At 35.5% G+C, this 72089-nt stretch overlaps 5 protein-coding genes across 7 annotated transcripts; 1 reads left to right on the top strand and 4 right to left on the bottom strand.

Moving 5' to 3' along the window:
* The first annotated feature begins 19188 nt into the window (after positions 1–19188).
* LOC132293418 (uncharacterized) lies at positions 19189–22224 on the top strand. Its single transcript, XM_059790896.1, has 4 exons — positions 19189–19530; positions 19773–19884; positions 21535–21606; positions 21810–22224. Exons 1-4 carry the CDS (start codon positions 19406–19408, stop codon positions 21888–21890), a joined length of 390 nt encoding a protein of 129 aa, XP_059646879.1. The 5' UTR covers positions 19189–19405; the 3' UTR covers positions 21891–22224.
* Positions 22225–31263: 9039 nt separating this feature from the next.
* Positions 31264–35710, bottom strand: LOC132293417 (CASP-like protein 5A2). Of its 2 annotated transcripts, XR_009477831.1 has the most exons (4): positions 35238–35710; positions 33942–34074; positions 32001–32327; positions 31264–31825 (listed from the first exon to the last, which is right to left on the bottom strand). XR_009477831.1 is itself a non-coding variant. In XM_059790894.1 (3 exons), exons 1-3 carry the CDS (start codon positions 35450–35452, stop codon positions 32136–32138), a joined length of 540 nt encoding a protein of 179 aa, XP_059646877.1. In that variant the 5' UTR covers positions 35453–35710; the 3' UTR covers positions 31923–32135. The 2 variants fall into 2 exon arrangements, 1 of the variants encoding a protein (XP_059646877.1); XM_059790894.1 differs by lacking the exon at positions 31264–31825 and having other exon boundaries at positions 31923–32327.
* A 1776-nt stretch (positions 35711–37486) lies between these two features.
* LOC132293416 (polyubiquitin-like) lies at positions 37487–40823 on the bottom strand. The gene is made up of 2 exons (XM_059790893.1): positions 40577–40823; positions 37487–38819 (listed from the first exon to the last, which is right to left on the bottom strand). Exon 2 carries the CDS (start codon positions 38817–38819, stop codon positions 37671–37673), a length of 1149 nt encoding a protein of 382 aa, XP_059646876.1. The 5' UTR covers positions 40577–40823; the 3' UTR covers positions 37487–37670.
* Positions 40824–47572: 6749 nt separating this feature from the next.
* Positions 47573–48896, bottom strand: LOC132295617 (uncharacterized). Its single transcript, XM_059793925.1, has 2 exons — positions 48586–48896; positions 47573–48107 (listed from the first exon to the last, which is right to left on the bottom strand). The coding sequence occupies exons 1-2, from the start codon at positions 48894–48896 to the stop codon at positions 47573–47575; spliced, it is 846 nt and encodes a 281-aa protein (XP_059649908.1).
* Positions 48897–67171: 18275 nt separating this feature from the next.
* LOC132293415 (auxin response factor 18-like) lies at positions 67172–71791 on the bottom strand. Of its 2 annotated transcripts, none has more exons than XM_059790891.1 (5): positions 71532–71791; positions 70558–71098; positions 69237–70449; positions 67610–68526; positions 67172–67456 (listed from the first exon to the last, which is right to left on the bottom strand). In XM_059790891.1, exons 3-5 carry the CDS (start codon positions 70353–70355, stop codon positions 67387–67389), a joined length of 2106 nt encoding a protein of 701 aa, XP_059646874.1. In that variant the 5' UTR covers positions 70356–70449; positions 70558–71098; positions 71532–71791; the 3' UTR covers positions 67172–67386. The 2 variants fall into 2 exon arrangements, with proteins under 2 accessions (XP_059646874.1, XP_059646875.1); XM_059790892.1 differs by having other exon boundaries at positions 71601–71791.
* Between the last annotated feature and the right edge of the window lie 298 nt (positions 71792–72089).

Here is a 72089-nt window from a genome sequence, read left to right as displayed (position 1 = left end):
AGACTAAAATGCCATTAGCAACAGAAATGACTAAAAAAGGCTTGGCCCTTCTTCTTTTTCATTTTGGTGGTTGCCGAGGGAAGTGAAGACTAGAGGCTACTAACTATTTCCCCTCTGCTTGGTAATCATCTCCATTCCATAAATCTAGAACCAACCAAGGAAACCATCATTAATGATATTGAAGCACTGAAGATTATTGATATTTTGGATACAGAGCCTTATGGTGAATGGTTGAAAATAATTGGTTCTTGTAATGGATTGGTATGCATACTGTATCAGAAAATAAATAGTTTCCGTCACTTATATATAGTTAACTATTTCCCTTATGCTTGGTAATCGTCTCGCCGCGCTAACTCGTCAGTTGACTTGGGCCACTCTGTAAGAAACTCAGAAAAACACTTCTCGTCCCCAAAATATCGAGGTGTGATGATATAATCTTTGATTTTGCTTGTTTTTGTCATGAATTTCATGAGAATTTGTTCTGATTCGGTGTTTATGTTAACTTAAAAGACATGGGTCTTGTCCTGATCACCTCAATCGACTCCCAGTGGAATCGGAAACTGGTCTAGCAATGGAAGCCCAAAAGATCCTTCTCAAGTCTCCTCGCCGCCGATCGACGACGCTTGGAGTCTAATTAACGCAACAGCTGGACAGGTGGTGTGATACCCCCAGATTTTCGGATGCATGTTGGCCTGACCCACACCCGAATACCTGAGGATATCAAAACAAATGGCAATAATCGAACACAGAATAATACAAATATGATAAACAGGAATAATTAAAATGGCTGAAAGAAAACTAAATCGATAATCCAATAACGAAATCCTCAGAATAAATTATTATAAATAAATCATTCTGAAACACATAATCCTCCAACTTGTACAACTCAGGAATCTATACACTATGGACCCCTGGGAAAACAAAATAATCAACAATCTACAACTAGATACAAAAATCACAAAGAAATTCCTGTGTAGACAATCTGGAAGAATGATGTAAACGATCCCTGCTCAGCACGAACAATCCCTACTCCTGATGAATACCTGAAAAATGAAGGTGGGTCGGACCCACATCCAAGTTCTACTCTACTATAGTCCAAGCAAAGACCCGATACGCAGATACATCATAGATAACTCAATAATATCTATATAGTCCGTAAATATATATATATATATATATATATATATATATATATATATATATATATCCACACTACAGGACTCTTACTAGACTACAGGCCAGTTTCAACCTAACTAGTAGGCATCATGCAAAAATCACCTGGAGTGGACATGAGTACCTAGACCTAGCAGGGTACACCTCAAATCATTATAGCCAGCTATGCATCCCAATGCATATACACTCCCTAACCGTTGATCCTGAGACTCAAGCTCATATCGAGGTACCATAAATATATATATATAAATTCCATCCAAAACCAATGAAGTGCCACTCAACTGTTCGTTGCCAAGACACGACATTTAATTAGGATTTAAATGTTATAATTAAATCCATTTCCTAAATCCATAATAGATAGGAGTTAGCCTTTTGATCTAATCCAAACCTAATATGCCACCGTCCCATACCGGTGCATATGATCCACAAAATCCATATAATTGATAGAACAAGTAAAGTAGTTCAACAATTAAAATCCAGAATATGTAGGAATTAGCGTTTTGATCTAATCCGTACCTAATATGCCATCATCCCATACTGGCGCATATAATCCACAATCAATCCAATAATTGATAAAACAGATAAAGCAGTTCATCAATTTAAAATCCAGAATAACCTCCATGTAATTGACAGAACATAATTTAATAGTTCTTCAATTAAAATCCAGAACACATCTATGTAATTGACAGAACAAAATTTAATAGTTCATCAATTTAAATTCAGAATAAGTATAATGAAATCTAATAAGTATATGAATCTATTATGCATCCAATACAGATTTACAAATCCCGTCCCAATCATTTAAGTTGCTAAAATTAGATTAAGCAATTAAATCTTCCTATCCGTTAACAGTATGCAAAATTATTCAAGCTTTTATACTGTTTAATCCATTAACATATAGACATTAATTATGCAATATGGGGTTTTAATATATCATGAAACAAGGTTTAGAATCCTTAATAACAATCTCGAACAGTCCGGGAACCCCAAAAATATCAAAACTGTACTTAAAAAAAATTCCCGTAAATTACTATGCAAGAGAGCTTGCTCTCAAAAATGAGAGAGCAAACTCCCACACAAGGGAGCCGGCTCCCCCACCTTAGGAACCGTCTCTGTGACCTATGGAGCCGGCTCCCTCAATCCATGGAGTCGGCTCTCTCTCTCACAGAGAGTCGCAAGCTGAAAAATAAAAGGAGCCGGCTCTTTCCCTTTAGGAGCCGGCTCTGTCCCTACTTCCTGTCATCGTCTTCGTCTCCAATGACGTTAAAAAATCCTCTGAAATCATTAGTTCAAGTTCCTAGAGGTCCGACTAAGTCCCAAATCATCCAAAAAAATCATATATCTTAGTACGCATCGTTACAAGATTTAAACAGATTATGAAACAACTTGATCAATAATTAAATTTCAATTAATCAACACATAGAATACAGTTTAAAACCTGAATTAACATGCATACTTAATCATTATTAATATCCGTTTAGTTCCTGGAGACTACCTAGGCATGCACAGAACACAGGTTAAAGGAAAATAGTAAGAAATAGAACTTGCCTCTGATTTCAGCTTTGAAACCTTAACATCGTCTTCCTAATTTCTTTCCGGCGATCCTTGGCCGCCGTCCAAGCCTCCTACTGCTCTGGTTCTAACCCTCGAACAACCCTTGACTTTCCTCTTTGGTCCGACCTAATTATTTTGCCCAAACCCTCTCACTTGTCTCAAGGCTTCTCTTCTCACCTCTCTGTTCTGTCTCTTAATTCTCTGCTACCACTCTCGTCTATAAGGTGGCGTGAATAGGGTTTATGAACCCTAATGTGGACAACACTACATAAATATACAAGTTTATACTAACCCTAATCCCGACCTGATATTAAGTCGGCAAATCCTAAAAGAAAAGAAAGTAAAATAAAAATATAATTATATACACATATACATTCCTATACATGATCACCAAATATATATATATATATATATATATATATATATATATATATATATATAATTTATAATTATATATCTATATAATCCCCTAACACAATATTACTATTATTAACATTAAAATAAATAATTAATAATAATAATACTCTATCCTCCTGAATATATATACACAAATATATATATACAACCAACCATATACGGGTAATTATCCGTACCTATAATCAACCATCCAAGTAGTCTGTGTGACCCAAGTGAGTGGTCCATTACTATATCCAAATCCATCCTTTTAAAAACATAAAAGTAAAATAAAAATAAAATACATTTAAATCATTAACAAATCAAATTATAATAAATTCAAATCATTTAAGCACACAATACAAATAACACATAGACAATTAAATCAAGTATTATTTAAATCAATTAAAATACACAAACAATTAACCAAATAATTAATTAACAATTAAGTCAATTAAACATAAACATGAAATCAAATAAACACATATCCAAGTAAACACCTAAAACACAATAATTAAATTCAAATTATATCCATTTTAAAATCAGGGGTATTACATTCTTCCCTCCTAACAAAAGGAATTCCGTCATCTGAATTCACGAAACTCTGAATTATTGTTGATAAAATTCATTTCCGTCCATTGTGGATTATGCCTCTGTGTATGGGCTCCACTAAATTCCAAATCCTTATAAAAAAATTTATAAGTCTGATAATTAGGAAACACAAAAATTATTCCACACGTAGGTTGTATTTAAGAACACGTATCCTTACCCAATTGTTATACAAGGGTATATATCCATATTCCTCCAAGTTTTATAGGATATACATACAAAATTCCTATGCATCCAACGCTAATTAGTCGGTAACGCTAATCTATAGGCTACTGCCTTACGCAATAAACACAATCCGTAAAAAGTCAATTTAATACGGAAAACTGACCTTCCCCAAAAAAAAACTTGCTACCTATATGGAAGACATCCCAAACAACTGTTTCCTGATAAGAAAACTCTAGTGTATGAGTTTAACTATTTACAACATCCGACTGCCTCCTCCAAACCGCGTGAAATCCATTACAAAAGAGAATATTTCGCTCCGATGTATCCTTTAATGAAATCAGGGTCTTATTGTACAACCCTATCCCGACCTCTTTTGGAAAGTGCTCTTTCCCCCAATATAAGAAAATTAAGAAACACCCGATCGATTACCATTGTGAAACTTGTCTTCCTCGTTTCTGTACTTTTCTTTGCGACTGCCTTCAAATTAATCATGACGAATTGGTTTACAGGGTTTATAGGGCCAGGCTTGATATTCTGAAGGAGAAAGTTTTGAGCAACATCCCCTCTGCCACTGACTTGCTCACCCCTGATAATCTCTCTGACATATCCGTCTTTGGATCCACCATGGAGAACATCCAGATTCCTTCTTTCAGTAGGAGAAGGCGTTCTGCAGCCACACCTACGGCCACTTCGACCATCCTGATTATAACTCAAAACAATGAGCAGCCTACCACTGAACCGTCTTCATCCACCTTGGCTGTGGATCAACCTGTATTGCCGAGTGATGAGCCCTTTGTCGTTCCAAATGAAACTTCTCCTCCTGCCACCCAGAACGCCGAGGGATCCTCTCAAAATACCAATAGATCTTCCTATGTCCGAACTCGCGTTTCAGAGAAGAGCCTGGGCAAAAGACCTTAGCCTAAAGGCGGTCATGATCAAAGCGCTCTCCCTTTGGACCAAAGGGCTCGGTCTTTCAGGGTCACCACAATTCTTCCTTCCTCTCAGGTAATCATTCCAGAGGGTGAAGCTGCCAAAACCTCTACCTTTTCACCAGCTGTGGCTCCATGGCGTCCCTTGTTCAGACGTGAGGACGGGTCGAGCGTTACCCCTACTGACTCTTTGTTCAAAGACCCATTCATTTCATTTACTTTTTACAAGGGCCTTTGGACTCCCAAGGACATTGAAGTTCAGAACAAGATGACCTTTAACGAAATGTACACTCATTTCCCCGCAGCTGCTTTTGAGGTAACTCTTTACCAACTTTTCTTTGTTTTCTCTGTTCTGATTTCTTAACACTTGCACTTTCTGAAACATTTGTGTCTATATGCAAACTCTGTTTGCGATGTTCACCTTTTAGAAGAGCATTGAACATGCGAACAAGAAAATCAAATCTCTCTCTGTCGGTTTCAAAAGATATGTTGACTTGGAGAGGTTATCCGAGTTCAGAAAAGGAAATGGATGTTCTGAGGGCTGAGAGGGACGCCCTAAAGAATGAGCAAGACTCTCTTCAGGACAAACTTGATGTTCTGAAAATTGAAAAGAACGTTCTGTAGGCCTAGAGAAACGCTCTGATAGTTGAGAAGGGGGACCTTTAGAGTTCTCTAATTGTTTAACGGTTGACCCGTTCCAATTCTGAAGAGAAGTTCTTGAATGAGCTCACCACTCTGATGAATGTCATTAGCAGAGTTGATGGTGGCACGAGAGTTCTCCATACTCGTTTCACTCAGATAGGGGCTCTTAGATATGCCGAGGGGTATAGAGACGGTTTTATTGACCGTTCTCCTCCCGAGGGCGAAACCAGCTCTTTTGCTAGTCCAGACGAACTGGATGCCTCTCTGGATATTGACCAGCCGAACACTTAAACGGATCCGCTCCCTACCCCTGCTGAGAACATATTCGTCGAGTGCAATGAGATAGCAGCCTCAGGAGTGACCCCATTTTCTCGCCCTCTGAACGTTCTTCCTAACTCTACCATTACTCCAGTCACTACTGCTGGCATTGACAGAGCCTTACCGACTGATGAGGTCATTCATTTTGACTCTCCCTCCCGAAGGGATGAAGCAACCAAGGATGATGGACCAGGCAACGGATCAGGCATAGGAGAAGATGCAGCAGAGTAGAGTTCTGTTGGCTTTTGTAATTACTGCATTTCATTTCAATGTCACTTCATGTAATTCGAGAATTATTTTATGATGAATGAAATGACAACTTCATTTTACAAAGCTCTCATACTGTGCATGAATGAACTGATAATTTAATTTTCACTATTTGTTCCTCATTTTATGCAAGTTTTTGGCGTTCGGCTCGTAGTGTCATTTGCCACTTACTTGGCTAAGTGTCTGGCGTTCGGCTAAAATGCCACTTGCCACTTGGCTTTTATTTTGTGCAAGTGTTTGGCGTTCGACTCGTAGTGCCATTTGCTATTTACTTGGCTAAGTGTCTGGTGTTCGGCTAGAATGCCACTTGCCACTTGGCTTTTATTCATTTGCCACTTACTTGGCTAAGTGCTTGGCGCTCGGCTAGAATGCCACTTGCCACTTAGCTTTTATTTTGTGCAAGTTTTTGGCGTTCGGCTCTTAGTGCCATTTGTCACTTACTTGGTTAAGTGTTTGGCGTTCGGTTAGAATGTCACTTGCCACTTGGCTTTTTATTTTGTACAAGTGTTTGGCATTCGACTCATAGTGCCATTTGCTACTTACTTGGTTAAGTGCTTAGCGTTCGGCTAGAATGTCACTTGCCATTTTTTTATTTCTGCACAAGTGTTTGCCGTTCGGCTTATAGTGTCATTTGCCACTTACTTGGCTAAGTGCTTGTCGCTTGTGATACCCCTCAATTCTAGAGCCATGGGTGATCAAGTCCGAGCACAGATCCGAGGGATACCAGCTATCAATATGTAAACAAGCAGGAATAAAACTGAATTAAGAATAAAATAATAATGCGCTGAAAAAAATCTAAAGTAAAAATACTCAAACTTTAAATAATAAATTAATATTATTTAAATCCTTTAAATCTGTACAACTCGGGAATCCATCCAGTGGACCCCTAATAATTCCAACTGATAAATAAATTTACAAAATAAGTATCCAAAACTAAAATAAGAAAAGAAATCCTATGTAGTCGGAAGAGTGAGTGATAGTCTCTGCTCAGCACGAACAAGTCTACGACTGGAACTGTTGAACACCTGAAAAATAGAAGTGGGTCTGGCCCATGAACAAGTTCTATCCTATTACAATCCAAGCAGAGACTCGATACGCATATACATACTAACCAACTCAACAATAGCTAAATAGTCCGTAAATATATATATATATTCACACTAAAGGACTCTCACTGGACTACAGGCCGGTCTCAACCTGAATAGAGGTAACATGCAAAGTGCACACAAAGTGGGCATGTGTACCTCAGCCTAACATGGTACACCTCTAACCATCATAGCCAGCTATGCATCTCAATGCATATACGCTCCCTAACCGTCGATCCAGAGACTCAAGTTCATATCGAGGTACCATAACAATATATTTAAAATCTATCCAGAATCCATAGTAGTGCCGCTCAACTATATGTTGCCTTGACACTACAAATCCATAGGATTTAACTTTTAGTCAATCCATTTCCTTAATCCCAGAGTAGGTAGGACTTAGCGGTTTTTGAGCTAATCCCCCTTGTATGCCACCGTCCCATACCGGTGCATACATTCCATCCATCCAGTAGTTGATAATACAGACCATGTATGTAAATATCAACTGATCCATAAATACAACAATTGAAAATAAAAATATTAAATTTAAACATTCAATTGTTCCGTAAAGAGCATACAAAAGTTATGTAATTTAATATGCTGATTTTAAACTATGCAACCATAATTCAGCAATTGGCAATACAACAGTATATGTAATTTTCAATTTATCCCAGAATCCATATAATTGAGAGAACATGAATAAATGTTTACCTCAATTAATTCCATAGCAAGCATAATAAACAATAGCAAATTATCATGCTCATATCACCAGTCCAACAATTGATGCGATAAATGCTGAAATTTAAACATTAATTACTCCTGAACAAGCATAGTAAAAATACATAGATTTTAACAATGCTTATTTTATACCAATAATACATGATTAGAATTTGATAATCATTTACAGAAAATTTCTATAACAAGTTAAGCAACTTAAACCACTTGCATTCCCTAACAGTTTACAACTTTGTTCAGAATTGTTTACCGTTCACCCTATAACCCTAAGTGGTTTATTAACCATTCCCACACCCTCTGGAGCTTTAATACAACCTTAAAACTCGTTTAGGTTCCCATGTACAGCCCCTGATTACTCCAGAAAGGCCAAAAATCAAACACAGAAGCAACAATTCGTCAAAACTCATCAAAAAGAGGGTGGAGCCGCCTCCCCCACATGGGGAGCCGCCTCTACCATGTGTTGAGCCGGCTCCACCCCATGTGGAGCCGCCTCCACCTCTCTTGGAGCCGGCTCCACCCTTGTGGGGAGTCACCTCCACCTCCAGTTTGCCCAGTTCTCTCTTCTTCCTTCACCGGTTTGACCTCTGGCGATTTACATCACTTCTGTCCTCCATCGTCCAGGTTCCTAGGTGTCTGAACCAGACTCCAAGGTGTTCCAGAAACCCTTAACCTCTTTGTCTAATGTTCAACAATTATTTAAACCCGAATTATACATTAAGGATTCAAAACAACCAATTTAAGTTTGTAAGCGTTTATTGTTTGAACAATTCAGACACTGTAATACAGACTACTCCTTGTGTTTTCCAACAGGTTCCAGACTAATTAAATTCTTAGTACATCCATTGACATGAATTTAAATAGAAGTTATGCACAGAAGAAATTAAAACCAACTATACACAACTCATAACCACGTCCAGTTTAAACATCTCAAACATGCATCCCAGTTTAAGTTTAATTCTTATTTATACCTGGAGTTGAATTAGATATGCTAAGAACACGAGCCTAAGGAATAGAGTTAGGATTAGAACTTACCTTTGAGGTTTCGGTTCAAAACCTCAGCGCCGTCTTCCTAAAGTTTCCGACGATTCCTACTGTTCCCGACTCCTCTGTTGCCCCTGGTTCCAACCACAAACAATGCTCCTTCCTTCTCACCCAGGTCCGACCTTAAACTATTTCCGAAACCCTAACCAATTTTACTCTGTTTCTCTCCGTCTCTCTCTGTATACGTAAACGTCTCTCTGTATATGTGAACAGGGTTTTCAACCCTAGACAGACGTATACTATTCTTTATATAGGCTTCAACTTAAAAACCTAATTCCAGTTATACTTGGGGATTGAAAATAAAATAAAACACAAGTCGGCTAACCAGTGAAACTTATTAAAACCCTAAAATTATAATACACATTAAATAATGTCTAAAAATATAATTCACTTATTTAACTACCAACAATTAAACTAATCCACGTAAGCACACATTAATAAAACAAAATAATTAAATTTAAACCATTTAAAAAATAAGACAATTAACCCAATTAAATAAAACAAATAATACACTTAACTTAATTAAGTAATCACAAATAAACCAATTAAGCAAATAGCCAAAAACCACATAAAATGCAAAAATTACAATATAACCATAAAGAAACTACCGAGACTATCCTTTTAAAAATTAGGGGTATTACAGCGCTCGGCTAGAATGCCACTTGCCACTCTCTTTTTTAAAAAAAATATTCTTTGCTCAATTCAATTTTTGAAACCAACTGAATTTCTTTTATATATCCTTGCAAAGTCTATACATTTGTAAGAGCGTAACTCTGAATGGATATTGCTTAAAATGTAATTCAATCTTTTACTAGTAGTACCTTTTCAGGGACGTGGCATTCCATGGTTTGTTGATAAATCTTCCAGCTATAGTCTCGAGAACGTATACCATTTTTCCTATGGCTTCTGCTACTCTGTATGGGCCTTCCCATGGTAACATCATATTTTTGACAATCCCCACCTTCTTCTTCAGAACCAGGTCGCCAGGTGCAAAGTCTCTATGCTTCACTCTTTTGTTATGGCTATGCACGAGTGTCTGCTGATAAGATACGAGCCTTATTGCAGCTGCATCTCTTTTCTCTTCCAGCAAATCGAGGTTAAATCTCAACATGTTATCGTTCTACTCTTGATTCCATGCCAAACTTCGAACAATTGGAACTAAGTGCCCAACCGGTATTACTATCTTAGTGCCGTACGCCATAGCGAATGGGCTTTCCCCAGTCGGTCTTCTAAGGGTTGTTCTACAAGCCCACAAAACGTTCAGAAATTCGTCTAACCATTTCCCCTTTTCATCTTTAAGCTTCTTCTTGATACAAGCAAAAATTATTCTGTTCGTGATCTCAGCTTGACTGTTGCCTGCAGATGGCTGACCGCTGCTAACTTTTGATTGATTCCATACTCTTCTAGCAATTCCCTCACTTGTTTACTGTCGAGGTTTGTCCCGTTATCCATAACAATCGATCTTGGCATGCCAAATAGACAAATGATATTACTCCAAATGAAGCGTCTTACTTGAGTTTGGGTCACACTATGATACGATTCTGCCTCCACCCATTTGGTAAAATAATCTGTTGCAAGCAGAACGTATTTGTTCTGTGATCTCACGGTCGGTAGAGGGCCAACCACATTCATCCCCCATTACGTGAAAGGCCATGGTTTGGCTATTACGTGCAAGTCTTTAGGTGGTTGGTGGATCAATGGTCCGAACCTTTGGCACTTTTCGCATCTTCTAGAGAATTCTTCTGTATCTCGCGACATGTTCGGCCAAAAATATCCTTGTGTCATCACTTTGTGCGCTAGAGATCTTCCTCCTGAATGATTGCCATACACACCCTCGTGGATGGTTCGCAAGATCTGTCTAGCTTCTGTGGGGATAACGCATTTCAAGTACGAACCCGAGAAAGACCTTCTGTATAACTGGTTATGCACAATGGCATATTTCGCAGCATTTAATCTGATTTTTCTTGCCTTATCTTTTCGTTTGGGCAAGACACCATCTCGTATGAAGGTTATGATTGGATCGATCTAACTTGGCTCATATGGTATGACGTTCACTTGCCAAGGCCCTGTAATACCACTAATTTTAAAAGGATAGTCCTGGTATTTAATTAATTATTTTATTTATTTATTTATTTATTAAATTTGATTATTTGTTTATTTATTTATTTTGCCTGTGTATTTGAATTGTTTTATTAAATTTGATTATTTGTTTATTTATTTATTTTGTCTGGTTATTGGAATTGTTTTAGTTAATTGTATTTTTATTCTTTTGTAATTGAATTAATTGTCGTATTTTGTTTATATGCTGACATGGACGTAATTATTTTATTTATTTAAATGTGTTAAACGGATTAAATTAGGGTTTTATTTTTATGTTATACGTTGTAGTCGACTTATAGTTGGTGTAGGATTAGAATTAGGTTTTGTGTTGAGTGAAGCCTATAAATACAATATTATACGTCGGTATAGGGTTACAAACAAAACCTTATTCACGTAGTGGAAGGCAGAGAGAAACAGAGAGAAGGACTTGAGAGAAACAGAGAGTGAAGTTGAGAGATATACAGAAGGGTTCAAGGAGGACGGGACGTAGTGCTTCTGGGTTGAACCAAGAGCAACAAAAGAGTGGAACGACAGTCTAGAAGGTGGTCGAAAAATTCAGAGACTGAAACTCAAGGCAAGTCTCTGTTATACTCTTTCCCTTTAACCTGTGTTCTGTGTATGCCTAGGTAGACTCCAGGGGATTAAACTAATGCTAAAATATATCTTGTATGCATGTTTAAACGGTATGTAATTTCATTGAATTAATTTGGTTTGGGTTTTGCTTAAAATTTCTAACTGAAATCTTACTATCGTTGCTTATAACTGGTGTTTAATTTCTTGTCATGGTTGGATTATACTACTTCATGATTAGTCGGGACCTGAGATTGAACCTTAGAACATGTATTAAAACAACAACAGAGGCCATGGGAATTGCTGGAGGTGAAGAAGACAGAGGAAAACGGACGACGGCTCTTAAGGGTGAGAGAGCAGGCTCCAAAAAGGGAGGGAACCTGCTCCCACATGAAGAGAGCCGGCTCCCAACACTTTAGAGCCGGATCTTAAGGGTGGGGAGCCGGCTCTCATTGTAATAGAGCAGGCTCTCAATTGTTTGGAGCCTGCTCTTGCCTAGAAAACGCATATTGTTGGTTTTAGGGGGGCTGTTTGGTCTGCACGGGGTTTTTGCACTTTGTTTAAACTATTTTAAATGGAGTTTGGGACTGTAATAGACCTGTAATATTATGAGAAAACATTAATTTATAATTGGACTAAGGAATGGAGCAAGGTGAATTTAAGGAAAAACTGTAGGTTGCACACTGTTTCGGTTTTAAAAATTACTTACTGGAACTTGGAGCATCTGTTATATATATAATTTAATACTGTGTAATTATATCTGAACAGAGTTATAAGTATAGTAAATCCTTAAAATCATCTATGTTTGGTCTGAAATAAATTGATATATATATTCTGTTAATTGTATCAATTTACGGTTTATTTGGAGGATTTAAATGTTATGACTCATTTTAGCAATTTAAATAGTTGGAATGTGATTTCTAGGTTCTGTAATGAATGCTTGATGCCATGATATATGTATTGAACTGTATTTATGCATATCCTGGCTAATGGTTGATAAATAACAATTATTGTCTTAACAATTATGTTGTTTGGAGAATTGTATGCACCGGTATGGGATGGTGGCATACTAGGGATGGATTAGTTAAAACACTAAATCCCACCTATTTTGGAATAAGTTGGATTAACTATAAAAAGTTAAGTCTTACTTACTTGGATGTTTATCAGGGACGGCGGCATATCAGGGACGGCTTGGTTCAAAACACTGAGACCTACCTATATTGGGGATGGATTAGTTCAAACACTAAATCCTACCTATTCTGAAATAAGATGGATTAACTATAAAAGTTAAGTCCTACTTATAACTATGTGTCAGGTCAACAAACCTTTTGAATGACACACCGTGAAAGGATTTTATATATTTACGTTATAGTGCCATGGTATGAGATTGAGTCTCAGGACCATGGTTAGGGTGCGTATATCGCCTAGGATGGATAGCTGGACATAGGTGTTGTTCCCTGGTAGGTTTAGGTACACATGACCACATTATGTGTGATTTGCATGGTATTTTTACTCAGGTTGAGACAGACCTATTGGAATAGTGAGCATTCTATAGTGTGTACTTATACATATATGGACTACTCTAGATATTGTTGGGCTATCTAGGATGTATCTGCATATCGAATTTCTGTATGGATCGCAGTAGGATAGGACTTGCATGTGGGCCTGACCCACTCTTTTATTTTTTAGGTGTTCGTCAGTTTCAGGGTTAGAGCTTGGACGTGCAGAACAGATACAGACACTCGTTCCTCCGATTATATAGGATTACTTTCTATATTTAGCTTTAGACTTGTTTCAATTCTTCTCTTTATGGTTTGGGTTTTTTATTAAGGGTCCACTGGATGGATTCCCGAGTTGTAAATAAATGGAGATTTTGGATTATTGGTTTACAATAATAACTTTTGAAGATTTGATAATTAGAATTCTTTTCAGCTTTAGTATTTATTTTTAATTCAGTTTTGTATTCCGTGTTCATTTTATATATTAATTGTTTGGTATCTCTCAGATCTGTACTCAGACATGATCACCCGTGACTCTAGAATCGAGGGGTATCACAGGCCTTGAGCCAGATGGTTCCTCAAAGATAGATGGTTGACACAATACATCAACTGGAATCACACTGGCCAGTGTTTCTCCAGAACTTGACGTACTGTAGGCTAATCGGTCGGCATCCTCGTTATGTTATCTCGGTAATTGGATGAACTCGATTTGATTAAAGCTACTTCTTTCATGCATAATGGCAGACCAATATACCTCCATTGTTTCATCTTTAGTTCCGTATTCCCCGTTACTTACCGAATGACCAGCTGCGAATCACTAAAAGCAACTAGACTTTTGACCCCTAGCTCTCTGGCCAACTTAAGTTCGGCCAACAATGCTTCATATTCCGCTTCATTATTGGTTGCTCTAAACTTCAACCTGATCGCTTGACTCAGTATGGTGCCTTCTGGCGTCTGTAATTTGATCCCAATTCCTATCCCCATTTGGTTTGAAGAGCCATCAACAAAAAGTTTCCATGAAGAATTTCCAGGATTTTTCTCTGGGTCTCCTATGTTACACTTTAGCAGGAAATCAGCCACTGTTTGTCCTTTGATGGCCATTCTGGGCTCGTACGTTATATCAAATGAGCTCAACTCTATGGCCCACTTTGTCATTCTTCCTGATAGATTTGGTTTATGCGGATCATCCTTATAGGAAAAGTGGTCAGAACGATGATATAATGGGATTTAAAATAATACCTGAGTTTTCTTTTTTGTATTTACTAATGACAAGATCACTAGTTCGGCCTTTGAGTATCTTCTTTCTGGCTCGGCCATTGTTTTGTTAACGTAGAACACTGGGAACTGCTGATTTTCTTCACAGCGCACCAGAATGGCACTTGTTGCAATACTAGACACACCAAGGTATATAAAAAGCTTTTCACCTGGTTCGGGGGCAGACAGGACTGGAAGGTTCCACATATATTCCTTCAAGCTGGTCAATGCATGTCGTTGCTCATCCACCTAGGCCTGCCTTCCATGGCCTCTTATTGTATTGAAAAACGGTTTGCAACGATCTGACAGCTTAGAAATGAATCGACTCAGTGCGGCTATTCGATCGGTGAATGCTTGCACCTCTCTAACCGTTTTTGGTTTAACATTTTTGATCAGTTCTTCTGCTTAGGCTGGGCTAACTTCAATTCTTCTGTTATTGACCATGTGTCCCAGGAACTGCCCAGAACCCACACCGAATGAGCACTTTATTGGATTAAACTTCATACCATACCTCCTCAGCACCCCGAACACATCTTGCAAATGTTCCAAGTGACTGTCTTTTTTCTTACTCTTGACCACCATGTCATCAATATAAGCCTTTACAGTTTTCCCTATTTGATTTTTGAAAATCTTGTTGACCAGCCTTTGATAAGTAGCTTCAGCGTTCTTTAGTTCGAACAACATAACTTTGTAGCAATAAATTCCTCGTTCAGTGACAAAAGAAGTTTTCTTTTCATCGTTTGGGTCCAGAGGGATTTGGTTGTAACACGAGTAAACATCCAGGAAGGTCAATCGTTCGTACCCAGTGGTGGCATCCACCATTTGATCAATCTTTGGCAGCGGGAAACTATCATTCGGGCATGCTTTGTTCAAATTGGTGAAGTCAATATAGACTCTCCATTTCCCATTCTTCTTCTGCACAACGACTACATTTGAGAGCCAAACCGGAAACTGAATTTCTCTGATGAATCCGACATCTAGCAATGGGCCAATCTCATCAGCTATGATTTGATTGCGTTTTGGGGTGAACCTTCTCTGCTTCTGCCTTACAGGCTTGGCGTTCGGGTCAACATTGAGGGAATGACAAGACACGGAGGGACTGATCCCTGGCATATCTGAATGGCTCCAAGTAAACACATTTGCGTTCTGAGATAGGAAATCAATTAACTGTTGTTTCTCCCTCTCTACAAACCCTAACCCCACCCTTGTTGTTATGTCTGGCATATGAGGATCTATCTATACATTAATGAGGGGCTCTTCGGTAAGAACCAAAGGTTCATCCTCCACTTCAATCGCTTTGGGGGGAGGTCCTTGTGATTGCTATTTGGGATTGTCAGATCGGGCTGGAGCTTTTCCTTTACCAGTAGCTTTCATTGTCACGGAGTAGAATTTTTTGGCTGTGACTTGATCCCCATGGATGTCAATTACATTGCTCCCATCAGGACTTAAACGTCTTATCATCTGGTGCAGAGTTGATGGGACACCCTGGACCTTGTGAATCCATCATTTTTCTATCAAAAGATTATAAGACGGATGGATTTCAACGACCACAAAGCTCTCTATCAGAACTCTTTCAGCAACTTGTACTGGCAACTTTACTATACTAATGGGCTCTACCCGTTTCCCATTGAACCCCAGCAGTGGATTTCCAGTGGGTTTGAGTTTTTCTGGCATGGCATAACATTGGCACTGCTCCATGGATCAATCAGAACTCTGCGCACCAAGCACTCTGCCACTGTCAAACTGACGACCAGATGATCCACATGAGGGATCTGCACATGCAGCAGATCCGTTCTGGTGAACTTTATCTAAACTGATGTGCTCTGCTGGTACAGAGCGGTCACGTTGCCTATCCTTCTCTTCATCTGTGCCTGCTGGAGGCGCATTCGAAGTAGTTCTTTTAACTCCTCAGTCAGCTCAGGTCGGCCAGGAATTGCATTTATTATCCGAACAAGCTGAGCGTTCTGGTAAGTTAACTTTTGATTTCTCTTCACTTGCTCTGCCGGTCGGTTCTACTCCACCGTCGGCCCTTGAACATATCCTGCAAACTCTCCCCTTGCTATCAGCATCTCCACTTGCCTTCTTGAGTTCCTGCATTCGTTAGTCTGATGACCAAAATCATTATGAAAAGCACAATGTTTAGTCTAATATTTCTGTTCAAGAGGTTGTCTAATTGGTAAAGGAGAGCGAAACTTATCTTTATTCTCCTGATATAACCTTGCCAGAGTGACTTTAAGTGGAGTAACCAACTCCTCTTCTCTAGGCCTTTTCTCTGCTTTCTAGAAGGTCTACCGCTGTGGTGGAGCTTGTTTTTACCGGATTTTGGTTTTAGACTTCTTCTCCATAGAGATAATTAACGTATTCCTTGCATTAGCTGTTTCTTTTTCTTCCAAACGCACGAAACCATCAGCTCTTTCGTTCAGCTCGTCCATGGTCTTCGGCGTATTTACCACCAAACTTGTGTGGAACGGTGTCCCTCGATTTATTGCTAGTTTGAATGCTTGAACCGCCGTGGATGGATGACATTTTATTACCATGCTTTTGACGAGGTTAAACCGGTGAGGAAAGCTTGGAGACACTCCTCTTCGTGTTGCTTCATTGTGAACAGACTTGAGACATCTTTGGTCGGGCGCTTGTTCCAATAATACTAGCTTATGAATTTGTCACACGGGTCTTGGAAGCTAGCGACTGAGCCTTTCGCCAAATTCTTGAACCAATTGAGCACTGGTTCGGTCAGGTTTGTAGGAAAACACTTGCATATCAAATGATCATTCTCCGTGTTCAGAGCCATTTTCAATTGGATATGGTAAACGTGATCAATCAGATCGGTCATTCTGTCGAACAGAACGAAAACTGGCATGGAAAACTTTCTCGGATTTGGAGCGTTCAGGATCTCATTAGTAAACGGTGAAGCAACCGTTCGTGCTGACGAACGGAGGGCCTTATTCTCCCTTGTAAACCTTGGGAGAATCCTCTGATCTGCAGATCTGCAATCCGAACCTCTGTAGTCGTACGTAGCCATTGAAAGCCTAGGGTGGATCGAGTGATCTTTCCTCCATGAGCTCTCTCTGCCACGGTGACGTAGCCTTGTGGTGACCAAACTCCATGGCTTCTTCTTACCTCAGCCCTTCTTGATATGGATCGAATGCTATGGCTCCCTCTCGCCTGATCCGTTCACGATACGGATCCAAATGAATAGATCCTTCTCGATCCTCCGCGTGACGAGCATTTGGCGATAAATCGCCTGGCCTGATCTCTTCGCAGTGAAAATCCACGTGATTGTTCCCTTCCTGCTCGCCTTGGTGATCAACATTGGGTTGCAAGCTCTATCTCTTATTGGAGTTGGTCGTGGAATCGCCAGAGCCTCCCGACGCTCAATTCCAGCTCGCAATTCCGCATTCTCTTTTCTCAGGGCTTCGATCATGCTCATCAACTCATCAAGCTTTGTCTGCTGGCCATTCTCCTGTGGATTAGAACTCTCGCCTCCTATTATCGTTCTTGATCGGAGCAGAGTCATCAACCGTGAATTCATGATCGGATCTGACCTCTGCTAATGCCAATGCACTAGATCTGACCTCAAACTAGCTGAATTCCAATCTCTTTCCATCGAATCTAATTTACAATCTGCTGATTCTATTCTTGCCGTGAACTCATCAAATCTAATCTCGGTAAATAGATCGAGATTTTCCAGATCCAATTCCAATTTCTAAAGATCAATTAGAACCAACACTTTGCAAGACAGAATATGATCTCGCTGATCTGAATCCAATTTACAGAGATCAAGCTTCTCCTTCACGAATCAATCTTGATCAAATCAATCTACTTCGAACGCGAATCAAACTTCGACGTTCCCATAGACGGCGCCATTGAAGATGCAAGAAAGATACTCTCTATTTAGAAATAACAATTCTACACCTCAAATTTCAACCCCCTTCCGTCTATTTTCAGTCTATTTATAGACTGTTACAGATCTCCTTGAAGCTTCCTAACTAACTCCTTGCACTGGGCTGCTCTTCTGGGCTCTTATTGGTTATGAACTCAGTTCCTTTTATCTGAAATTGGGCTTTCAACATGATTTCCCGGTTGCTCTTGCCCGACCCGCTCTTAGCAATCTGGATCGTACCCAGCCCAAGTCATTTTTGGTATCCTCAACAATAAATAAATAAATATATATCTATATATTTATGTCCATGTATACGTGTATATATGTCTGTGTATATATATAAATGTATCTTCTCCGGTCTTCCTTTCCCTTCCCTCGACAACTACCAAAATGAAGAAGAATAAAGGCTAAGCCCTTTTTAGTTATTTCACAAAATATATATATTTATATATATATTATAAAATATGTTGCTAAGGGCATTTTAGTTAAATTTTTATAAATATTTTGCACTTGACCGGTAGTAAAATTGCAAAATCTATCCTGGAATCATTAATTTTGTAACATTATTTAAATCTTGTGAGAGTTTGGAAAATATGAATTAATCGATAAATTAAATACTGGCATGTAAATGTTAAGATCGTCTAAAATATATATTGTTTGAAAGTAAAACACATTCAAACATATGATGATTTTATTTCACATTCATATAAAAAGAAAAAAAAAAGGTAGTTGTATCATGTATGCGTCCATTCTCAAATTACTTATTATTATTTAAAAATAAATGAAAATTTCATAAAAAAATAAAAAAGCAAGTGGCACTTAATTAATTTAGCTTTTAAATTTTAATGCATTTAGAATATCGCTGATATGGTATTTCTGACTAATAAAATACGAACACGTTGTGATGATAGGATTCATTGTAATATATTTTTAATTATGTGACAAAATATATATAATTGTTTGTGTGGTGTTTATCTAATTTTAAGAGAGAAACAAAAATAAAAAGAAAGGAAGTTAAAAAACAAAAAAGAAACTGCTGAGGATGAAAGGGAGTGGGCGCTTGATTAATTGAAACCCAGAGGCATGCTTCTGATGCTTCCCCTCTTCTTCGCAGTAGCCTGCGCGGATCGTTTCTAGAGAGAGAGAGAGAGAGAAATTTTATAGAGAGAGAGAGAAAGGGAGAGGAAGGGAATGAGGGGAAGGCAGAGAACAATCTACTTAGGGTTGGCGTTTGTTATGATATTGGGTATTGCCGTCTACTTCAGGCTTTGGGCTATCGATTACAGAATTTCCGTTGATGAGGCCGAATCATTAAGGTATGTCTCTTCACATTTTCCCATCTATTTTCCTCTTCCTTTATTTTCCTCCACTTTCTCTTCTATTTGGCTGCGGATAAAAATAGCAAATAATTATTTAGGTTTTTGATGAAAATTTCATTATTTGCTATTGATTTGAGAAAATGCAAATGAATAAGGATGTTGATTGCTAACATTATCAGTGCATTTCGTAACTTTCAGATTTATGTAATGTAATATTTCCATTCACTTACTTCTTGTAGAAGACAGTTCGATCTTGCTAGTAAGGAAGCAATGGATGAATCTGCATCATGGAGATTGAGATATGATGGGGAAGCGGAAAGGGCTAGCAAATGTGATAAGGAACTGATTCAGGTAATTACTTTCCCTGTTTAGCTCTTCCTTATATCTATATATTATGTATTGTTATTTAAAATATGCAATTTGTATGTTGACATCATCAATGATAAATAGATTATAGAAGTTATCTATATATTTAATATGCATTAGTAATATTAATTGGCTAACTTTTGAGGCATCTAGTAATGCTATTGCTAAGCTTCCTATGCATTTTGTTGTCAATATACCTTTCCCGTGCAAGTTTCCATTTTCACATGCATTATAGCCTTGGTAGCTCGAATATCATAAACAGGGTGCCACTTCCACCCTCTGTTTACCAACTGGTGGATTGAGCTGATCCTTCCCAATCATCAAAATTTAGGAGTGACACTCAATTTTACTCTACATTTTGTAGTCCTAAAAGAATTAACACATAACATCACAAAATTTTATTTAGTTTTTTCATGTGATGCCTTATAATTTGGATCTACTACTTCACGATTGCCATCGCATGTTAGCTTGATTTCCTTGAAGTTGTATGTGAAGAATAGGTCTCTCTAGAAGGAAATATATTTGGAGAATCTGTTTGGGGTTTAGTTGGTTGTGGATATTAGTTATTATTCCACAATCCACATTCTCTTATATTTTTATTTTTACTTTTCATTTATTTATTCATTCATTCTCTTGTTTAAATCAACCACAAATGACAAACTTATTTATTTATTAAATTTTTTATAAGTAACAAACGTATATCTATAATCAAATAACAAACTTGTATAAGTTTGGGTGATGACTTAAAACAATGAGCCCAGAGATGCTCTGTGAAATTCATAATGTATTAAAACTTTTTACAGTGACTCTTTCTATGAAGCCTTTATATGCGTATACTCCTTCCTTATTCACTACAATGAGAGGTGGTGGACTTTTGTAACTAAACCACTGGCACAGAGATCAAATATATATTCTATCTTTTCTTATCTTTTGCTCCTGGTTGATATTTTAATGTTGTTGCAGTTCCATAATTTTCTTCTAATGGGCATCCGTTAAGACTCATCTTGACATCTATGTGACCAGATGATTCTAGTCAAGTGCTTTTGAATATTTGAACTGTTTCTTTCAGAGAAGAATTGGCTATGAGGACTAAGGAGGGTAAATCATGAAAGAATAGAACCCTTAATTTTTCTTATGTGAAAATAGTTATAAGTTAAAATATTCAATTGACATATTAAAGATCTGTTTATCAATATATTTGTTTATATCATGACAACCAATTAATTTTAACCTATATATGCATACACACAGTCATTTGTATTGTTGTTTCCATGTCATATCACCATACTATATATTTTTATATATTTAAGAATCTGTCATTTTTGCGTGTCATTATCCTGTTGCATCTGTATCTCATATCTACGTCTTTGCTCTAATGTTTCCAACACTGGCAGATAAGACAATTTGGATGGTTTCTGAATTAAATCATTAAGAATTTGCCAATATACCTGGTGTTCAGATATTGGAGTGGTTAAGTTGCTGTGTTGGAAGTTGGAATCAAACTTGCTGGCGGTGTTTACATGACAATTTTTATGTTTAAGACTGTCTTCTTCAGTTTTACTCCTTAAAATTGGTAGAGGTGATATATAACATATCTCCCTTATAAGTTTGAATAATCATGTTTCTTCGTGTCAGATTAAGGAGTCTCTAGTGGAGAAAGCTGAGGATGCTGCTAACATTAACAAGAAACTAGAAATGTTGCAAAAGGTATTATATACAACCTGTATATCAGGATTCTTTTTTATTTATTATTATTATTATTGTTATTTTTTATATTTGATATTCAACTCCCTTTATATATCATGGAAGAGATAAAACTTTCAAGAAGGTAAATTTAATCTAGTGATTATTCTATGCACATATTTCAACTCAAATCATGATCTTTTGTTTACAATTTTCTACATTTCCAGGAGAATATGGGTTTGCTTGAACGGGTTGAATACTTAAAACAAGAGCTTGAAGCTGAGAAGTTGAAGTGCAACATGCATTAGATATCGCTGTCATTGGAAGTTTAAAATTGAGCAGATAGAATTTTGTGTTGGGATTTCACCATCGTACCTTTCATGATTTTGATAATATACCATAAACGGACCAATCAGAGGTGGTTGTAAGATGCAAATACTTTTACTGACAGAGTTTGCTTCTTATCAATTTCACCCTGAAAATGGTCTTTTTAGACTGAAATACATGTACTTCACTACAAATCCTCTGTAATTCACTCAAAGCATACTTTCTGATGATCCGTCCTTGGTTATGCTCAAGAATGTAAATTCCTTTTCCTGAAAGAAAAGTATAAAATTCATCTTTTTTTAACTTTTTGTTCAAGCCTGTGTTCTTTTTCTATTTCCCTTTTTCTGGTGGAAGAAATTTCTGTTTATGCCTCTGGTGGATGATATAGTTTCTGGAATGTCTTTTTCCAGATTTAGTCAAAGCTCCTTGCCCAATATGGGAATTATTTCATTCAGTCTAGGACTCAAATATGGTTGTCCAATGGGGGAAAAAAAAACTGCTTGAGAAATTATCTTCAGAAAGTATTAACTTGGCATGTCACTTTATTTTGAATGAACTGTTAAATCACTTGGATCAATACCTAAGATTTTGCTAGGAGGAAAACCTTGCAGTGTTACTGTGACAATCACGGAACTTCTTTCATCCTTCCAGATATTCCATTGCAGGATCAGTTGTGCTGTTCCACATCTTTTAGGCATGAAAAGGAGAACAATGAAGGTGAAGCAAATGGATAAAACTGCCAAGTAAGTTCTCATTCATACATCCTAATACAGATGCCAAGTTTTACATAACATTTTTTTCTCCCTGTTGGAGCCACTATAAAATATGTTACTCGTGCAGCTACTACTACTATCACACTTTCACCTCATATTTGGCTACCAGATTGCAATAACTAGGTGATCATATCTCTGCATTTCTATTGTGGTCTACTTAATGGGAAGTTATCATAAATTAGAAACGTACATATTTTAATTATCAGTGGCTGTTGTACAATCATAATCTGAGTGGTGGTTATTGTTCAGATCATTGAGATGATTTGTGATGGTATGCACCAAGATTTGATCTTCGTTTTTTAGGCTTGCAGGAGCAGGATTCGAAGTGCTGCTTCCTCTTGTGACGACTAGATTTACTTCCTACAGCGGCAGAGGTTGGTCTTCTTCTTCTAGGGCTCTATAATTGAAGATAAACTCAATATAAGTATCACAAAATTGTCATAATTTTTAGATACCACGCATGAATTTCCAACAGTTTCTTTTCTATTTTTTTTTTTAAAATCCTTCAAATATCCAACTTATTTTACGAATCCTATAATCTAGGCTAATGTGATAGGTGTGGCACTTTTACTCACTGCAATTCGAATTCGTTCTAGAATTTAAAGAAAATAGAATTGGCCATGTTAGAGAGTAAACACCTTCTAAATTTGCCAAAACTTAGATTCAGACTGATTGGTTTTTCTTCGTTCAAGTGGGCTATGTCGTTTTTGGATTGAATTCCATTATTTAGAGTCTCAGAATCATGTTTTCATTCTCATAGCAAGACTGTCCAATATTTTGAGATTTTGTGTTGGAGGAATAAATGAATTTGAATTATTTTGATTTTTGATTTTTGTTATTTTTTTTTTGGTAGTGATTGGGTGTCTTATTTGATTTTTTCGGTAACTTTGATAAATAATTGAATTTTGGGTTTATTTGCCCATCAACTCACTCAGGAGACATCTCTCTCAATCTCATAATCTCAACCACACAACCTAGCAAAATGAACACAGATTATTTGAAGGGACACAATCCCTTTACTAGACAATGGACACGGTTCCTTGTTAAACAAGGATTATCATTCTTTAGAGTCCAATACTTTTTTAACAAGAAATTACCTAACAAAATAAACTTTAAAATGTTTTAAAAACCAATTTGAGAAAGAGTTTTCCAACAATTTCCTTAGTCTGATAGCTTTCTTTTCCCAATTTGTTTTCCTCATACAGGTTAGGTTTAAACTATATATATATATATATATATTATGCATGTAGAGCAAGAGAATTATTCATCTGTAAGAATCTGTTCTATTCTGTCACTCCCTTCAGAGATCGTAACGAATACCCATTTGGCATGGGTTTTTTCTGTGGGATCTAAAATATTCATGATTGGAGGTACAATCTTTGAGGAGGAGGAGATGAAATTAAGCAAGGATGTCTATATCTACGATACCACCGCTACTTCCCTTACTAAAAAAATCCCAATCTTGTATGCAAGTTGGCCTATTGTAATCGGTCCTCTTCATCAGGATGGCAAATTTTATGTCTCGAATGAAACTCTCTTCCAGTGGTTTTGAGTTGTATGACCCTCAGTCGCAATCGTGGTCTCTGCTTCCACCTCCCCCATGTTCCAGCTGCAAACTATCGCGTTAAATTTGAAATTTGACGCACATGCAATTGTTGGCCATATCAACACTATTAGGACATGTTTTCGGCTTCAATTCCGTCACACAGGTATGGTCATAACTTACCAATGACATTAATGTTGATAATTATTACTTGCCTTTCATTGGTGGGGCTGAGTTTATAGATGGTGCATGGTTTGCATTCATGGACCAAGGGGATGATGGTTCCGTTTCCCTCTTTGCACTTTCGGTTTTGATGCTTCCAACAACCAATTCATCGGTGGTTCTCAGGTCAAAAATCTGCCCCCAGCGGCAGGTCTCATGCGGGTCTATCCCGCTACATTTGTGGTCCATTTGGGTAATAAGCACCTTTTTATTGTTCGGTCCGGGCTGGCCGTGACCGGAAACTCTTGGGCGATGAACCTTCCGATCATCATGTTAGGATCAACGTGTTGAACCAAAGGCTGGCCCCTTTTCTGCAGTTGATACAACATTATTTATCATACATCATGAATGAAGACAGTCAATGCTGGACTGAATTAAGGTTCATTCGTGCCTGCTTGCCCGTGTCCTCGCTTCAAAGGTAAGATGGGAGATTGACCATCTTGGCTGCATAAAAGTGTAGTAAGTAGATGGCAATTTTGCAGTGGAAAGAACATATTGTTTACTTGCTTATTCACTCATACATTATATTTATATCATATATTAAAAATTATTTATAAAAAAGAAAACTAATTTTAGCTCCCCATGCCCAGACTTAAAAAAAAAAAAAAAAAACTAAGCAACAGCCAATTTAAAAAGCATAGGTGGAATATAAAATTGATTTAAGGAGGTCACTAAGCCAATGACTACAAGTTTAGTGATCACTGCGACTATATTTTGTTAACCTGATAATAAAGTTGAAGAAATATGGGAGGAATCCACGCTATTAAAAATCAAACCATTCACTTATTGACGAGATGCTCTGAATCAGTTGCATTTGAACCCCATTTTCACGAGTAACATAAAATTTATAAAACTCTTTTTGTTTAAAAATAGAAGTAATAGTGATAAATCGTTCGAAAGTTAGTATAAAAGCAAGCATTTACATAGTTACCTCCAATTGTTTTCATTAAAAATAAATATGCTTATAATCAAAAAGTCTAAAATATTATATACAGCGTATATGCAACGAACATTAATTAAATTACATTTTTCATCCGTCAATTAAATTTGAGAGAGCAAAAAGACGAAGTAGTATATTGTTCCCTTATAGACATCAAATTACTTGTTTTACCATTTAATCAAACTTTCTTGCACGTTGATTATTTTGAGATTTTTTGTTAGAGATGTTAAATTATTTTAATTTTTGATCTCTAAAATATTTTTTTAGTTATTGGGTGTCTTATTTTATTTTTTAGGTAATTTTTATAAATAATTGAATTTTGAGTTTATTTATCCATCAACACTCTCAATCTTATAATCTCAACCCACAAGTCACAACCTAAAGTATTTACTTATAGCCATAATTGGACTATGATTATAATTACTCCTTAGAATTCAAAACTTGTCTAACAAATAAACTCTAAAATAGAAACTAGTTTGAGAGAGTTTCCAACAATTTCCTTATTATGACAGGTTTCCAAATCAAGTTGGTTTCCTCAAACCATTATCACTATATATATATGCATGTAACAATTATTTGTTCTCTTCAGTCACTCACTCCCTCCCTTATATACTTGTACCGTCGTCGGCCGAATCAGAAAAAAACTCCAACAGATAGGGTTCGGGGAGCTATGTCGAAGCGGTTTATATGATACGTGAGAATGTCGCCAGTGCCAGTCCCAGTCCGTGTCCGTTCGTTTACGACATATACAAGATCCCTGTGCCTTTGGATGATGAATCTGCTTCGTCTTCTCAACCAATGTCATCATCAACATTAAAAACCCCAGTTCTCGATCAGCTTGTCAAACAACGAATACCCGTTCGGAATGGGATTTTTCTTTGTTCTCAGTTGATTGGAGGTATATATATGAAGAGGAGACCGGATTAAGCAAGGATGCCTATATCTGGTATGCAAAGTTGGCAAGAGATATCCTCGTGCAATCGGTCCTCTCCATGGAAAATTTTATGTGTTGAGTAATAAGCCGTCCTTCCATGCTGATTTGGAGCTATGCAGTATGACCCTCAACCGCAATCATGGTCTCTGCTTCCGCCTCCCCCTGTTTCTGCTGCAGACTATTTCCGTGTTGATTTTAGTATAGTTGAACATGCAATTGTTGACCATAACATCCCTATATCAGCATCAACAAGACATGTAAACTTACGTCTTTGATTCTATCACACATGTATGGTCAAAACTAGAACATGGTGTTAATGTTGGTGGTGGTGGTGGTGGTGGTGGTTATAATTTGCGTCACTGGTGGGGCTGAGTTTGTAGATGGTGCATGGTTTGCATTCATACACCAAGGGGATTATGGTTACGGTTTCCCTCTTTATTCTTTCGGTTTTGATGCTTCCAACAACCGATTCAAGTCAGAAATCTGCCTCCACCGCCTGCTCTCCTGCATTCCGTAACCGCCACCTATGTGGTTCGTTTGGGTAATAATCGCTTTTTAATTATCCGGTCGGGCTACAACGTCGAACCCTTCACCTGCGACTATGGACGTCCCAACCATCGTGTTACTATCAATGAATGTGTTCCGTCTTCAACCAGTGGGTGGCCTTTTTTATGCAATCGATCAACATCATGAATGAAGACAGCCGATGCTTTGATGAGTTAAGGGAGATTCGTGCCCGTCTCCTCGCCCGTGCTTCAAAGCTAAGATAAGATATTATTAATGGACTTTACGCGGTATTGATAATAGGATGATTTGGCGTTACATTTTAATGAAGGTTGCACTTAAAGCCAGAAATTTCTTGGTAATTACGTGCTTGTTTGATTCATTTTTGAAAATATTTTTCTGCAATTTTATAAATAAAGTTATTATTAAGAAATTAAAAAGATTAATCTTTCAAATTGTCTTCCATTTTTGTTTCTGTCTTTCTAAAAAAAATTTAATATTTTAAGATTCTGTGCGCCTACATGAAATTGATGTTTTAAAATTAAATTTTTTTAAAAAAAATTAGTTTAATTTTAATTTTAGCACTCTAATTCCATACAACCAAACATAGTTCAAATATTTTATGATTTTATACTCTGGAATTTGCTTTTAGAAAATCAAATCAAACAATTCTCCTTATTTCGAAGAGTTTAAAAAATAAACCATGCATGTTTGTCATACAAATTTGAGTTAGGATAAGCAATGGACATTACTTTGGATCATATAATATTATAATCTCTCATTAAAAAAAAAAAATCATTGTACCTAATTCACCACTATGGAATCAAAAGCCGTTTGACTCACTCGACTTTCAACCTGGATATTTTCATATTAGCTTTCTACCTGGATAAATTTTTGCTTTGTGCTATATCTGCTTTTTAAAGTACTTAATCTACATATTATTTCCTTTTACTTGCTTATTCACATACATTATATTAAGATTTATCTTGAAAAAAACAAAACTAATTTTAGCTCCCCATGCCCAGGCTAAAAGAAACTAAGCAACAGACAATTCATTAATACTTTCACATCATATATATTTGGCAACCAGATTTCAATTTCTTTTGTGGTCTACTGAATGGGGAAGTGTTGTTACACATTAGAATGATGTGATTGGTGGTGGTCATTGTTGAGATCATTTATATGATCTGTGATGGCATGCACCAACGCTTGAATGTCCTTCGTTTCACCACTTGCACCACCACGGGTGGAAGTGCCGCCACGACTAGATTTGCTTCCTCCGGCAGCAGCAGCAGGGGTTGGTCTTCCTCTTCTAGGGCTCTACAATTCAACGTAATAAAATCAATACAAGTAAATAACAATTTGTCATCATTTTATGATACTTACCATTACCTTGCATGAATTTTCTTTTCTATTTTTTACTATTAGAAAAATCATCGTATCCAACTTATTTTACCAACCCCATATCTAGACTAATGTGATAGGGCGTGGCACTTTTAATAACTCTGCAATGAGATTTTGTTCTAAACTTAAAGAAAAATAGAATTCAACATGTTAATTAGGGTGTAACAACTTTCTAAATTTGCCAATAATTGGATTCACATTGATTGACTGAACTCTAATTATACAAGATCTATACAAGAAATTCATAGTAAAGTTGGATAATTTGTCTGAATTATGTGTGAATATATATAAACTATAAACGCCTTTGTACTAAATATATATATATATATATATATAAACACGGAGTCAACCACTAAAATTTTAATACAAATAGGTATATAATTTATAAAATATTACTTTGTGCCCCTTCTGAATATAATTTTTTCCTAAAACACCCCTGGGTATGTAATTTATAAGTTAATTACTTTGTGCTCCCCTGTAATAAAATCTTGGGTCCGTCCGCGTGTGTATATATATATATAGTCTAGACTCGTGTAAATGTAAATGTTGATTGTAAAATGCACTATATACTTAAAAGAACTTACGAAAATTACCCTTCGTCGTTTTATCTGATTAGTTCCAGCATCTACCATCTCCATGAGTCCTTCGAACTGAAAAAAGACATGAGATTCAACCTTAATCAAATTTTTTTTTTTTTTCAAATTCAAAGTAAACATGTTAATAATCAAAAGCAGAAATTATATTTTGTTTATAAGAACTACACTTCGCACTACAAAACTATAGTTAGGCACTCCACTTCGATATATAAAAACAAAAATATCCCCGAACTACCCCCAATATGCCTTCTCCTTTTTCTTTTTCCTCTATCTCAACATGTTGAAATCCTTGGGAAGATGCTCAAGAAATGGTTCTTGTGAAAGTTAATTACTCTTTTCTTTCTCTCTTATTTCACTCCTTTTTCTCTCTACGTAACAAAAAAGGAAAATCGGAGAAAGAATGGAGGGATAAATAAGGTTACGTTGGACTAAAAGAAAACCTAAGCATAGCTTTCCAACTTTGATAGCTTTTTCTCTTGAAGGAGATGTTCACTCATTGCACTTAAATTTTTTTTACATCTAATCCTAAACTTAAACAGAAAAGGCTAGTGGTTTGCCGGAATTATAAATTAGTAATTAAAAGGTGAGAGAGGACAGCGAGGATGATTCATACCTTCTACTTACCCACTGTACAGAAACCAAATAAAATAGGTAATTATGTATTTCTAAATGGTGCTGTGAAAACCGGAATGAGGTGTTGTTAGATGACCTAAAACATTAGGTTGGGGGAAGAAAAAAATAAGGCATATTAGTAAAAAAAAAAATAAAAAAAATCAAAGGGGGCAATTTTTTACGCCCCTATATAAATGTCAGTCCGTCCCTGATTAGATGGTTGGAGAATATGATGCTTCTCGTTAGATGGTTCTATTGGAGTAACTTTGAGATAGAAGAGAGAGGAAATTAAAGAAACAGAAGATGCGGAAGGTTCGCTTGACTACAATTTTGTAACGCAAATAACAGCTCCATTTGTTTATACATGTTATATATGCCATCTAAATTACATTTTTATTTATATCTTTCATATAACTTTGTGAGAGAGAAAGGAGGAACTAACTTTTTTCCCCCTTACAGACATGATATTACCTGTTTTACCATTTTATCAAACTTTCTTGCACATTGATATTGCCTTTCATCATCATCTCTTTCCATAGACATTGTCAAGCCCCCCTCCCTCTCTCCAATAAAATGAACGAAGGTAAAGCTTGTTGCGGTTAATATATATATATATATATATATATATATATATATATATATTATATATTATTGGTTGTGGTTAGATGCACGTATTTTGCATGAGAAAAGCTTGCTTTAGAGAAATTGTATCATTATATAAATATTGTCGTGCATGGCTTGACTTTTCTTTGAACCGTTACTAACGACCGACAACAAATTAAAAGACAACAAATTAAAAGAAACGGATCATCTCCTTCATAATCTCTCTGCGGTGCTTAATCCTGCAGTCCAGCAACTAAAACCGTTATACAATCATTTCTTTTTTGAATGTAATCATTGTGATAAGAGACTGTCAGTCTCAAACCTTTATATATATAGACACACACACACACACACACATCTTTCAGCTTCCATATCCCACTAACTTGCTATCTCTACAATTTAGCTTGTGTACAAAGTTGAGCTGTTAGGTACATAATCAATGGCTTAGATCCCCACTCCCTATTTTTGATGTGAATCAGACGGTCCTCATCCTATCAAGAAATGGTAACTGTACCCGAGACCTTTCTCACAAAAAAAGAGTGAGAAAGGCGTGCTCTTGAAACCTTTCTTGGGTGTTTGAAAATACTGCGTGTTGGTTATAGTTCTTTTTTTTGGTAAGTAGTTATAGTTAGCCTCACTTTAGAGCCATATTTAATAGTGCAAAACGGAAAAAAGGTGGATTCATTTCTGTTTTATTACACCCTCACTGCCTAATTGTGCATACCATGCTCGTGACTAGAGAGACACCTGGTAACAGGTATAATATCACTTGTATCAAACCCAATCATATGGTGTTTGGCAATAAAAGAGAGAATAAAGTCACTAGTAGCTTCTAGTAATCGCATCAAATCTGGAACACTAGTCCACCACCGCCTTAAGTTTGTGTAAGTCAATTTGAATTGAAAAATAAAGTAAGGTATTAGGGATAAATAAAGTCACATAAGACATAACATAAAACTGCTTGCATTTAACTTTTTTCAGACCCAAAAACAAAACCGCGTACATTTAACCTTTTCCAGATCCTGCAATGCCGGGAGCCTCATGCACTAGTCTAGCCATATATTAGAGATGAAAAAAGATACCATCTTTACCTTTTCTTGTTTGGCTAGGTAGATTGGAAAGAAAATGGATTTCACGCTTCACTGTTTAAGTAATTCAATGAGGAAGGAAAGAAAATCCAAGACAAGTTTTGCAAGGTCTTACCATCACTGATCAAGAAAAAGTGAAAAGGAACATGCCTGCAATTAATATCAAATCTATGCCACATAAAGTTTCCAATCCCATATTGCCCCTGCTGTTTGATGCATTTGATCATTTGAAGCACTTGACATCGTAAAAAAAGAACAAGAAGCAAGAAAATCTCGTAAGTAGTTTCTATGGAGAGAGTCTATAATGAGGACACTCTTATCTACAGCAGTCTGCAGAGCAAGAATGCGATAGAAATTCAGGCTACCCTAGAGTTGTTCCTACCAACAGCGGCATATGAACTTACCATGTCTTTTAGGAGAAGCAAAATGTAACTGATCCTTTGACTTCCTGGTGATATAAGTTCAAGAAAAAATAAATAATACCTACAAGCTGTAGCTCAATAGCCATCAAGAGTCATTCCCTAATAACAAGGTTGAGAATGAGAAGAAGATAATGAATAATGATGATGACAATGACAAGGAGGAAGAAAAGACTCAGATGCATCAACGGGTAAAGCAACTTTTTCAGGCAGGTGAGATTTTGAGAACGAACACCAGACAGCCTCTTTGACAAGATGGATCAGAACTCAAAACCTTCCTGATAAAGCAAAAGACTATTATGGTCACTCTTTGAAATCAGACATTTGGGGAAATCATGCTAACATGCACAAAGAACCGACCAATTCAAAGAATAATTTTCAAGAAAGAAACAAAATTCAGATTCAATGAAAATCTTGCAGAGGAACAACTATTGTACTCCAAATGGGTTATACCTCACAAACGTTTTTAGTAAATTTTCAGGCATGAGCACAGTAGGATCAATCAAGTCTGTGTTGGTGAACTGAACTACAGGAGAGACGGCAACAAAAACACTAAATGGCTGCTGATGGATCTTCTCTACCCAATTTCTATCGGGAAGCCAATGACCAAAAGTTCAAAAGAAAGCATGGAGTGGCAGCAAACCAGCAGATAAAAGCCATAGCTGTAGCTGACTCAAATCTTGCACAGTGATTCACAGAACATTTATCAAGATCATTGCCAATAAGGACCGTAATACCAGCAGATGCACAAGCAGCAGCAAATGTGAGTGTGGATGTAATCTGCAACAGGATAAAAATACTTAAAGAAGCTGGCACTTTTTGGGAAAAAACACAGCGACATGCAATGGATGATGGATGAAAAATGCACACATGCACACACCTCATTGTATTTCATAAATTTAAACAAATAGAAGAGAGCATGTACATGGGCATGCGAACGTAATTTATTACTAGTGAGGCATTCAATTGCATAAAGTTCAACCAAAAATGAAAGGATACAAGTTAAAACTTTGTTTCAAGCAATTAGGTTTTCATTTCAACAACCTAATGAAATTGAGCTCAACTTCGTTTCAAGCAATTGGGTTTTTGTTTTAATGACCTAAAATGTTTGTGGAAGGGAACTTCACAGGTGCAGATTTAGAAAATTGAAGTGCCATTCGGAAAATTTAAACCCCATTATTCCTAAAAATTTATAAATAAAACTTGGTCTGGCCAAATTTGGCAATTCTGACAACTTTTAATTATGAGCGGAAACAATAGACTTGCCAGCAACAAAAATAATACACTACGGGTATGTAAACCATTCTTACATGCAAAAAATGATACAAATATGCAACTAAAACATCTCAGCACCTACAGTTATGTTTACAGTCTAAAATATACAATAGTGGATAAGATTAATAAAACTTCATTCCATTTTTCTTTACAAATTTTTTTGAAAAATTCCTACTGATGCCTCCTATATTAATGAAAAGGTTCGACTCAATTTTCTTTTTCAGACTCATTTTCAGTCCCAATACAAAATTGGCTACAAAAAGTGACAAATAATATGCATGTGCTGACAAAAATTGCAAAATTTTACCCAATTATTCAGCAATAATAGTTTAAGTGAAAAATGGAGAGCTAGATATAAGTTAAAAGGAAGCACAGGGAGGTGAAACAGTTACAAAGATCAGAGCTGACATTTGTAAAAGAAATTCCCCATTATGAGTTAGGGAAAGTTAATGCAGTTTTATGTCATGTCACTGGTTGGGGGATACATAATTACATACTTACAGTGAACTATAATTTGGAAGTACAATCAAGACATTATATTTTTATTCAACAGCAAAAGTTCAATCATTAATTTAACAAGGTATGAGTAACCACTTGTAACCAAATGATTATAAAAAAATAGATTGTCAGAGAGTAATATCAGTCCAAGTACTAAAGAGGAGCCAACCAGATCCATGTCAACGTAGATTCTCATGCATCACTAATGCTCTGAGTTTTCAGTTTTCAAACCAAAAATTTAAGGAGATTTATCACAGAAAAAGACTTTGTCCCATCAACACAGTAACTAATTAAGGAAAGACGGTCAATTGACATGGTTTCTCCAAGAAATCAAAAATAAAATTTATACTTCATAACTAAACAACAATAATTCCACCACAGGACAGAGCTGCCTGTGGCGCAACACCACATTAGCTTTGATGAAATCTCACAAAGAACATCGTTTAGAATTGTTGGCTGAGTTGGTAATTCACACAAGAAATTTCTGGAAATAGGCTGGAAACATACTGATACTAATTATCAAGGTTTTGAACAGTTCTGACATGGCTTCTAATTGATGACAGTTCCAACATGTACCACCACAGCAGTGTAGTTTTTCTAAAATGATATAAATTCTCTTACCCCATCGCCAATTGTAAACAAACTTATAGCTCTGGAATTCCGCAAACTTCGTCTCACTAGAAGGGCATATATATCAACAATAGCCAGCGACAGACTCCACAAGCTTTGAAAGCCAACCGCTGCAACAAGGTAACTGGTGCAGCAAAAATTATTAAAAAAAAAAAAAAAAGAGTTTTATATTTCTGTCTTTTTTGAAAAATAATGCAGTAAAAAGCAAGAAAGAGCTGTGTAATTGAGGAGGGAGGAGAGGGGGGAAAGAAAAAGAAAAATGGTCAGAACTGCATATTGAACATAAACTCACAAATCAGAGTTTCCATACAACATTTTGTTTCATCATGAGAATAATACAAAAGAAGAGAAAAAAGAATAGTACCACATCACTTTGATAGCATTGTAAAGGTGTAAACAACATGGTTTCAGGTAACAGATGTTAAGGAGATCTCTTTCATCACTGGTTTAGTTTAGGTGGTTACTCAAGTGAATCGATCTTTGCTAAATTTCCTTAAATTCTCTTATTATTGTTTAGCTGCTTTTAAACTGATTTCCAAATCCAAGAATAGCATCTGAAAGGGGAAATATTATGTAAGAAGCAACAACATAATCATCGTGTTCGTCCCCCTCCAGTTCTACAACGAATACCTTGGGTCACGAAGCAAAGTCTACCCGCTTTGTGGGGGGAAGGTGGGGAGGGGGCAGAGCTCCAAGCCACTAGTTTCTACAAATATTTTTGTTACTAGTCAATGACAAACATTCAAGTTCCACTTTCTCCAAAAAGATTGAGCAAGAAAAGTTTTACAACTCTATTCAGAGTGTAAGCTTCTCCCTAAGTATGAGAGAGGGGGTGGGGAAAGTACAAGCAAAGGTCAAAAAATAATTCTTTCTACAAAATACTTATATGTTCGATAGGGAGCACTAAATGGGCGCCTTGGAAGTGGAATTGGATCCAAACATAGCTTTGGTAGTTTCCTTTCGTTTCCCTCAATTGTTTCCACAATATTTAGGAATCTATCCTTGGTATGGATCAAATCTTCCTAATGTGCATCCATACCACACTGTATAAATGCACAGATACTGTAATTGAAGTACATAAATGTTCTCAGGTTCCATTTTCATGGAAAAAGAAGGCATTAGTACCTAAATACATACACATTTCATATACACAAATATATACTCCAATGTAATTGTGTGGACAAGAGCCTTGTCATTGAAAATGTAATAGAAGAGCAAGCTATGTAAATGGAAGTGTACTGTCAGATTAAAAACCAATAAAGCAAGAATGATTGAGTTTGCTCTTACCAGAAAGCAGTGACGGAAGGGAAATCACTAGTGGTGGTCATAACAGAGAGAGAAACAAGGGCAAAGACGAATTGAGAGAGCCTTAGGGCTAGACTACCTGGAGTCCCAGGCATCCCTTGCAAGTCCTTCATCCTAAATCTCGGCGGCGCATTATGTGCTCCGTCCGTCAACGGCGGAGCCTCCACCGGATGCACCGACGGCCGGCTCACGTTCATCGCGCTCCGCCCCAAACTCCAATTTCACAGATCACTCACATTAACACACAGAATTCTGAAGCCAATTCAGTGATGAATACAGAATTTGATCGGGTTTGAAGCTCCAATTCTATCAAATCGAAGAAGTGATTGTTTGATTGAAGAGAGGGCGGAATTATTAAGCAAGGAATATTCAAGTAGGGTAGGAGGAGGCGAGTGAAAACGCAGACTACTACTTCTATTATTGTAGTAACATTTTGTCCGGCTTTCATCAATTGCGTGCCGTTTGGCTCGTTTCACCATAAGACCGTGTTTGTGTTTCACGCAACTGATTATTATTAGTTTTTTGGGACGCAAGAAGAGATAAAATTAAGTAAATTTTAATTACACGTAGCAGGCTCGTGATTGTCAAACCTGAATTCTTCAGACCTTATTCAAAACAATGTGATTTAACATTCTTCATTTTTTTAAAAATAAAACATTTTGTTATACAACAATATAGATTTTTTTTTTTTTTTTTTTTTTTCACAATGAAATTGTTATATAGTAAGTGTTGCACTCGACCAAACTTTAATTTCTTTTTAAAGAAATGATTAAATGGACAAAGTTCATTTATGAATGTATAATATGATTATGTTATTCAGACAATGAAAATAGATCCGTGAAGTGGTGTTTAATAGTAACAAATTATTATAAACTTTTTGTTTTTATAAATTAGAAGTTGTTCCTTATTGGGAAAGAAAAAAGATAAAGAAATATCAAAATTGTTTTTAATCTGATAATATCAATAGGTATAGAGTGCCGTTCCAGTTAATTGGTAATTTACACAAAAAAAAGAAAAAAGAAAAAAAAAAAAATTGTGAATGAGAGCACATTTCTATTTACAGAAACAAAAAAGAGGTGGTGGGTGATGATCTCTATAGAATAGTAAACTTGGTTCTAGCTCGTCAATTTTTATTTTTATTTTATATATATATACATATATATATTTTTCATAGTACTACTCTATGAAATGATTATTACCAAAGTAAGTCATGCTCTCTTAATTTTGTCTGATTGGTTGGCTGGTCTACCAAAGTAGATTTTGGGCACTAGTCAGCTTACTCGTCCCCCAAGCCAATCGCAGGATTCATCCGATGATTTACACTGCTCCTGCCGGGTGTTCAAAGTAGGACGCCTTCTCGGTCACAAGGATCCCCAAAAGTGGCAGCACTATGCGTTTGTTAGTAGAGAGAATGCCTAGAAATAAAATAAATTTATCAGGAATACTCTGTACAAGAAGAGGTTTGTTCAATTCATAAGTATTAGTCGTCCTCATAACTCGTCTATATGCTCATAAGACGACCACCTTCTGATCCTGGCCTCCTCGATCAACGCCATTGGTTGGACACAACGAGGGCCGTGGATACATTCTTTGATTAGCATAACAAAAACATGAAGGAATTTGTACCAAGGATAACTAAATAAATTAATAATTAAATAGATTGATACATGCCACATGGTGATGATCCCGCACAGATCATATTTATTTATCAAGTGAAGCATAAGTATCTAAGCGCATCTCTAATCTCTAAGATATTTTAAATTTATTTGAGGTATGATGTGACAAAGTACTCCAATTGATATAAAACAGAGCTGTTGCAAATGTCACGCACAATTGGAGATGCTCCACTATGATACTTTCGGGGTATTAAAGGGTATTGAATACTCATTACACTGAGGGGTTTGACAACATAGGAAAGGAAATTAACAACCATTTCCTTGGTAAAGAGCCACGATCAGATAGTAAGTTACATAATCTGACATCAATGCAGTTGCACCACCACTACCCATCATCGTCTATCAACATCCTTCCAATTACCATTACCCTGGCTCTATGTTGTTTCAAGTTTCAATACAAACAAATCAGCAAAAGCACCACAAAACACTAGCTGCACTAAAGCACAATGCAAATTAACAATCAACCTGCTTGTACATCACACCAGCTCTTTTTATAATTCCCCATATATATATATATATATTTATCAACAATTTAAACATCAATGGTACCAAAGATATTCCAAACAAAACAAAATTTTATTAGAATCTAAAGTTTGTAGAAACAAAGCACGACGTTAAGGATTTGCAGAAAGGTAGTTATGGTCCTTGAAACATAGCCATTTACCAGAAACACACAGTAACACAAGTCATTAAGAAAGCAAAAAACCATCCAACAGAAAACAACCATTGAACTAGATTCTCAGCAATCACCACCACGGAGCCGGAGGACAAGGTGGAGGGTGGACTCTTTCTGGATGTTGTAATCAGCAAGAGTGCGTCCATCCTCAAGCTGCTTGCCAGCAAAGATGAGCCTCTGCTGATCTGGGGGAATACCTTCCTTGTCTTGAATCTTTGCCTTCACATTATCAATAGTATCTGAGCTCTCCACCTCCAAAGTGATGGTCTTTCCAGTCAGGGTCTTGACAAATATCTGCATACCTCCCCTCAATCGCAGCACCAAATGCAGAGTTGACTCCTTCTGGATATTGTAGTCTGCAAGGGTCCTTCCATCCTCAAGTTGTTTACCAGCAAAGATGAGACGCTGCTGGTCTGGAGGTATACCTTCCTTGTCCTGAATCTTCGCCTTGACATTGTCAATTGTGTCTGAACTCTCAACCTCCAAAGTTATAGTCTTCCCAGTCAGGGTCTTGACAAAAATCTGCATACCTCCCCTCAACCGCAGCACTAAGTGGAGGGTTGATTCCTTCTGAATGTTGTAATCTGCAAGGGTTCGACCGTCTTCTAGTTGCTTCCCGGCAAAGATCAGCCTCTGCTGATCAGGAGGAATGCCTTCCTTGTCCTGAATCTTTGCCTTTACATTGTCAATTGTGTCCGAGCTCTCAACTTCAAGAGTAATAGTCTTGCCTGTAAGAGTCTTGACGAAGATCTGCATCCCTCCCCTCAAACGCAGAACTAAATGAAGAGTTGATTCCTTCTGGATATTGTAATCTGCAAGGGTTCGACCATCTTCTAGTTGCTTCCCAGCAAAGATCAGCCTCTGCTGATCAGGAGGAATGCCTTCCTTGTCCTGAATCTTCGCCTTTACGTTGTCAATTGTGTCCGAGCTCTCAACTTCAAGAGTAATTGTCTTGCCTGTAAGAGTCTTGACGAAGATCTGCATGCCTCCCCTCAAACGCAGCACCAAATGAAGAGTTGATTCCTTCTGGATATTGTAATCCGCCAGGGTTCGACCATCCTCAAGCTGTTTTCCAGCAAAGATCAGCCTTTGCTGATCAGGAGGAATCCCTTCCTTGTCCTGAATCTTCGCCTTTACATTGTCAATGGTGTCTGAGCTCTCAACCTCAAGAGTAATAGTCTTGCCAGTGAGGGTCTTAACGAAGATCTGCATCTGAAGATTATAGCAAATGAGAAGATCAATTAATCATATCAGTAATTATATTAGAGAAGGAGTTGCACAATGTTAGGCACCAAATTCTTATGAAATTTAAAAAGGAAAATGAGAGAAAAATAATTTGAGATGAAATGTCATTTTTTATTTTGAATAAAGAATTGAATTCTTTGTTGTGTTTGGGATATATAGGGATTGGGAAGGAGATAATTTTAAAAAATGAAAAATAATGTTAGAACTTCTAAATAAATGAAATAAGATGAACTTTTTTATATTGAATTGCAAACTGAGCATCTAATGCATAAAATATAACAATCTAGCATATAATGATTTTCGGAAAAAATAAAGAAAAAAACAGATTAAAACACACTGGAAAAAAAAAAAAAAAAGAAGAAAAAAAAAAAGACATTGCGACATCAAATTATTATATGTTAGTTCAATGTATTAGGACTCCACATAAAATAATAACATCTTAAAATCTACATAACAAGAATTATATCTTACTCCTCTTACAAAAGCAAACTCCATTGTCCATGACAATGAACTTTTATGCTAATCAACCAAGCAACCAAACAATACTTAAAGTGGATAGCGAGGGCTCGAATCTCCAAAGGAGCAAAGTTGGTGTCCCTCTTTTTCATTAAAATAAAAAATAAACAAGGACCCAACTATGGCATAATCAAGATATAACTATATACTCTGACCATTCCAGAATTGTTCTGGCGGATCCAAACAATACCAAATAACTCTGACAAAGTATTTTTTCTTTGGATAAGTAAATGCAGAAGTGTATCTTTAATGTGCTTAAAGATTAGAAAACAAAACAGAATTCAACTTCACTAATATGTGAACTGTAATTGGTCCCCGTGTATGCAATTTGAGATATTTTTGTTTGGTTATAGAAGCTCTTCCAAGCATAACTTGAAGATAATGCTTCTATGAGTGGGGTGAACTGAAATTCCATGCTTAACAAAAACAACAATAACAATAACAATAACCTTCATATCCAATCAAATCTAAAGAAGAAAAGACAATAACAAAGATAATATCGATCTACATAGAGCCTTAGATGCCTTTCTTTGAACCTTTAAATTCCAAATTTAAAGTAGAAGATGATACAAGCTCAAAAACTAGGATAGACGCCCTAGAAAGCTCATAAAATCATTTTGAAGCTATGCGATATTGAACAAAGAGTAATTTTGAAAATATCACAAAAACCAAATTTTAATCAGATTTGAAAATAGTATTCATCTTTTTCCAAACAATACTTTCGAAATCTAATCCCATATTCAATTCCATTTATAAACCATAGAATTCACAATTTAAATCCAAATCCCAACATTATAGTTTCAAAAACAACAAGAAAAGAATGACAGAAAACCAATATAATGCAGAAATCTAGTAACATATAACAAAACAATACAATATGCACTATGTAAAAACTAAGGAACTAAACAGCTTTCGAACTAATAATATATGCATTCAGTTTAAATTAAATTATATATCGCTAATCAAGTACAACAAATAATTACTTAACCCCCAAAAAATAAACAAATAATTACTTAACCCCAAAAAATAAATAAACAAAAGAGTAGATCAAATAGAAACCCTAATCAGAACTCATTATGATCGCTGTTAGAAAAGAACTGATTCTGATCTTTCCGTAATACCAAAATCAAGGAATATAGCAAACCCTAATTTCGTAGCTATTGTGTGTATATATGAATTGATTATAGGATGGCAAAATAAGGACTGACCTTGATAGGTTGGAGGGATTGAGAGCTTTCTTTCAGCAAAAGGAAGAAAACAGAACAATGAAGAGAGTCGCAGGAGAGTCCCTCTATCTATATACGGAGTAGTATATATGGTTGCCGATAGTCACGGAAATAAATAGACGCCATCCATATAAAACGACGGAATAGGAGGCTTCAAGCGTCTATACGCCGTTAGAAATTTGACCATAAAAACGGAAACTTGTGATTATGCGATATTCCATACTTTGACAAAGTCCGCAAATGAACTCCATTCCATATCTACATGGTTCAATTAGGTCTTTCGTGCCTTGAACTGTTGAATTTCTTTTTCTTCTCCTCTAAATTTCATCAAATTTTAATTAGGCTAAAAATGATCCAAAAATAAAAACCAACCTATTTTAAACCTTGCCTACTTAAAGTTGAAAAAACTCATAATATTATTACTCTTTAAATTTTACAAAATAATAATAATAAGATATATTTTAGTTCTAACATGTTATCACGTAACAAAATTGAGAACAATCCTTTACCACCAAAAAAAAAAAAAAAAAAACACCACCCTTAACCTAAACATGCATGCTTTATTTAAAAAAAAAATTAGATAACAAAATCAAATAAAATTTAAATATTTATAAAAGGATAAATTACGCTAAACATTTTAAATATTTGTCATAATTACACAGACCTCATCTTAGATTTTCAAAATGATTATGACTTCTCTTAAAATTGAAACCTAGCTTGTTACGCATACCTCTTTTTTGTACTATTGCTTTAGTCAACAACATAAATTAGTAATGCGGTGTACTTAGTATATCTAAAAGGACAATGCTTGGGTTCTCCATCTAAGAGGATGAAGTTCATCCTCCATATGGTCTAATGTCATTGGAACATGTGTCTAAAAAAAAAATTTTAATTAAAGATGGGCATTACCCATTTTTTATAGGTTAAACTGTTTTTTCTTTCTTTCTTTTTTTTCCTTTTTTTTTTTTTTTTTTTTCAATTTCTTTCCTTCTATAACACGATCATCTATCTGCATCTCTCTCTTCACGGCAAAGTAAATCTCTCTCCATCTCCATATCCATCATCTATCCGAAATCCTAGTTTGCACCCCGCATTGCTCGTCGCCACCACCTTCCTCCACTGTTTGTGGTTGCCTCCATTTTAAAACCCTAAGTGTGAGTCTTTAAAACTCCAAGTATATAGTTTTCAATAAGTGTAAAATATTTAATTTCACATGGAACACTATAATAGAAAACTATATATATATATACACTTTTAAAAACCCAAAAGTTTTAGTTAAGAACTTGGTGTATATCTAATGTATAATTTGTTTATTTATTGCTTGGTTAACAAGTATTTCTAAATTTTTTTATCTTTATTTTCATCACTTTCAATTCGATTGCTTTTGAAGTTTTATCAATTCATAGGGCAATATACCTACCAATCTAATATAAACAATCATAAATAAAAAACTAATAATAGAATTCATGCAAAACATGATAATGGTCAAAAAAAAAAAAAAATTTATTTCTTCTATAATTTCTATAGAATTTTGATTTTTTTTCTCTTTACTAAAAAGTGAATGATTGTTTTGTTTTGGAGTTGAAAATAATTATTTATTTATGGAGCAAGTTTGGACAATGAATGATCATTTATTTACTATTTTCTACAGAATTCTGAGTTTTTATTTTTTCTCTATGTTTGGTTAATTGAGATTTGCATTGCTGTGAGACCAAGAGAAGAAGAAGAAGAGAGAGAATTGCTTTTTTGTGAAGAGAGAAATGAAGATAGAGGAGAGTCCGATCCGCCCGTATCTTATCGTGTTTAAGAAGGAAAGGATAAAAAAATAATAATAATAAATAGGGTAAATTATACTCAGACCCCTGAGGTTAGGTCATTTTACATCTAGATGAAAATTTTGATTATAATTTTCACTTATATTTGAAAGAGTGGTTTTGTATTTCACTTACACCCCAAATGTTAATTTGTAATGATGTAGTACTTTTAGGTATAAATGACTATGCTACCCTTTGACCCTATTTTTGTGACCAAACTACCCCCAAACACAATTGCACTGCTTCTTTGTTTTTCCATGGAATTCTCTCTCCTCTCCTCTTCTTCCTCAACTCCACCCATCAATCCTGCGCATCCTTCACCCAAATCCCACCGGAGTAACGTGACTCACTTTATTCCATTGATGGCCACCATGAACCCATCGCCGAACTAACATCAGCGGTGGCGGCAGAATCGTCTGCTCACTACCATCATCCGAAGCCAAGATCGCCGTTGTTCAGTCCCGCCGGCCGCCATCATCTGCAAGCTCACGGCCGAACCAGTCCTCTCCACAGCCCGTCGTCCACCGCTGTGCTAGTCAGTCCCGCTTTGCCCGTAGCCGAGCTGGTTCATCTCCCCCGTTCAGCCCACTTTGCCCGCAACCAAGCTGGTTCATCTCCATCGGCCAAGCTCTCCGCAGCCGAGCTGGTACATCTTTGCTGGCCACTGTTCCGAAGCTCCACGCTGTCGCTTTTATCTGAGTGCCCGTCCTCTCCATCTGCAACCGAGCTTTCTTTTTAACTCATACACCCATTTAGTTTGCTGTTGAATCTGAGTTTGGATGACGACAACAAGGTAGGCTTAGTGGCGGATGGGGCAATTGGCAGTATTGTTGGCGTATTGCACAGTGGATCCACTGATTGCATAGCGGTGGCAGCTAGGTTTGTGTTTGGTTTGGAGAGAATGGTGTATGTTAGATGCAGAGAGGGGTAGTTTTTTTCTTTTAGAATTATATATATATATATATATTTTATATTAAATTGTATTAAAAAATTAAGGATAAAATGGTCAATTCACATGTATCAGAGCCCAAAAAGCAAATTGAGGTGTAAGTGAAAGTTAAAACTAAAATCTTCATATAGGTGAAAAATGACCTAATCTCAAGGGGTTTGAGTGTAATTTACCCAAAAATAAATGGTTTAACCTGTAAAGAATGGGTAATGCCCAATAAGTTCCGCAAACGCAAATTCCGCATCTTTAATTTCTTTTTAAGTTTTTAGACATATGTTTCAATAACATTGGACCACATCAGATGGAGGATCAACTTCATCTTCCTAGATAGAGAACCCAAGCATTGTCCTATCTAAAATTTGAATAATACTTGCATCCTGCGGAGGGAGGAAGCTTCATCCTCCCCAATAAGGTGGCCCAATGATGTGCTGACAAGTGTCCAACATTAAATATTAAAACTGAGATGGGCAATGCCCCTTTTTGCGGGTTCAACCCGAACTCGCTGGTTTAGTCACTTCCTTGAGTTCTCGCTGCTTCACCGCCTTCATTGCCGCCTAGCTCTCTGCTATCACCGCTTCCTCGCGTGGCCATCTTTCTTGCTCATCACCGTCGAATCTCGTTGGAAAGTTTAGCAACCGGAACACTTCCTCCATCGTCGTCGATTCTTCATTGCTTACGACCGATTCAGGTGCCCACCGCCTTGCAACGTCGCTAATCTATCGCTAAGGTCTCCATCTTTCCCACGGCATCCACCATCGCCGTTGTGTCCTGTAACCTCCTCCATTGTCGTAGTGCTGTCTGGGTCCCACCGTTCAATTTCTGGCCCGTTCAATCTCGTTGCCGGTATACGTGCTATTTTAGCTCTCGATTTTGGGTATTTTGTTTATTGGGCTTTACAACAGTGATACACATATATATAGGGGTTCCTCTTGGTCCAATTGGGTTCGCCATAAGTGTGATTGGCTTTGTCGTGGGTTAGATTGGGTGGTGATAGGCAAAAAAAAAAGATTGGGTGGTGATGATGGTGATAGAAGTGATGGTGGTGGTGATATCTATATGCACACACATACACACACACATATAATATATATGATTCTATGGGTGGAAGGTGGTGGTGTGGCTGGCACTGATGGTGGTTGGTGGCAATGGAGAGGAAAGTGAAAATTGGTTTGAGCGAGAGAGAAGAGACTAACAAGGATAAAAGGAAAACGGGTTAAACCCATAAAAATGGGCATTGCCCATCTCAACTTTAATATTTATTGTTGGAAACTTGTCAGCGCGTCACTGGGCTACGTCATTGGGGATGATGAACCATCCTCCCTCTCAGGATACAAGTATTATTCCTAAAATATTAATACAGCTTTTAATTGAATTGAAAGACATTTTGAATGTGTAAAGTAACATGGAATGACAAATCGGACCTCATCCCTTCCAATATAGCCTTAGATGGTCCGAAATTCAATCCATTATCATCTTTCAGATCATTTTTAGATCTGATTGGGATAGATGACATATTGGCAATTAATAAAATTTAAAATTCATGTAACCTTTCAACAAAAAATAGAAATAAAATTAAAAAACTTTTAACATTCATATGCATATACACACGTGACAAACATATATAAAAATATATACATATACAGTTGTTGTATTTAGAGATTGGGTTTGTTAAATATAAACCATTCACAACGGCTCCAGATTTGGTGAAGCAAAAATGAGAAAAATGAAGATTAGGCTCCAGATTTGCTGAGAAAAAACAACGGAGACCACCAAGTGAGACGAGCAGCAACGGGAGTGACACAAAGGTTAGGCCATCATCAAGGCAACAGCTTCAAAGTTACATCTACAAGGCGCCTTCGACAGATAAAAAAACCACCCAAACCCTGCACAAGTGGGAGACCACAAAAATCGACATAGATCTGAGATATAGCCGGAGAAAGAACAACAGATCCATCCAGTCTAGCTGGAAACAAACCAAACAGGAGCAAATCTAGCAAAATAAAAGCAAAAACAGCGTGAAAACCACCAACAGAACGTACTTATTATTACATGCCGATTTTATTTAGCCTATGGGAGGCAAGAAACATCAACTCCCCACTCCCATAGAAGGGAGCAGGGAGAAAACCAGATGGGTAAGGCGAAGTGGGAAGCGGTTGAAATGGTAGGTCGGTGGAGGTTTCTAGAGAGAGAAAGGCGTAATTCACACACACACACACACATATATATATACACACACACATATTGATGGACTTGAAACTTGACCATCTCCAAATACATATATACATAGTTACACACACAAATACATATTTATTTGTATTTAGGTTTTAAAGAGAGAAACGTTCAATGGTTTGTTGAATCCACTTAGTCGCTGTTATACGCAGAATAACCATAAAGTTGATCTAAACAATTACTATTTATCATATATTTACAAGAATATATAGCATATTTCATTTGGTGTTGTATTATTATAAAGGGTAAAGTTTACAAAACACCATCATAGTTCTAATTTTGTGTGGATTACACCCCTATAATTTATTTTGTGTATCTAAATCCCCAATAGGTATTACATTGTTGCAACTAACCACCTCCGATCAAAATTCTGGTAAATAATGGTCGTTAAAACCTTAAAATCTAAGATTACCCTTTTTATATTCCACAAATGCCCCTCACCATATTATATATATATATATATATATATATATATATACACACACACACACACACACACACACATATGGTCCATGAATTCCGGCAGGTTTGCATAATGAAAACATATATTTTTTACAGAATCAAACGATAACATGAAACAACTAGGGAGATACATTAGTTGGTAATTTTCATCAACAAAACACTGATACATTATTAAATTTTTATTCACTGGTATATCAATGGACTCTGATCAGTGGCAAGCAAGGATTGTACTGCCGGCGAGCTAAGGACAGAAAAAGGATTGTACTGTCGGCGAGAAAAGGAAGTGCTCGGTGAAGACAGCGTTATGAACCAGAGATAAAGTGAACTGAAACGACAAAGATTTTTCTTGCCTGCGGTGAAATGGGTCTGGCTTTCCCAGCGAGCTATGAACTGGCATGGTAAGCTATGGGCAAGGAACTCTGGCGACGAGGGAGCTCGAGACGACTATGACAAATATGTCTGTTGGCTGCAGGTTTATTGTTCAGTTTTGTTTCGACGACCTCTACATTTTTATTTATTTATTTATTTATTTTGAAACAGAGAGCTTTGTAGTTTGGTTGGGAAAGATGAAATGCTCTTCAGTATTTAAAAAAATTAAATTAGAAGGGACAAAAATGAAAAGAGCAGATTTTTTTTCTTAAAATTAAAGCCACGAGCACAACGGTGAGGATGAAGTCCAACGGCAATTAGGGGCGGAACCAGGATTCAATGTAAAGGGGGGCCATAGTATTAAAAGTTTTACCAATATGATATAGTAATATTTTAAGTCAAAAGTACTTTATGATTGATTAGCTGCATACAAAAATATATCTAGCAAGAATTTGGCTAATTTATTTACAAAACAATAATTGGCCTATATCTAGTCAAATATGACATAGATATATACAATAAGAAACCTGAAAGACCAAACAACTACTACAAAAGCTGAGCTCGACGATCTTTTAGAGAAGAAAAATCATCTATAATTGAATCTGCATTTAAAGTCTGAGCAATTTCTTTTCAATATTGACGCTCAAGTAATCTGCAAGAAACTCATCCTCCATCCTGTTGCACAGTTGTGTTTTGACAAGTTTCATAGATGAAAATGCCCTTTCTGTAGTTGCAGTGGAAATGGGAAGAGTCAAGACAAAACGAATCAACCTATCAATCAAAAAGTAGATTTTTGACTTCTCTGTTTCTACTAATCCTCTACATAGCTCAGAAATTGTTAATATATTTTTCAAATGTGAATGAGTAAGCACTTCAACCTTATAATGTTGCAATTGGAATGTCAAAATAATCCTCTCTTGGTCTGTGAAATCTTGAGGATAAAATTCATCTACAAGCATGCAAATGTCTTCAACGTTAAACAACTTGTAACCATCTCTAGGATCTAAAGCTGAGCTGAGAGTAACAAGTTTCATTACCTTTTTCACTAAACCTGTTATTTAACTCCTACAATTAAGAATCAATTGTGCCATAAAATATATCAATCAGATAGTGGTGCTCAAATGTAATATTCTCTTGTGGGTGACGTGACTGGCCTTAATTTTTATTAGTATAAGGAACACTCAAATCAAGCACATCAATGTTGTGGCGCTCACAAAACGATTTAACAGTATCAAGTAAGTTGTTCCAACCATTTTCTCTCAATTTCAGAATGATTTGTTTTGTACTCGAAACCAATTGCAGAACATTTACGATGTCTTGAGATTTTTGTTGCAAAGCTTGACAAAGGATATTAGTTATTCCCATGATATCTTTTATCAAATGCAAAATAAACACAAACTGAAATGATCTAAAAGTATTAAAAGCAGTATCAGCAGCTCCCCGACTCTTGTAATTACTTTCATCTTCAATGATGTTTTCAAGAACTGAACATGTTGGTGGACCAAATAACCTTATCAAACTACAAACAAAATCAAAATGGGAGCTCCAATGAGTATCTCTAGGTCGTTGCAAGGTACCAATCTGATTAGCTACTCGGCCGATTTCAAGTTCATTAAGATCTATCAAATGGGCAATTTCCATAACTTGAGCAGAATGTAGTGCATCAGTTTGTTTACAAGAAGCTCCAATGCTATTGATAATGAAGTTCAAATTTGAAAAGAATTAATGGACGGCAATTACTTCTCTAGATGCGTTAACTAATGTTAGTTGTAGTCGGTGAGTTAAGCAATGCACATAATATGCATAAGGACAATCATTAAGAAATAATGCTTTTAAACCATTCCATTCCCCACGTATATTGCTAGCACCATCATAACCTTGACCTCAGAGATTATGAACATCAAGATTATAGTGAGAAAGAACCACACAAAGATCTTTTTTTAAATTCAATGAAGTTATATTTTTGACATGCACAAGATCAAAGAAACGTTCTTGTAAAAAACCATCCTTATCAATGTATCTTAAAACAAAAGCCATTTGCTTTCTTTTAGATTCATCACGAGCTTCATCAACAAGAATACAAAACTTGGCATCGCCGATATCTTCACGATCTCACTCTTGTAGAAAAAATATGCAAAATCTCCTTTTGCATTTGTGGTTAGGTATACTTGGCATTCTTTGGAGCATTTTCAAGAACAATTTTAGCGACATCATCATTATATGACGCAAAAGCCTTTACCATTTCAATGAAATTGCCTCGATTACTCGATTGAAGGGATTCATCATGCCCTCTAAAAGCACAAGCTTGATAAGTAAGCCATCGGACCGTATCAATTGTGACCTTCAATCTTAATCGGTTATTTGAAATTTGTTCGGAAGTTTGTCTATCCATCACTATATCAATATGACAAGGTTGATTCATTAAGTCCTTACATGCTTTCTCAGCAATGTTATAAGCAGAACATGAACTTCCTCCCATATGATTTAAAAAAGCACATTTATTGCCATCATTAACTTTCTTCCAACTTCGAAATCCTTGACTAGTGAATGCATTGGTCCCAGGACGCCCCGTTGGTTTTGCTCCAAAAAGAAAGCAAGGTGAGCAAAATGCAGCATTCTTTTAAAGAGAATACTTTAACCAAGTAGGAAATAATTTAAACCAAGATGATTGAAATCGACGAGGATGCTTTTCCTATTCAGAAAGCGGATATTCTGAAAGAGAAATTTGGTATGCTTTCGCTTTGATGTAAGCTCGTCGAACTTCATCATGTTTGTCAACAGGATAATCCCACATTTGACGACGTAATCCTGGATCACGTTCTAAATAGGTAGGATCAACTTTTATATGTTTAACTCTTGGAGATTTTGGAGGACACTGGTTATCATGAACCGAAACATTAACATTGGAGGCGGAAGCCGCAGAAAGCACATCATTTTTTTTTAAAAAAAAAAACGTCAATAGTTTTTTTTGGCTTCACCATCGTATAACACTGTACCTAAAGAGGGTAATTCAAATATAAACTTTTAAAACCTAGGGTTTTTCATTGTAATTTAAACTATTGATCCTAAATTCTTAATAAGCATAATTGAGTAAAAATAATATTGCACCCTTATTTAAACTATCGATCCTAAATTCCTAATAAACATAATTGAGTAAAAATAATATTGCGCCCTCATTGCATATAAAACAATTAATTGAAAATATAAAAAAGTTATCACTCACAATTGTGCGCCTGTGCAATGTATAAAAAATAAATTGTGCCTATGCAGTGTATAAAAAATAAATTGTGTCTGTGCAGAGTGTACAAAATAAATTGTGTATTAAAATTTCATTGATTCAGGTTTAGAGAAGAAATTCATTTTGGTTACAATTAAAATTTCAATCACACATAACATTGTACATAGATATGTGCGTCTAACACAAGAATAAATTAATAAAAAAATAATTGATATTCCAACTATGAAAAAGTAAACTGAAAAGAACAGGGGCTATAGTCTATAGATACATACTCCAATCTCTATGATTCTATGAAAAAAGGAAACTGAAAAGAACAGGGCTATAGAATAGATATAGCACAATAAACTAAACAAGCAAATATACATACACAATAATGGAAAAGGGGAAATTAAATTAATGGGTAAAAGAGAGAATTGAGAAGGGTTACCGAATGTCACTGTCAGTATGTGGAATAGCTCTTCTCCACCACCGTGCCTTCAACTTCGCCGAAATTGGGTCACCATCAACACTATTTCGTCGAGCATCACTGATTGTTGGCGCCTTGGTGGAATTGTAAATCCTTGCTCATGGTTCACAGGTCAGTCACGCTACTCCCTGTTGCTGCGTCGTTGTTAGAATCCTCTCTGCTGTCCTTGGGACCGTAGGTCTTCTCACCATCAACTCCGTTCGCTCAGAGATGTTAGGCATCTGCCGCATGTGGATATAGAAGTTAGTTTACCGGTGTTCCCTCTCGTCGGCATGTGCCCTAATATGCTAATTGCTGAATGAATGGGGGGCGTACACTAATAAACTAATATATTTTTATTTTTTTATGTACACTAATAATTTTTATTTTTTTAGGGGGGTCTATGGCCCTGCTGGCCCCCCTCTCCCTCTGCCCCTGATGGCAATGAACTTACCGGCGCACATATTAATTGATTTCATTTAATGTGTATATACATATATATAATAATCATATGTTTTTGCCATTTTTTCCGATTAATGGAATTATGGGTCGCCGGAGTTGGGTATGTGAAATGGGTCTATTTTGGTGTTAGAGATAGGGGTATTAAAGTAAATTCACATCTTTGGTACCGGTAAATGAACCAAAGGGGCTAATTCGCACCCATTTTTAACAAGAGGGGTGGTTAACAAACATAAGGAGGTTATACACACAATATAGATATTGGAGGGGGTTTTCCGCACGTGACCCTATTATAAATAAATAAATATATAAGAAGAAGAAAAAAAAAATGGTTAAGTGCAGAAAAACCCCCTGTAATATAAGTTTTGTGCATAAATAGTCCCTCATTTTTTAAAATATGCATTTCAGTCCATAAAATTCAAAAAATGTGCAAATAAGCCCATTTGACCACTTTTTGACAAAAAGTAAGCATGAAAACCCGATTTTACCCTTATTGTTCCCATTTTGCCCCTAAAGAAGACTCATGGCTTTTCTTACTCTTCCTCACCATGCCCGCCTCAAGAAAGTTTATTAATGTTTCATTGATGGGCTGTGTGATTAGTTATCAAATTTGCTAACTGTCATCATATTTCTATGCATGAAGTGTTTGTCATTACATATGTTATACAAATAATATATATTTCAAACCTATAAGCATTCTCATTCATAATCTGCACTATATGCATATCCATATATTTGTTCTCTACTTAATTTTACCTTAATTATTGATTTAGTAAAATATGTTCGATTATCTAATCAAATTAACTCCAAAATCTTAGGCTCATTTGGTTAGACAAAAATTAATAGTGAAAAGTAAGAGTGAAAGAAAGTGATGTAAATGAAAAGAAATCCATTTTTTTTTCGTATTTTTTGTTGATTTTTTTTTTCTTCTTAAAAGTTAGATAGTTATGTAAAATAATTTTCTCTCAAAATTCTTTTTTTATTACTTACTGATAAGCGCCGAATATTGCATATTCAAGCGTTCTTAATTGCATTAGTTAAGTCCATTGTTTGCTTATATTATGTAGATTATTTTCATTTGCATGTTTTTGTATATTTTCAGGTCCCTTGGCCAAAAAGGAGCAAGAGTGATGTTTTGACAAAGTCTTGAATATCAAAGTGCTAATGCTGAATTTCTGGCAACAGTGGATCCTGGACTTTGCTCGCCATTTTGACTTTGAAAACTTAAGAACTGGACTTCCATCATAGCATGACATATTTAGAGCTCTGAATCAGCTTTCCAAATCTTCAAGTGGTTCGTCATTCGGAGTTCGGAGCAGAGAGTTATGATCTTCTTATCATAGGTGCTCAGAACTGCCTGGCAGCAATGAATTTCTGCCTTGCTCTTCAATTTCGACCAACCAGACTTGAGAATTGGATCTCCACTAAAACATAAAGTTTTTAGAGTTCTGAATTAGCTTTCCAAATCTTCAAACGGTTCATCATTCGGAGTTCGGAACACAAAAGTTATGGCCATTTTACCAAAGTAGGTCCGGGCGGAGCAAGGCAAGAATAGAGCATTCTGCTCCAATTTCGAGTGCTCGAGCCCTTATTTCGAGTGCTCGAAATTAGGGCAGAATTGCATCCGGAAATGGCCCATTTTCAGCCACTTGCATCTTGGGTTCCTCAATTCTAATTTCCCTCTTTAATGGTTGGTTGGAGATGTTGGTTGGTGGGGGTTTTTAGAGGCTTATCTCTAGAAGATAAGAGAGGAAGGCCACACATATGATTAAGCTTGATTTTGGGAAGATAGAGGGGAGAGAAGAGAGCAAGGAAGAGGGGGTTCTTGGAGCAAAAAGAAGGGAGCTCGAAAATGGAAGGAGGATCCATGCTTCCTCCTTCATCTAGGGCCACCATGGGTAACTAAACCCTCTTCTAGGGAGGTGATGAAACTCCTTCTTGTAAGCATGTCTTGTTTTTTATTTACATTTGGGGATGTAATGTATATATATGACCTCTCCATGAACTAGAGCTTTATTTGATGTGAAGAGCTTCAATGTCTATTAATGATCATTTTGAGTTTAAGATCTTGTCTTAAGATTGTTTCCTCTTATGATTATTTTGCTTCCATTTTCATAGTGACAATGAAGATGAGTTTATGGAAATGTTTTTATTGGCATGATGCTTGGGAAATTTGATAGTCTATAGCTTAGGGTTCTCTTTTGATAGATTATTCTTGATTCCTAATGTCATGTGCTTCTACTATGTGATTAAGGGCTTGATAACTCTATGCTTAGTGAGTATGTCTAAGGTTGCAACCTAGTTTAGGTAACCAAAACATGCAATACTTTGATAAGTTATTCTTGCCTATTGATTTCATAAAAAATTCTTGAAGGTAATGTAGCAATTTTATGTTGTTACATTTCATGGTTATGTGTATATATTATTCCCCAAGTAAATCATGTATTAACATGTTTATGGATAGGTAGTGGATTCACTTCCCTAGCCCTCTCTACCTAGATCTCCTTCCTTTACATTTCTTGCATTCTTGTTTTATGCATCTTTACATTCCTAGCTTTAGTGACAAACCAAACAAACATTCTATACCCCTTCATCATCTTAAGAATGACTCTAGACGCTTAGGTTGCCATAGACTAGCGCAGTCCCAGTGATTCGACTTACCCGACCAATAGCCCTATTTTACAATGATTCGTGTTATTGCGAAGAGGGTTGATTTATAATTGATTTCGACCGTCGATCACTTACCAAAAATTTAAAGTGCTTAATTTTTTAAAACTAATTAGGAAATTTATGCACGGCATTGGTTAACAATACGCCCTTCTAACTATTCAAAAAAATAAAAAATAATATGCCCTTCACATAATATTATGTATGTCAAAGATTAAGATAATTGGAAATTTATAACTATCTCATCAATCAATATCAAATTTTGACTTGGTGTTTTGTTTTGATTATACTTGACATGGATGATGATATGATAAAGGTATATATGATCCAACCTTTACAATGAAAAAAGAAAAATTATACTACTAATAATATATGTTAAGGAATATAAAAATAAGTACTTTTTTCACCAAGTATGGGTCGACTCTGTTTATAATATTTTTGTAACCACTCTTTGTTATAATATTGGTGCATCAGATTTCATATGTTTAATGTTTTTCTTATCATGCCTTTTGCAATGAGAATTTTACAAAAATTTAATTGAAATCTTTACCAAAATCAAGTATTATTTTATTCTTATCTCAAACAAACCAAATCCTACACAAATTGAACAAAATGGTCATTTTACATGGCCTGTATTTATACTTATAAATTTGTTTTACTGAAATGAGGGTATTAACTTCATTTTAGGTCTTCAGGAAGCTATTTGCACCAAATCAATAGTATATGAATGTTTTATAATACATAGGGACTATTTTACACTATATCGATAGTAGAAGGGGTTTTTTTTGCACTTAACCCAAGAAAAAACCATGGAAGTGTCACGTCTAGTCAACTAATCCAATCTCTTCCCATTAATGACTTGTCGAAGTATGAATGGAGTCAACTCTACCACATTAAAGTTGTTATACTTGGATGAACAAAGAAAAAGTAGGGAAATAAAAAGGAAAGAGAAAAAGGGATATTAATAAGAAAAAAAAAAGGTGGATAGTAGTGTTGTGTGTTGAAAAAGATACAACAAATATAGTGATAAAGTTAGAAAAGGTAGATATGCGACATGGTTACTTTTATTTTTTTATATTTTTGAATAATATATGATAGAACTATGGAACAATTATCTTCGAACTTTCACCAAATTTGATGTGGTCAAGTAACATTAGATTTATTAGACGTCGTTTAAAGATGAGTATTTAATCTTCTCTCACTTTACGTGGCTTGAGTATTGGATAGTTGGGCGGGCTTCATCTCCAACCTCACAAATTGACAAATTACATGTATCAGATTCAAAGCTTCAATCGCAGCGCTCAATAGTGACGATTCCCGAGGAGGACAGTTTATACTTTTAGTTTTGCCTTTGGAAATAAGATGAAGAGTTCCTAAATTTTTATTTTTATTTTTTTAAAAAAGAGTTCGATAATATGTGAGAGAATTTTGAAAATGTATCATACCAGCTTCGCTCAGTGTTGATTGCAACAAACCTGCAGATATCGAATTAGAATTCATGGACGAAATCGATAAATAAAATCAAATAAATAATTAAATAAATGTCATACCTCATAATGGGTTCTGTGGTGACATTTGTGTGTGTGTGTGTGTGTGTGTGTTTTTGTTTATTTTATTGTTTAATGTTGCAATGGAATGCAAAGTGCTAAGAATCTAGCCATGGCCCCCTCGGTTACAACATTGATCCCGTTGGTGGTATTTAGAAGTTCCAATTTGCTAAAAAGAATACAAATTCATTCCCAAATAGATATTAATACAATCATACCTATATATATATATATATATATAGGTATGCTTCTATTGGATATTCTCTTTACTTATTTGAAATTTCCATTTTATTTTCTGCACCTTTTTTTTTTCGTTTCGGCATAACCAATGTCATAAGGTTGAAGACGAACGATAAATGGTGTACGACCCACTCAAGTCACATGAAGTGAGAGAAGATGTAGAATTCTCACACCTTAAAAATGTTTTAATGAATTTGAGGCGGCTTGGTGTTACAAGGGGAGATTTGTCCCACATCGTCCGAATGGGAGATTGATTGGGTATATATGAGCTCAAGGACGGATCTAGAAATTCATATGAGGGGGCATAAATTTATATAGAAGGGTTTTTTCATAATTTTAGTGGGGGCAATTTCAAAATTTTATGGGTCTAAATGCAAAAAAGTACAAATTTAGGGGTGTAAAATGAAATAACAAAAAATTTCAGTAGGGGCGGATACCCCCATTGAGCCCACAGTACATCCGTACCTATATAGTCTGGATGTTATCCCCACCTAATAGCTTAGGCTTTCTTAATCCGGTGTCACGCTAAGCGCCCGGTCTGGAAGGCATCCGGGTGAGCCACCCGGGTAGACAGGATGGCCCGACCGTAACGAGGGCGTTGTAAGTTCAGGTGGGGGGGGGGGGGGGGGGGAATGTTACAAGGGGTGATTTGTCTTATATCGGATCCAAATAGAAGAGTGATTAGGTATATATGGGCTACTGGGTGTTAGCATCACCTTATAACTTAGGCTTTTGGGTCGAATCGCGAAGCACCCACCCGTTACACTTGTACACAGGAGATTCAGTGACAATTTGGGGATAACCATTCGGTTTCCTATCACTACAATTTTTATTTGTTTTTTGTAGTTTATGGGATGCGCACTCCAATTTTTATACAATTGCACTCTAATTTTAAAGAAAATGACATATCTAACCCTAACTTTAAAAATTAATAATTAATTTTCTCAAATGCCACAACTACCCTTTCAGTTATGATAAGATATTTTTGTCTTCCCCCTCTTTCCTATTAATATTTTGACATTTTTTTGACCATTTTTTTGCTAACCCCTCTTTTTCTCTTCCTTCCTACATTTCTCATCTCTTTCTCTATTTTGTATTAACTTTTTTCTCTCTCCCTCTCGGGTCTGATACTGAATCATTAATCTTTGTAAATAATAATGAAAGATTTCACAAATGAATAAATAAGAACTATGTAATCGATCTTGTTAGCATAAAAAACATTAAATAACTATTAAAACTTCATGAACCATTAGACTCCTTTGATGATAATAGTGATATTGGGAATGACAATTTGTTTCTTTTATTTTTTATTTTATGTTTTCTGCTTTGAGTTTATGTTTGAATTTTTTTTTCCTTATATGGCGGAGGCGGGAAGCTAGCTCAGTCTTCTTGGAATATAAGGGTGATCGTCAGCAATTCGTGTTCAATACAGCGTAGGGTTTGTTCACCTGGACCCATATCAGTTTGATAGTTCCTTCAAGCATGCTCGTAGTCGAATTGACCAGGGGATTTATAGTAAAAAAAAGTAAACAAAGTAAAAAGAAAAAGTTTATAGTGGAAATGGTAGATATGATATTATAAAATGATGGAGGATGCATTAATGAGTTTAAAGGCATTCTTATAATTTTTTTTAAATATTAAAAAAAAAAATGAAGTGCAATTATATAAAAGTCTCCTTTTTATTTATTATTATTATTATGTTTTTTTGGAAAGGTAGGGTATGGTCACTTTCACATATTTTAAATAATTCACAGGAATGAAATTTTGTACGCATCAGCAACTACCAGTATAGACGTGGTTTTAATTAAGCAATATATATATATATATATATATATATATATATATATATATTGTTTTTGTTTTTTTGAGCAAATAAGATTCCTCTTGATGCAAGTGAAATTATTTTGAAAATGGTTTGGAATGGTCTAGTTCAAAGTTTTGAATTCATGCGATCCATTCTCTCATAAAAAGTAAATATTTTATAGATATTTAATATCAACATACATATAATATATTAACTCTACACCCATTAGAGTAATTGGATGAAAAATTTAGAATTATTGTTAAAAAATAATACGATAAACCTTTTCAACAAAAGGAAAATAATAGGATTGAACCTTTTCCGCAAAAGAAAAATAAAACTGTAGACTGAATACTAATTGATGTGTATACTAGTGTTAACTTTTCGCGGGTTTTCTTCTAATCAAAGTCTAATCGTTACATTTATAAAGAAAAAATTAAACACAACTGTTGCATTGTTTGTGAACAAGAAATTAAGAAAAATTTCTATAATTTTGGTGGAATGATTAGAGTGTTGATACATGGATGAATGGTTTCAGATGATGATAAGACAATATTTTGCACTCTCGGTTCCGTATTTATAGCACACTTATTTTTGTTTTCTTTCTAGATATTTGTAGACATATATTTTTCACATGCTTAATGATATATCGAGTTTATTCACTTCTTAAAATTTCTAAAAACATATAGGTTCTTAAACAATTACATAAAATTATAAACAAAGAAAGATTTGACTAATATATATAGCCAAAGAAAGATTTGATTAAATTAGGACTCGGTGCATTAAACCCTCTTCTAGTTTTAAAAAGTTACACAATACCCCCTTTATTTATTTATTTAATTTTTTTTTTGATAACAAATAATTTTTGGAGTAAAGTATAGTCACGCCCCCTGAGGTTTGGCAAAAGGATATTCAGAGAAAACTTATCTGTTTTTTGGACAAAGACACTCCCTGAAGGTTCAAAAATGGACAAAGACACCCATTTACATGAAAAATTGACCAAATTACCCTTTGACCGTTTAGAAGACTTTTTTAACTTTACAATTTAATAAATTGGACCAATCTACCATCATGAATAATTTATGCATAAAAAAAATTGTAAAAAAAAAACTTTATATTGTTCACTATTTTTTTATTTTATTTTTATTTTTTTTGTATTATTTACTTTATAAATGTCCCAACTTCTTAAAAATGTAGACGTCTAAAATGATTTTTTGATTTAATACATATATTTCAAATAAATTATATTTTGTTATTACTTCTTTTCTTTTTCTTTTTTATTTTTAAATTAATATGCTTAATTCTTTCATCTAAAAAAATTAAACCAATCTTTTTTCCTTAAAAATAAAAAATATGGTACTAGTATAACTTTATGCATCTTAAATTATATATCAAATATTATGCATTTCCCAACATAAAAGAAAATATGTACCAGTATAATTTTATGCATCTTAACTTTATGCATGCCTTTGTTTTTTTTTTTTTTTTTTTTTTCCTTTGTTTTATTATTATTATTATTATTATTATTATTTTTCCCTTTTATGTTGGGAAATGCATAATATTTGATGTATAATTTAAGATGCATAAAGTTATACTGGTACAATATTTTTTATTTTTACGGAAAAGAGATTGGTTTAATTTTTTTAGATGAAAGAATTAAGCATCTTAATTTAAAAATAAAAAAGAAAAAGAAAAGAAGTAATAACAAAATATAATTTATTTGAAATATGTATTGGATCAAAAAATCATTTTAGACATCTACATTTTTAAGAAATTGGGTGTAATGTTTGTAAATGAAAAAAAAAAGAAAAAAGAAAAAAGAAAATTCCGACCACCACCCACTCATTTTTAATGGTCTAGAGACCATTTTTTGGATCTCACTTTCTCTCTCCCTGTCAATTTCCTTCTTCCTCTCATTTCACATCATTTTTCTTCTCTTCTTGGAAGCCCACTTTGAATCAGGATTCTAGCTTCATTTTTTGCCGGATTTAAGTGCCGTTTGAGGCAAAACGACGAGCACGACGAGCTCTACGTGCTAGTACCAGAAATTCCAGCTTTTGGTCCTCTTTGGGAGCTCAAATTTAAAAACCCATTTCTAGGGATTTTGCTCATTTTGAGGTAGGGGCTTCTTAATCTACTCATTTCTTGTTCTATTGTGAATTACACCTCCTTGTTGTGTCAAACATGTTTAATTGGGAGTTAATTATATCTATGATTGTATGAATGATGTCTAGAGAATTTTCAAGAGCTTGATTATGACTTGTTTCATGTGTAAAATATGTTTAAATGTTGTTTTATCATGCCCACTATGTGTTAACATGCTGAAAATGACTAATGAGAACATATTTATTTAGACTGTGCCAAATTTCCCATTATCACAATATTGAGATTATATGTACATCCATGCACATGTCATTGGGATGCATGAAATGGGAGAATTTGTCTTGAAATGAAAATGGGGGAAATTTTGGGAGAAGAGTTTTGTCAAATAGTTTTGATAAACCCGGTCGCTGCGGGGTTACCAATGGGCCGGAGGTTAATATAGCCTAGAGGGGATTAGGGAGTCGCCCTAGCGTGGTTGAGCTGTTCGGGCCCCTCGATGACACTGCGGGGTTACCAAAGGTTTAGGGACGATAGCCAATTCTTTTCTTGTATCGCGGTGGGGTTACCAAAGGGCGGACTGTATTAACATTTGAAAGTAATGATTTGGTGAATGAAAATGGGAAGTGACATTAGCATGCATTACATTTCATTGCACTGCATGGTTTATAATTGGAATTGACGTGCATATTGTTTTAATTCCCTATATTGCATGATCCCTATTTCCCATTGACCTATGCTTTGTTTGAATTCACAAGGACACAAGAATTGTGTCTTAAGTGTCACCTACTGAGCTTTATGCTCACCCTACTATTTATATTATTTTTTTCAGATCTTGGAAATGAACCGGTGGACGACAATCCACCTCAAGCTTGAAAGTTGTTAAAAGATTGTTTGCTATTTTGTATTTTGACCGTTTTATGTATATTCATAGTTGTGGGAATGTAACTAAGTTAGTATGCATGGCCTTATAACTTAAGAACGAACTTATCTTTTGTTTGATGTAAATGAAAGTAATGAAATTATGGTATATGTTTCCATGAAATTGTATCATGTAACGTTGTAAGACAGGGACTTTAAATCTTAACCATGTATTTTGGGACTGTAATTATGATAATTTAGATTAATTGGTGTGTGGATGTTCCACCATGAGAGGAACTATGTTGAGGTATAATGAACGGATGAATGGGACGCTGGATGATATAATGTGTTTTGTGTATTGGGACAGGTTGTTGAAGGCCCATTTTTAGGGGAGGTTATGCCGAATTTTTTTAAAATTTTGGCATTAGTTAGGGTCGTTACATTGGGACATTTATAAAGTAAAAAAAAAAAAAAAAGTGAACTTGTAAATTGTTCACGAGGGTTGATTAGTCCAATTTATTAAATTGTAAAGTTAAAAAAGTCTCCTAAACGGTTAAAGGGTAATTTGGTCAATTTCTCATGTAAAGAGGTGTCTTTATCCATTTTTAAACCTTCAGGGGGTGTCTTTGTCAAAAAAACAGATAACTTTCATCTGAGTGTTCTTTTGGCAAATCTCAGGGGGTGTGACTGTACCTTACCCTAATTTATATTTACTAACTTGTTGCAAATTGAATAAAATAAAATTATATAAATACACATAATAAAAAATTAATTTAGAAAAAAAAAAAAAAAAAAAACGACATAACTAAACTAGTGGACATATAAGTAAAGTACTAATGGAACTAATTTCTATACAGAATATAGGCTATATGATATATATATATATATATAATGCATAAATGTATATGTCTAATAAGATTTTAATTTACTAATTATTTATTAAGGGAATTTTATTCACAAAAAGTAGGTTTGGGCATGATGTACAATGCCTTGAAGGTAAATGTCTCTTTTACTTGCATTTTCCTAGTGAACAACCTACAGCGGTTGATTTGTAAGTTATATAGACTAGATTTTTTTCTTGGTCACTTCAAATATTTTATGGTATGTTATATTGACTAGTACAGGTGTTAAGCGTGCTGGAAAAAGAAGAAAAAATGTGAAGCATATTAACTTGAAAAATTGTACATGTGTTATATATAATTCTCTACGACCGATCATAGTCTAAGTGCAAAGAATTTAATCGAGCCTAAGGGATTATTTCCATACTTATTAAAAGAATCAAAACAGTAACAGTATAATTTCTTGGTTACATATATGCCTATTTTTGCAAAAAGACTTGGTCCTCATTCCTGGGATCGACAAGAAACTAAAATGCAAGGCTGTTATTTGAAGGACGAAATTATACAAGTACAAAGCTACAAAGCAGAATTATAGATCAAAATTCTCAACAAAAAAATATTTATACGTATATATATAGATCAAAATATATATTCCAACTAAATAGACCAACTTGTACATGAAATTATATTAAGTACAAACCAACAAAGCAGAATTGCATAGATCAAAGGATATAGGAAAATATTCCGACTAAATAGACCAACTACACAAGCCCATGAAGTGTTAAAGCACGTTCATCTAATCTGAATATTTGGGCTTTATTTTGCGTGTAGTCCAACCATATATGGGCTGCCCATGGGTCCTGCCAACGTCGGTGGCATTCTAGTTGATGGAGTGGATCCAAACAACATTCTCTGACACTCGGCCCAATTTCTTGGCCCATCCCAGTCCACATTTTTTTATATTAATAATTAAACATTTATTAATGTAACTACACAAAGGTTAAAAAAAAAAGGTCCAGATCATTTGAGTAGAACTGCGAATCATAGCCATACGTGTGGAATATCACCATCAAAAAATGACATGTAGATGGAGATGAGTGTTGAGTTGTTAGGATGTCGGTCGGGTTTGGATGGGGACCACCGCACGGACACCTTACCTATCCTATCCACTCAGAATCTGTGTCGGTTTTGGGTGCCAGAACATGGACGTTGACAATTTTGTACTAGCCCACAAGACTAGCCCAATACTTGTGGGCCCATTTCCTTTTTAACATGTAGTATTTGGTGGGGAAGTTTTTTAGCACGAAAGGTTTCGGGTAAGCACCCAAATCCTTCTCTACAAAATTTTGTTTAATGTATACTTTATTGTGTAATTATTATTTACATAAAAGGAAAAAAATGTAGCACATTATATTGAAGAGCAACATAATTATATATATATATATATAAACTATACTATTACACCCGGTACGCAATGCTAAGGTTCCGTTTATTTTAACGTAAAATATATTTTTTTAAACATATATTTTTTTTCCACGTATATATATATATTTTAATTTTTAATTTTTAATATTTGGCAAAAGTTTTGGTCGAGTTCATAAGGTAGGACATGTAAAATAGTTTGCCGAAAATTGATAAATAAGTTATTTTTATTAAATTTTAATATATTTTTTTTCTTCGTAAATATTTTATGACAACCAAATACCATAAAATATAAAAAAATAATTTTCAAAAAATATTTTACCCTCAAACAAACAAAGTCATTCAAAGATGTTGTATTAGTAGAAGTAAGTTGTTGCATTGTTGTTACATTTTCTGACTTAATTTGTTGTATAAGTATGGTATTATCGAAAATGTGGTACATAGTTCTTAAATCATTAGTGTAATGTTTTGTATACTCAATTGAAAAAATGCACCCCTTCAGTAAATATGTCACACGTGTGGCACATGATTGTTATTCCATCATTTTTTTAAGGCTCGCAAACAAAAAAGGGCTTTCAAAAAAAAAAAAAAAAAAAATTTATTGCTAAAATGATAGCTTATGAGAGTTATTTAAAATTTTTAATAGGAGGTATATTGTAATTTACCCCAATAATGCTGTTTAGGCGGATTAGTCCCAAATTTCTTTTTTCCTTTTTGAATCAGAAATTCATAGTTGTTTTCATTATTAAAATATTTTTTCTTAAACGATATATGTTAGTCATAATTTAGTAGCATGCATGTTATTGAAGTCGCGTACTCTGCCTTGCTGCGTGCAAACTCTTATCATCTACTTTGAAAAATAGAATAGTATTACAAGTGGACTTGTCCCACGTCGAATTAGATGGAAATTAAAATGCATATAAAATGGTATGTATACAACACTATTTAAGAGTTTGAACTTTTGAATAAATAACTAAATGTATATCCGTTATAATTGGTATTAAAGTCAGGACCTAATCTTTGATTCGGTGTCACGTGAAGTGTCCAGTTACGCAAATTTGAGTAAGAATGCAAATAGATACGACTAAGTTACAATGTCATTGATAATTTACTTACAAGTTGTATAAAGTATAAACTTATCCTTTTATTATTTTATATGTTATAATTATTGAATCCCATATTCTTAGGGGGAAAAAAAAGTGACGTAACTACAGGAATTTTCCCTTCATAATATGTAGTATATTATATTATATGAGAAAAAAAACTAACAAATTAAGAGGAAAAAGGTTGATAAGAGTAATGAACACTTGCCTTGAAAAAGATGTTCAATTACGTCTATACTGTTGACCAAAATGAAAAAGACTGACCAATACTTTATATTCACAGGAATAGATAAGGTAGTGAATATGTATAATCACAGGAATATATAAGGAAGTGAATATATATTATCACAAAAATATATATACTTTTCCCATCTTGCTATGCTTTGAAATAAATAATTATTTCACCTAGTTTCAAGTTTGTACGCTACCAACGCAATACAGAAAAAATATAAAATTACTTAAAAAGTTGTTTCTGAATTTTTTTAATAGCCCAACACGTAACGATAAACGAACCAAACTCGATTAAAGTTGATGACGTACTTGCCCCCAAAAATACTGCTCCTTTTTGGGTGACTTGGATCTTTCAAAATAAAGAATAAATTAAAAATTACTTGCACAGTATTATTTTTTAACCCCTTCTTGTTTTGGTACCACGAAACTGACACTTTGTTGACGTAATTTGGAAGCCAAGTAAATCCTTGTACGACAACAATATATATATATATATATATATATATGTCATTATGGAATATGGATGTAACTATCTAGTTATGTACATGGCACTGTATTTTATGTGTTTGTTTATGACTTTGATAGAAACCATGGCATGTATTGTGGGTGAGACATGGGTACTGAAAACAAAGTAAAAGAATTGTTTGCACCATAAAAATTGAATTTGAGTGGTTTGTAAAATAGTGTTGTCTCCTTTATTTCTTCTCGTGCGCTTTGACCACAAGAAATTATTATATTATTTTGACTCACTAATATTTGATAGATCAATTAAATTTAGATTTTTGAATTGAAAAAATAATTCATAAAAATGTATTAATAAATACAAAATTCTATAATTAAGGAATTTATATTAAATTAGTCCATCAAATATTAAATAAATGAGTATCATTTAATAATTTCTTCTTTGACCACGTATTATTTATTGTATTTGATTTCTCCTGAATTTTACACCAAAACACCCATCGATTGAATTAGGGCTTTCTAGGGTAAGTAAAAACTCGAAAGTTTTAACTATCCATGCGAGTAAAGTGATTACGTTGTATATTATTTTCTTGACAAAGTTACTAAGATCCACCCGCCAAAAAAATAAAATGAAAAAGAAAAGAAAGGGACAAGCAATTTATGGTAATTGATTGTTTTTATGGTTTAAAAAATAGAGAGTAGGAAGACGTTAATCAGACGGTGTTGGCAGAAATTCACGTGATCCAACTCATGACCTTGTCACCCATCATGTACTTGTGTTCTAGGCTGTATTGCTTTGTCGGTTACCATAGTTCCAAGTAAAGCGTCCCATTGTTTGCTCTTCACTCTCTGCCCCTAAACTTAGGCTTTGTCACTTCGGTTCAACTTACCTTTATGAAGGGGGGCCATTAGGCTTTGTTTGGATAGTAGGACTGAAGAGAAAAAGAAAAAATTATTACAGGGAAAAGAAAAGTTAGCTACGAGGAAAAAAGGCCAAAAAAAAAAAAAAAAAAAAAAAAAAAAACAAAAAAACATGAGAAGTTATATATTGACGTATAGAAAAGAAAAAAAATTATATAATAGAAGGAAAAAAAAGAAAAGAAAAGATAACAATTAAATTATTATCATATCTTTTAAAATAGATGAGATATGAGTGAAATAATAATTTTGTTAAGGACAATTTCGAAATTATAAAAATACTATTTAAATATTATCTTTTCTTTCTATATCTTCTTATTTTTTGAGAGATAGAAAATGAGAATAATCCTATCTCTCCCTATATTTTCTTTTCTCTCATTTTAACCAACCTAAACACAATTTACACAATCTTTTTTTTTTTTTTTTTTTTGATCTTTCTTTTCACTATCCCTCCAAATCTCTCAATCCAAACATATCTTTACAGTTTGAGAAAACGTTAGTCACTTTCATGTCTACAGTGGGTGTCGTGTTCAAGTCCTTTTTTTTTATTATTTAAAATTTGTCAGGAAAAAAGGAAAAAATATGGACTCTCGCATTAAGTAGATTACGAGATTTGGTGGCGATCACTTCAACACTAGTAGGAGTCATAATCACTTCAATAACTGATTACTTATAGCATTCTTTTTGAGTACATAAATTAGACTATGAAAGTTGGATTGATCAAATTTATAAAGTGGTATGTATGGGAAGAAATGTCAAAACATTACATGAAAGAACATAACTTGTTAGAGGAGGATACATTGAAATCAAATTTGAATATAGGATACTATAGAAATAAACACTTCATTTTCCCACAGATTTTCCGGGAAAGTCGCGGTTGAGACGCTAGATGGCGTGGTGGTTGGACTGGGCAGGTGAGATGGTGATATACTGATATATATATATATATATATATATACACATACATATATATCTTGTGTTGTGCTTGTGACTTTGTGTTGGTCAACAAAGTGAAAACAGTCCGTTCGCCAAAACGCCGCAACACTTGCATCTCCGCATTTGATGCACCCACACGTGAACCTATTATTTTTTATTCAACCCCGCCATCTCCCAGTTAGGGTCTCACACACTCACGTGTGGTCACACACGCACATATACAAACATCATACTACAATATATATGTGTGTGTGTGTATATATATATATATATCGAGAGAGAGAGAGAGAGAGAGAGTAAGAATGTGTTCTGCATTTCAAGCTTTCTAGCTTCTTGCTGACGTTGTATTTGCGTAAATCCTCTCTGCTTCGTGTTTGCTGTTGTTTTCGCTCTCTTCTGTGTCTATATCTATATCTCTCTCTCTATAATATATATAAAAATATAAAATTTATGCGTGCGTGTGTGCAAAATTTGATGACTAGTAGGAGTATTTTCTATTGTAATCCCAATACATAATCAATAAGAATTTGATTAATTAATTAATAACCCAACAGTTGCGGCATCAGATTTTCTTCAATGTTTGAAGGGGAAAAAAAAAAAATTGGTCTACCATGTGACTTCTGCCTCTATTAACTCTTCATATGTATCATACACATGTCACTCCATTACAAGGCCAGAATCACTTTTTAGGATCTTTTGACCACTTTTGGTATACATATACTACATATGTCTCGAATGCAAATTGTCAACTTATGATGAAAGTAAATGTTTGGTTAGACCTTTAAATCAGCTGTCACTGCAAATTTAAGCCGTGCACGTAAAACAGATCTGCTTACCAAACAATATTTTTTGTATGATTCTATTATGAAAGCAATTTTCCACTCTCACAAAAGATAATTAAAGAATACTCATGTTCAAAAGAACAAACTATACAAACCTTTATTTCTCAGTAAATTCCACTTCCCTTACTATATAGTGAGTCTGAGATGTGTTTATATATATATATATATTTTCATGACAAGAATGCCAGGGGTTAATGGAAAGGAGTATGCGAAGGCTCAAAACCGAGCTCCCAAGGACAACAGGAATTAACCTGCATTCACGAGATATGTTTATACTAGAAGCTGCAAAATAGGCATATATACATTCAACACACAGAAATAGAAGAAAAAGCTGCAACTCAAAACCAAAAATTTGGAACTTGTGATAGTAACTACTGTAATGTGACTAAAATGTCTAAAGCATATTATAGTTTGGGCAACAATTCAACAGTTCCAGTGACAATGAAAAGAAAACCTAGAACAGAGGAGCATGCTCTCACTACTTCGAAGTTAAAACTAGCACCATGAGCAATAAAGAATTTCCCCTCTCAAAAACCAATCACACATTGTTTAATTGAATTTCTCTTAGACGGATTCAAGGGAAGCTTTTAAATTATATTGTACGAATTTTCCTAGACAAACTGAAAAATAATATCAACATATCTTCAGAAAATATATATATATATATATATCACACAAAAGGAAGTTTCAAAATTCAATAAATTGCAGAATGACAACAAAATGGGATGGTTTATCTTCTTAGTTTTGAGATTGGATTAAAGGAGTTCCTCCCATATGTTCAACAAGGTAGCAGTCAGCTAGAAACAAAGCATTTGGTCATCAAGCTGTATATTTGAAATTGAGATTTATTTCTTTTCTCTACATTCCTACGTTGTCGCTGCTTGAATCCATTAAGATCGTCAACCTTCTAGCTGTTTTCATGAAGTCACTGCAATGGCACAAGGATCAAAATCAATAGGATAATCTTGGAGAAGTTAATACTCAAAATACTCAATTCACTACCCTAGAGGTTATGAAAATGTTTCAAGCTGACAATAGCAATAAAGGGGCAAATAAAGGAAGAAGGGCAAGCAACCCTCACCCAAATGGTTCATCACCAATCTGTTTGACAGCACCTGTCATGTCCTGGTAGAGCACATGGTTCAGCATCTCAGAACTTTCAATGCCGAACATACTTGCCAGCTTTCTGTACAATTCTTCATAAGACCCAAGCAATGAAAGGTCAAGAGTACGACCGACATCCTCTGATTCCATGAAAACCTTACAGTGACCAGTCCCCAAGTTAATATCACTTTCACGGTGATTTTCTTTATACCATTGGAACCGTTCACAGGATGAGCGCTCTGGTACGCCTTGTTGATGAAGTGCAGAACCAGAACCATCAGAAATATTTGTCATCTTATCCGCATTTCCTTCTGAAGAACTATTTCCACGATCAACTGGTGAAACTGTATCCCCAGAGCAGCTTAAAGAGATCTGCTGCTCCGTGAGTATCGGTTGACCAAAAAGTAAGAATTGAGGTGCTTTCGTGTTGTCAGGTTTTTTTGAAGTCTGGCTAGAATTCCCCATGGTGAGAATGCAAGAAACATTCTCAATGCTGCTAGGCTTTTGTGTGATTGGGGGATTGGAAGGTCTTGTTGAGATAGCAGCATGATCAAATGGTGGAAAACTAGCCGGAAACAGCCCTGATTGTAGTTTATTGAGGTGGATATCTGATAGAGATAAGCCATATTGAGCATGCCTGGCTCCCTGCATGCCAGCAGGAGCATTGTCGGGAAGACAACTATAGTGGTTGCCGGGCCCAAGGAGGTTACCGGAAAATGTTGGCATTGGAAGTTGGCCGTCCAGAGGGAAATCTGAATGTTGCGGTAGTCTCAACTTCTTCCTTGGTGGTGAGAAGGGTGACAGATGGATGACGGGCATGTTTGATACCAGTTCCACCAGCCATGGGCTGACACGTTTCACATTTTGAAGCAAATCAGGCTCATCCCATGTCACCTGCAAAATTTTTCCTAATCAAACACGGGGAGACAGGAAGATAGAAAACCACCGTAATCACCCACTATTTTTAAAGATCATTCAGAAAGGGAATACCAGGTCACCAATTGCCCATATAAACGATGACCATTACGTTTAGCTTGGCGATGAATTTGACAGAGGTTAACTTGGACATCAAATTTTTCTTGCATATTGTCATGCATCTGATTATAAAGATTAACCCTACATCTTCTCGAAACAACTAAAAACATAATATATAAATACAATGTTGTATTTTTTGAAAGTTCAAAATTTTCAGAATCCTCAAATTCTTGATCTTAACCGCTGCTCACTAATGCTTTCCTTGGTCAAAACTTCATCATCTCACAAATTCACCTTTAAAGCAGTAATGTATAGAGTTTAAACATATTCATTCTCTACAATATGACTTAAAGAACCATGTAAACAAATGCAGGTAGAAGCAGAGTGCAAATTAATTATTTTGAGAAAATGGAATTAGAATCCATGTCAATTGTTTAACAGAATTGCCTTAATAAAATTGCTAAATAGGGTCTTTCATCATCATATCGAAAGATATTATATCTCGTCCAGAGACGAAAAGTTGCCTAAAACTAAAAAAAGAAAAAAAAAACGTAAAGCAATAGAACATTGTGAACAATTCATTACCTTTTCATATAAAAGGAAATGCATATAAAAATAAATTTTTGTACCTGAAGAAGCCTCCAAGGTGAATCTGGCCAGCGAATAGGATCAGCAACCTGAACTGATGATATAGTCCCCATAAACCAGCTTATCCTTGAAGAATCCTCAGTTTCAAATGCCATCTTGAACCTCATCCCCGAGCACCAACGGATCTGCAATGACGTCTTCACAAGTGAGGCCTTCACACAGAACTCCGGGGTACTAGCTCGGGGGTAGTAAACAACCTCAAAGGGCTGCCCATTCGCAGCCAAGGTTGCAGCTTCGGTAACCAGCTCAGCCCTCATTCCCCCCCTGCCCATCAAATTTCCGCTACTATTTGAACTTCCACTATTACCATTTCTCATTAACTTTTTTTCATCTTCCCTCAAAAAGGCTGAAAACCCTCCATAAGGTGTGACAAAATTCCCGCCAGCTGGATTCCACCCAGATGAAGATTCAGATCCACCCCCGATTCCTTTCTTTGCCCGCCGAATTCCAACACAAAGATCCCCGTTCTCTGCCCTCAAGAACACAATTGAATCACCAGCTACAAGTTTCTTGTGGTTCACAAAAGTACTCCATCCTGTTGTCAAAAGATGACGCCTCGGTGTCCCCCTGTAAATATGCCTAAATTTCCATATTTCACCATGAACATCCTTCGCAAGGATGGTTTGAACAGGGGGATCCGCAGAGTAGTCTAACCGAGGAAAAATAGTCTCTGCACAATATCGAGGAACTGAAAACCCCCCACCATTATTCGCATCCGATTGCGTCAATGTCTTTGCAAATGATGTCGGTTTATCTTGGGTATCCGACCTATTAATCCCCACAATTCCATCATCCTCGAAATCAACCTCATTACCACAAACGGGAATCAATCTAATTTTAGCGTAAACCTCATCAGTCTCAGGATCTGCCATGAATTTAATAGCAGTAACTCTACAAGCCATATAAGGTGGAATCCTAGGATAATTTCTAAAATCAACATTTCCACACGCATGTTCGGCGTGGCCCTGAGGGAAATAAAACACCTTGGAATTTACCGGAGGCATTTGCACCATACTACCGGCACAGGCATGCCATAGCTGGGAATCTAAGCATTTCTCAGTTTCCTTCATTTTTTCTTTCGAATCTATAAACGTAATCATCGGAATCAAAGATTGTATAACACTTACCAAACAACTCTCAATTCATAAAACCCCCTTCTTCCTTCCTTAGATGATGCTTGTTTCAGAGTTAATGCTGTAAACAAACAGATTATAAACTTTAAGCATAAACATTGATAGCAACTGGGAATTTAAGTAAGTAGACAGAAAATAATAAATTGAGATAATAAATTTCATATCTTACCTCTGCAGTCAGCAAAGAACAAGAACACCAGAGATACCAAAGTAATCTCCCAAATAGAGATTGAACCGCGTACTTGAAGTCAAAACTGGAAAATTGAATTAAATTCTGGAAATCTTCCTTCGAAATTTTTTCAAAAAACCTCAAATTTCACAAAATCCTTTGGCTAAAGATCTTCAATTACCAAAACCAATACTGAAAATCCAACACAATTGACGATGAAGAATTTAATCCGTAAAGCTTCATTTTCTTCGGTCACGTCTTCAGCTTCCTCAAAATCATTGATAATGCAGCAGAGCAACCCCAACTCTAAGCAAATAGTGGTCTTCTGATCAACTTTGACTCGCTTCGACACACCGAACTCTAGTCCTCCCGATCAAAACCCTAACTTCTTCGTTTTGCACAACCAATCCTCCATAATTAATCATGAAAAACACAGAGATTGATACGCAGCGCCAAAACCACTTCAATTCATCAGAGTTCGAGCAAGATCTACACTGTTTTACATTGCTCGCAACACACGAATTCAGTACTGCCTCTTCAACTACAAAAAAAAAAAAAAAATATCTGTAATTAACTGAAAATTCGGAACTCCTCCAACGTCTCTGCCAAATTTAGCAGAGAAAAATCAACAACCAAACCCTAACCCTAGCAACAATCAACAGCAACAGCCTGCCGACGCTGTTGCTCTCTCATCGTCAAACAAAGATTCAATCAAGAACAAGTACATGACCGACACAAAACCAAGCCACTCTAAACACTTTTTTTTATACACAAAAACACCACCACCACCACCATGCATTCACAGCAACAAAGATTTCTTAAAGACATTCAATGCTCTGTTTCGGATCAATCAATACAAAAAAAGTCCAAACTCACCAGCATAATAAAGTTCACATATATATATATATACACACGCACACAGTCACACACATATGGATGTATGTATATATGTATATGTACAAACTAGTACTCACACTGTTTGAGCCAAATTTTTTTTTTTTTTAACCTGACTGATGATAGTAGTTATTTATTTTTTTCTTCACCTTTTTCTTCGGATCTGAGAAAACTCTGTTGTACCTTCAGAAGCCAGCAAAACAACAAAGATCGTAAAGCAAGCAATTTTTTTCCTTAAAAATTATTCTATTTTTATTTAAAATATTAATTTTCTTATTCCCCTTCCAAATCACACTGATTATTATTTTTTAGATAAATTAATTAATCCGATAAGAATTCTTGATATTTTCAAACATCACGGTATTTTGAAAGTATCGAGAGTCTGAGAGTGTGTGGAGTCATATGGTACTAATTAGTCATACTACTTGTATCTCTAACCACACAAGGGTTTAACCAGGGTTAAGAAGTGCTGGTGGGCGTGGCGTTTGTTGTTGACTACGGTTAATTAACTATATTATTGGGTTACGGTTGATCTGACTGGAATTGGGTGTAGGTAACTAAAACCGTGTCCATTTTATATGCATGCAAACATGACATTAAAACATACTCTCCATCACAGCGCGTGACTTCACGCAACG

The sequence above is a fragment of the Cornus florida genome, unplaced genomic scaffold (assembly GCF_030987335.1).
Source record: "Cornus florida cultivar Cherokee Brave unplaced genomic scaffold, ASM3098733v1 CherokeeBrave_3.0.0_Hap2_Chr02, whole genome shotgun sequence".
NCBI classification, from domain to species: domain Eukaryota; kingdom Viridiplantae; phylum Streptophyta; class Magnoliopsida; order Cornales; family Cornaceae; genus Cornus; species Cornus florida.
Note: the sequence above shows the minus strand (reverse complement) of the source record. Positions and strands in the feature narration are given on the sequence as shown.

Coding starts and splice junctions, on each gene's coding strand:
- LOC132295617 (XM_059793925.1), bottom strand. CDS start 48,896: ATGGGAGGAAGTTCATGTTCTGCTTATAACATTGCTGAGAAAGCATGT. Junction 48,108..48,585: donor AATGCTCCAAAGAATGCCAA/GTATACCTAACC, acceptor CATTATCAATAG/CATTGGAGCTTCTTGTAAAC.
- LOC132293417 (XM_059790894.1), bottom strand. CDS start 35,452: ATGAACGTGAGCCGGCCGTCGGTGCATCCGGTGGAGGCTCCGCCGTTG. Junction 34,075..35,237: donor CCTTCCGTCACTGCTTTCTG/GTAAGAGCAAAC, acceptor TTGCTGCACCAG/TTACCTTGTTGCAGCGGTTG. Junction 32,328..33,941: donor TGTTTACAATTGGCGATGGG/GTAAGAGAATTT, acceptor ATCCTGTTGCAG/ATTACATCCACACTCACATT.
- LOC132293416 (XM_059790893.1), bottom strand. CDS start 38,819: ATGCAGATCTTCGTTAAGACCCTCACTGGCAAGACTATTACTCTTGAG.
- LOC132293415 (XM_059790891.1), bottom strand. CDS start 70,355: ATGATTACGTTTATAGATTCGAAAGAAAAAATGAAGGAAACTGAGAAA. Junction 68,527..69,236: donor CACCTTGGAGGCTTCTTCAG/GTACAAAAATTT, acceptor AAAATTTTGCAG/GTGACATGGGATGAGCCTGA. Junction 67,457..67,609: donor ATTGGTGATGAACCATTTGG/GTGAGGGTTGCT, acceptor GTGCCATTGCAG/TGACTTCATGAAAACAGCTA.
- LOC132293418 (XM_059790896.1), top strand. CDS start 19,406: ATGAGGGGAAGGCAGAGAACAATCTACTTAGGGTTGGCGTTTGTTATG. Junction 19,531..19,772: donor GATGAGGCCGAATCATTAAG/GTATGTCTCTTC, acceptor TACTTCTTGTAG/AAGACAGTTCGATCTTGCTA. Junction 19,885..21,534: donor GTGATAAGGAACTGATTCAG/GTAATTACTTTC, acceptor TCTTCGTGTCAG/ATTAAGGAGTCTCTAGTGGA.